Below are 60,948 nucleotides of genomic sequence, written 5' to 3'. Positions count from 1 at the left end.
TCATCCCATTTCTCAAACAAAATAGTGACTCGAAGACAAATCAAAAGTAAGGGAGTTATGACACGCACCGGCGATGGAAACACTTTGTTTCCATAAGTAAGCTTGATTTTTTTTTTTTTTTATGCTTTGTTAGTTTTAGCAAGTGTGAAATTTCTACTGTTGGTAATCTTAAATTTATGTTGGATATATATTGATGTTTACAATTTGATTGATCAAAATCAACACTGCATTATTGATAGATTTGTAATTTCAAATGATAGATTTGTAATTTCAAATGGTAGATTTGTCTTTTTAGATAATAGAAAAAATGAAACAAAAAAAAAAAATTATTGGTTGATCTCGAATTAATCCTGAAACTGGAGTGGACACATAAAATTGGTCCGGTCCTCGGTCCTAAACTTAACAAGATCAAGTCTCGATCCTAAAAATTGAAGATTAATACTGTGCAAGTTAATCCTGAGTTAAATGTTGGACCAACCCAATCCAACCCGAATCATGCTCACCCTTATTCATAACCGAAGATGAATCCACCAACCAAGGTTAAAATCACCAGTTAAGGATAAAGCTTCTTAGGAAGAATCCACCGAACAAGGTTAAAAGATTGATATTGCCCTTTGTTCTTTTTGGACGGAATGTGAATTTGCCGTTGGTCAGTACCGTTCTTCACGAAATCAATTCTGTGACAGTTCCCTTATCTTTCAGATGAAAATGCTGCAAGTTCTGCACGAAATCGCCTTATTCATAACATCAAAAGCCTTTTCAGCTCTTGAAATTGTGCAGAACTGGAAGAGGATTTGCCAGTGGCCAATGCAATCTGTTCCGACTCCCGCATTTACAATTCAATGCAATAATTTCTCTCCACCCACAAATCACTGATTGTCGCTCAATCCAACATTCAGTCGCCTAAGCCACACGGAATGAAGTATCATGTGAAACACATCATATCTCTTGGGCGGAGAGTGAACCTCGAAATGCCGTCGGACCTGCGCGACCCTCCTCTGCATCCTTATGTACTGCCTTGACGAGATGCTAGAGAGTATCGTCTTCAGATTCGGGATCTCTCTCACAGTAACCTCGACCGAGAACGACCTCCAGTTCAAGACGTCGCTGAACGGGGGCACGTAGTGGTCTGAGATCAGCACCGGCACACATCCCGTGTAGATAGCCTCCACCACTCTCGGGCTCGCAACCTCGTAGCCACTCGGGCAAATGCAGAACTTGCTCCTTCTCATCATGTCGTAGAAAGACACGCCTCGAGGGAGGTACCGATGGACCTTCACGTCCTCATCCTTGTTTTCCCAGTGCTGAAGGAGAATAGGCCTGATGGGCCCGTGAAGCCCGCCGGCAAAGAATGCCAATATTGAGCGGTGCGGGGATGGCCTCCCAATTAGGCCACTTATCGCGCCGGTGTGGAGATTTACTTCTGGAAACGAGACATCCTTGGACGGGTCGAAGCCTTCGGAGGTATTTGCATTACACAAGACTCTGATCGAGTTCCTGTGAAGATGTGGAACAGCAAAGGAAGCCTCTGGCCCCTGCAAAAGAATCTCAGCTTTCAAGGTACTCAAGTGTTACTCATGTTGTCCTCAAAGTCTCATGCATTTTTTTCGTTCTCGCATGCGTCGAGTGGAGCAATCTAGACAATAAATCAAAGACCTACCCAGTCATGACAGGCCAGCATAAAATGATCAGCGCCCAAGCTGCGATTCCAATATGGGTACTTGCCCGCCACAACATCGGTTTCGATAAGTAGAGTTTCTTCGTTTATAAAGTTATTGTCTTCAATATCCAATTGTTAATCAATTAGATTGAATCAATCAAATCTATCTTGATGTAGAATCCAAACCAGATCACTAGCCATTATATATTTGGGCTTGTATTACGTTCTATCAAGTTGTCTTGTTCTAAACATGTTTCATTCTGAATCTACTACATTCTGAACTTGTGTCTCGTTCTAGATCTTATCACATTCTGGACATGTGTCTCATTCTGGATGTAAAGTCTGAGAATGCTTTATCTAAAGTAAAGTCTAAGTGTCTTCTGTCTGAAGTACGGTCTGAGTGTCTTCTGTCTAAAATAGATTTTACAATCGGGACATAAGTCTAAACATATTTTGCTTCTAAATATATTTAGCCTTAAGGTCTAAACACAATTTGAATAAGTTCAGCTTCAGCTTATAGTTTATCTTCTGGTTCTTCCAAGCATAGACTTTGATAATATCCTTTACACATTCTATCATTTGCATAGTCTATTACTCAACCATTAAACACATTAATAACATTTGATTTATTTTGTCATCTTCAAAACATTAAATTTTCCTAACAATAGCAAGGAGTTCAAGCAATTTTGTGCAAATAATGGAATCAAAATGACAAGAACTGTTCCTAACAGACCGCAGCAAAATGGAGTTGCTGAAAGGATGAATAGAACTCTGAATGAGTGCACAAGAAGTATGAGGTTGCATGTAGGATAACCCAAGATGTTTTGGGCGGATGCAATTAACAAAGCAGCATATCTGATTAACAGAGAACCTTTAGTTTCACTTGATTTTAAGCTACCAAAAGAAGAACGGAGTGAAAAGAAGGTAAATCTTTCGCATCTAAAAGTTTTTGGTTGTTTCGTATGTTCACATAGATTCTAAAAATAGAGATAAGTTTGAGGCAACAACTAATTTTTTTTTTTCATTGGATATGGTTCTAATTATTTTGGTTATCGATTTTGAGATGAACAAAATAGAAAAATAATAAGAACTGTTGATTTTACATTCAATGAAAACATATTGTATTACGATCAATGAATAGCAGAATCTAGTGTGAAGAAACAAATTGTGGAGAATACAGAGATTGAATTAGAAGAGGTTTCTATGAGTGTTTTAGTTAAGATTCCTAAAACTGTTACTATCAACTCTCGTAAAATACCAGAACAAGAATTACGTACACTTGAACCCACTTTTAGAAAATTTAGTAGAACACTTAAACCTGTACAAAGATATTCTTCGTCATTGCATTATTTGCTTTTGATTGACGCTGGAGAACTAGAAATGTTTTTGGAAGCAGTGTTGGTTAAAGATTCAGCTAAGTGGGAGTTAGCAATGTAGGATGAGTTAGATTCACTCGAGAAAAACAGAACTTAGGTGTTAACACAACTACCGAATAGGAAGAAAGTATTGCAGAACAAGTGGGTGTATTGCTTAAAAAAAGAATCCGATGGCAACAATAGGTACAAAGCAAGGCTAATAGTAAAAGGTTTTCAGCAAAAGAAAGAAATTGATTGCACAGAGATCTTTTCTCCAGTTGTGAAATTGACTACTATTAGGTTAGTATTGAGTATTGTTGCAACTAAGAATTTATATCTGAAGTAGTTAGATGTTAAGACTGCATTCCTCCATGGTTATTTGGAGGAGGATATTTACATGATACAACCTTAAGGTTTTCAAATTCCTAGAAAAGAAAATTATGTCTACAAATTGAAGAAAAGTCTATATAGCTTGAAACGGGCTCCTAGATAGTGGGGTAACAGGTTCACTAAAAGTGAAATGGATCATTGCTGTTACTGCTATATTATTTTGCTGTTGTATATGGATGATATGCTCATCTCAGAATCTAGCATGAGAGAGGTCAACATATTGAAGCAACAATTATTAAAAGAGTTTGAGACGAAGGACTTGGGCATAGTGAATCATATTCTTGGGATGAGGATCACACGGAATAGATGTGACACCCCCAACCCTTCGCAGGTCGTCACCAGCGTCAATGTTACACCTTATTACCTTTCTGTCTTTTGAAGAACTGTCCTAATTCGCAGACACATTTTTTTTTTAAAACGAAACGGTCGCAGCGTGACTCATTAGCGGAAGCAAATTAAAATATCACCGTCTCTCCCCCTACCAACCATGATACAAATACACACCACTAATCATCATAATTTTATAAACAAGCCACGACACTTTATTTACATATATTTTCAAGATGGGATTTCTTTTGGGTCGGTACATCAAAAAGGAAAAGCTAGGATTCAGCCACGTCCAGCCTAAAACCTCAAAAAGAAACCTCGACCCTCAACATCACACGTGCACAACCCCCATCATAAGTGTCGGCTAACTATTTCCCAAAAAGAAATAGCTCCTACTCGTCGCGCACGGGTCTCACACCCAACCCGGTGCATCAGGCGGTGGCGGCGGCAACATCCTCGCACGCTCCATCCCGACGAACATGTACGGATATGAACTCCCGAATAACAGGCCTCGCCCAGCCTACGTCGTACATCACTAGACAGCATACTTGAATAAAAGTCAGTCCAGGAACAGAGAGACAGTCTATCTCAGCACACTCGACCTCTACATCGGATGGTAGACCATAAAATACACCACGCGTGACGGCAAGAAGCGGCATACTACTAATTTGAAATGTGGGTTCCCAAAGGGGTGAGTACAACCACTCAGTAGATAAGAAATCCAATAACAACTCAATGCATCATGCAATCATACATGCATTGCAGGCATTACTTGCTTTGAAGCCATGCGCATATTATCATGCATCATTATATCAATTTATAACACATACATGTGTATCATCATCGTATCGTACATGTCATCATCATCATGACATCATCACATTACACATGTTATTATCATCATGGCATCATTACATCATACATGTCATCATCATCATGACATCATCACATTACACATGCCATATCATATATCATCATCATTATCATCACCATGCATATCATCATGCATATCATATCATCATTATTTCACATCACATATCATCATCATCATCATCATCATCATGCATATCATATTATGGGTGATCATCATATCACATCACATATCATCATCATCATTATCATCATCATCATCATTATCATGCATATCATCATGCATATCATATCATGGGTGATCATCATATCACATCACATATCATCATCATGCATATCATATCATGGGTGATCATCATATCACATCACATATCATCATCATGCATATCATCATGCATATCATATCATGGATTAATTTCCCCTTTTAGCTTTCAATTTGATCACCACATCACCCATTCCTCAAATCATCAATTTTATCATCCCCTCGGGCAAAGATCTCCGAGGCTTCCGCATTCACCTCCTGTGCCACCGGCATCCGGCCCCCACATTCTAGGCATCTCGCATCCCAACTAGCATCACGAGGCATTCCCTTCGGACAGAAACCTCCGACAGGGCTTCCGGCATTTACACTCCCTGGCCGGGCATCCCGCACCCCAAATCCTGGCATCGCGAGGCATTCCTTTTGGGCAAAGACCTCCGACAAGGCTTCCGGCCCCCCACATTCCGGGCATCCTGAATCTCCTAGGGAATCCGGCAATGCATCTCTATACATTCCGGCCTCATCCTCCACCACAACCACTTCCTCACTTATCATTATCCACATTTACCATTAATTTGATCTCAATTTAACATGGCATATGGCGTAACATCAAACAAGTCATACTTGGCATAGAATTTACACATGCATCACAATTCAATATCATACATACACCAATATCTTATCATACATGCAACAATGTATAATTATTTATCAATAAATTCAATGGAATTTATGGCCAATAAAATAATCCATTTTATTTTATTTTTATTATTTTTATTTTTATTTTTATAATAAATAAATATTAAATTCAATACCTATAAATTCCCAAAATTATAAAAATTCAAGCAATCATTAAACAAACCAATAGGATGACAATTTCATGCAGAATTCATGGCCAAATTGAACTTCACACAATTTCACAATTTCCACAAAACAGCACATAATATTCGGATAAAACCAGAATGCACAGTTTCCGAAGAAATTCGATTAAAATATTCATATGGCCTCCAAAATTATGAAATTTTACAGAGTGATAGAAAAGACATTTTCGCACAACTTTCATGAATAAATCCAAGCCAGATTATTTTTATATTATTTTATACAACCTCACGAAGATTCTGGATCCATTACCGCATCGTCCAGTGCACATATCACCGAAATATTGAGATTTAACCTACCTATTCTCTTTAGTTTCCTCTGAAATTTAGATATGTTATACATAAAGGTGTCCTATACAAGTTTCATGAAGAGATCCAAGTCAAATAACCAGAGTAGAGTCATCATTTAGGTCCTTGATATCTCGGGTATCTCGGAATACATCACCAGAATCATCTTCTTCAAGATCTAGTCGATTTACTAGGCTATACTTGTTCGTTTCTCTTAAAATTTTAGTATGTTTTATTTCAAGATGTCTCCTACAACTTTAATGAAGAAACCAAAGTGAGATTCTCAACAAAAACCAACATGCAACCACGAATCCAACAAGAGGTCAGTAAAAACTCTCCAGATCTGAGGTTTCCGTAGAACAAGACTTTAACCCCTCAAATCTCCATCATGTTTCACGAAATTTCAGTATGTTGTAGTTGAAGATGTTAGATACAACTCTCATGAAGAAATAGAAGCCAAAATCGGACTCTAAACACACATGCAAGCTCAAACAAGTTTCTGACTCACACGGTCCGAACACAAACAGCCATACCTTCCAACGTGCATCATCCATGCTTCGGTTTTTCTCACTTAAACACTCAAAGATTCAACATGCAAACAACATACAAGCATGCAAGATAAGCTAGAGGACTCCCACTTGCCTCTAGGACGGACGGTCGACGGCGTAGGGCGGCGAACACGGCGGACGAACGGCGACAACCCCTCAGCTCCGCCTCCTTCCTCTCTCGGCCTCTCCTCCCTCTCGCACGTCTCTCTCTCTCTCTCTCTCTCTCTCTCTCTCTTTGGGAGAGCAAATGGCCAGCCACCCTCTCTCTCTTCCCTTCTTATACCCCCAAATCCTCATGATTAACAATAATAACTTGCCTACAAACCAACCAATGCATGGCCTTCCCCTTTGCCACTTGTCACATTGAATTTTTGAATTTGGGTTTGAGCTTCTTGGGCTTGGGCCATCCGGCCACTTCTTGGGCCTCCTCTAGGGCTGGTCGACAGCCCACTTGTGGGCTTCAATGGGCCGGCCAACTTGGCCCATTAAAGTTCCACTCGGGGCTTAAGGCCCAATCGAATTTTGACCCTCTTTTTCCCTTCTTTTTTTTTGAATTTCTTCTACAAATATTTTTAAATTTCAATTTTCATCTTGGCCAAAGTCTTGGGGAATCTTGGTTATTGAAATTTAATTTATAAGGTACATGGCCAAGCATAAATTATTAATCTATCAAATTTAAATTTCCACAATCATATGCACAAATCATCTAATTAAAGACTAATGGCTAAGGCATAAACCTTAGGAAATTTTATCACCTAATTAGAGACTTTAACACACCTTATGGCTTGGCTTTGAATTTTTGGGATGCCACAATAGATCCAAAGGAATTCTTAAATTATCTCAATATAAGTACATTTAAAAAACGTTAGACAGATTACGTACTCCTTTAAAAAGTCACTTCAACCTCTCAAAGAAACAGTTACCACAAACAAATGAAGAGCATGAGTATATGGCTAAGGTGCCTTATACATTAGCTATTGGCAGTTTAATGTATATTATGGTATGTACTTCACTAGACATAGCTCATGTAGTGGGAGTTGTGAGCAAATACATCGCAAATCCAAGAATAAAGTATTAGGAAGCTGTAAAGTGATTATTAAGACACCTAAAAGACACTTAATGTATTAAGTTTTATGAAAAACAGTGTAACTTTACAAGTCTTTGTGATACAGATTTTGGTGGTGACTTGGATAATAGGAAGAGCACCTCGAGTTATGTTTTTACCTTAGGTGGCACTGCAATCAATTGGATGTCCAGACTTCAGACCTGTGTGTCTTTCTCAACCATTGAGGCAAAGTATGTTGCTATATTTGAAGCTAGTAAGGAGATGATTTGGTTGAAATTTTTTTTTGAGAGATAGACAATGAGTAGGATAATAGTGTTATTTTCAATAATAGTCAAAGTGCTATTTGTCTTGCAAAAATTCCAATATTTCATTCAAGGACAAACACAGAGTTAAAAAATCATCAAATTCGTTAGTTGATAGATGATGGGACTTTGTCATTGAAGAAGATTCTTGATGCAAAAGATCCAGTAGATATGTTAATAAAGGTTGTCACCACTGAAAAATTAAGGTTGTACAGTACTTTAGTTGGCCTCTATGGTAAGTGATGAAGGAGGTTGCCGCACTAGAATAATTTGGGCTACAAAGATAAAGAATATGAAAGATTATTGCTCTTTTTTTTTTTTTTTTTTTTTGAGATCAACCTCCAAGTGAGAGATTGATGGAGTTGGTGAGTTTGATAAAAGAAAATTATATTCAAGCACAAAGCAGTTTATTTTAGCCAATTACCAATCATGTAATGTTAAAGCAATCAATAAAGCTTTTATTGCTGCTAATGGCATATATGTAATTTCCATATTAATTATGCATGCCCTAGATTCCTACTATATATATATAAAGGTAATATCTTTTATAGTTGTAACACTGAAGCTTCTAACATTGAAGCTTGTAACATTGATATTGATAGTAGAAGATTGCCTAGTGCGGCTTCCCTTTTTCTTTTCTTTTTGTTTTGGGGGGGGGGGGGTTTCTATGTAAACATTATCACTTGTTTTCTTCTCTACTTTTTCTCTTCATATATTTGCATTCCCAACAATTAAGTCCCTCAACTTTTGTATGTGTGCAATATAAGTCCCAAACTTTCGCTGGTTCTGCCAAATCCCTCTACAATTTGAATAAAATGACATGGGAAGGTGCAAAGCCTGATTGACCTAATGAATATTGCCATATTACCCCTTCAAGAGATTTAACAGTTAGGATGGAGCTTGGAATGGGGTTCTGCAAGAAATTAGGCTAAGATCCAAAGATTTTCAATTTGTTACCAATGATGTGGTGTCTTATGAGCTCAAGGGCGGACCCTCATGAACCTAGCAAACTTAAACATCTTAGGCCTTGTTTGGTAACCATCCAAACAGTGCATGATAATGATTTTTTGTTCCCGGGAGTAGTTTAGAAACATAATCACATTTGATAAAATTTTTGTTCTTGGGAACATATTTCTATTTTTTTGTTCCTGGAATTAGATTTGGAATAGAATCAAGAATTAAAAAAAAAGGAATTAATTCTTGTTCCTGGAACAAATCTAAGAATCAAAATCATATTTCTCTTATTCTACCATTTTCTCTTCTTCTTCTTCATCTACTTCCATCCTTGTGACAACTTGAATTTTCAGATTTTGTTTTCAATTAAATAAATCGGGCATTTCGTCGACATGCCGATATTGCTATTCTTTGAGTTGATCACTCACAAGATAACTAGACTATCTAAAGAAACTTTTAAGGGATTTTAATGCAATAGACTTGAGAATTCGACTATGAATTGACTGCTCAACTGTGTTAGTCTGCAAACGTCATTACGGCACTGTCGAAATCGATCAGAGACCAGAGTTAGGTCGATTCAATGGAGATATGTGATTAGTGCGTGGATGATTCCATCTAATTGCAAAATTCTCGTCTAACGACACTAGACCGATTTTTCTGTCGTTTTAGTACCCGGTGCTTGTATTTGAAATCTCGAAATTTGCACGACAACTGAGAGTCGCCAATGAATCGAAGAAGCACAATGTGGCTCGAAAATAATCGACCGCGAGTCAAATGCGCTAAAAATTCCTAAAAGCTACCCGATAGACTAGGTCGTGCTAAAATCGCACTGGATTGAAATTAACCGCGAATTTAAACTCGATTTCATAAATTGAAAGTTTTGTTGTGTCACGATCTATTTTAGGAACGTTGACTCATCCTCCGAAGAATTTTCGACGATTTCGGATTTTTTACAGAAAATTGATTCGGACAATTCGGAAATTAACGGAAATTCGGATGGACTAAATTGAAGGAAATTTTGGCCTCTTTATCGAGTCTTTGGGGATTTGCAGAAAATTGAACAAGATTTTTCTTCATTGAAATTGAACCTTTATTTGGAGAATTGGTGAGGAAATTGAAGTTTAATTTGAAGAATTTGGAGCTAGGCAAGGGGCTGGAAATTTTGCATCAATTTGGATTAATTGGTGGTTTATTTTGTGGATTATAAGGCTGGAAAGAATTAGGGAGCAAGTCATTTATTTAGTTTGATAAATTTTGTCGACTTTGGGCTCCTATCCTTGGCTTCTCTCGTACGCTTTGCAACCGACTCCTCCCCCACCCCCACCCCCACCCTCCGGGCACTTCTGCTTCACTCTCATTCTGTCTTTTCTTCTTTTTATTTTGCTTGCTTCAAAGATCCCTGCAACTCCCTTCCTCATCCACCTCCTCCATTCCGTCTCCTTCCACCAATCCAGTGCCCACATCTCCACTGATTACTTCATCCAGTTGCTCCCTTTCATTCATTCTTCTGCCATCGAAGCCACCTGTCCAGCAGCAGCTACGCCCCAGTCAAACCAGCGGAACCGAAGTTGCTTCTGCCAGTTGTTGACCATAGCAACGTCCCTGCACCACTACCGCTTGCTTCTCTCGACCGAACGCTGCAGCTCCTCCATTGGTTGTTTTTTTTCCCCACCGATTCTCCTCACGCAGCCACTCAAGCGAAGGAGCCCAAGTCCCCAACGAATTCAGCCCATTTGAAGCCGAAGTCCATCCAGCGTCTTCAGCCCATCAACCCAGCAGCCGTCCACGTAATCAAGCAGCGACTGAAGCTGCTTCACGTCCCCAACTTCATCGCCTTGGTCAGTGTCTCCATGGTCTCCCTCAGCTCGACGCCAGCAAGCTGCCCGAAGTTGACTGCAGCCTTCCATTGAATGTCGGCCCAGCAGTTTGAAGCCCATCTTTAGCCTTGATTCAGCCCAGTTTCGAGCCCGCAAGTTTTCAACAGCCCATCTTTAGCCACTTGCAATCAAGCCTAACCCAGTTTTGAAGCCCAGCAAATTGTTGTTTTCTTAGTCCAGCCCACTTGAGGCCCATGAAGCAACCCAAGCCCGAAGCCAAGCCCAACAGTTGCTGTGGGCTTGCAAGGCCTTTTGGGCCCGACCCAAGTGTCCGTGGACGCCGTCGAAAGTTCAGGTTTCGGCTGCCGTCGCGGTGAACCAATTTTCTCATTAAATCGATGAGTTTATGCACTAAACTCTTCTTAGTATGCTAATGACGTTTAAGGGGTGTTTAGTTTAATTTAATTAGGAATTAGGTGGTTAGTTAGATTAGATTAGTGATTTAATTAGTTAATTATTCATGTTAGGTGGTTAGATTAAATTAATCAAGGCCTAGATAGGGTGCTATTTATCTAGACAGGTTTTGGTAATTTTCCCACCATTTCAAAGTATTTAATTTAGTGATTTCGGCCTAGGTTAGTATTTTCGGTATTTAAATTGATTTATTTAATTAATTTTAGTAATTATTTAATTATTAAATAATTTTTTCGAAATTAAGCCAAAATCACTAAATTTGTGCAAATCGAGTGCTGATTGGAATTTTGAGTATTTAATTCCAAAATTTGTGAATTTTGATATTTATTTAGAAAAATCCCGGATGTTAGGTTTTAACAAAGAAAATGGTTTTATATACTATATAAAATAGTGGGATTTTAATTTGGAGGATATCAAATTTTTTTTTTCGATCTAACCGTGTACCCACACACAACTATTTTACTGTGCATTTCTAATACGAAGAAAATAGATTGGGTTCACTATTTTAATTGAAACATTTGAGTGCAATGCACAATGTCTTAGGCTGAAATTGATTGGTCGTGTGTTAGTTAAGATAACCCATCCCGGGTTGTTAAGCTGAACGTTACCCTTATATGGGATACCCCTAGACAACGGGATGTAAGTCGTAGTCAATTCTTGACCTATGCTCCTTAGGGAAAACCGTCTAGTAGAGACGTTGCCGTGCTCAATAGGGTGAGATGATACCTGGCTATGCCAAAAGACCACCAAACAGAGAGTAAGTCGTACCATATGCCGAGATCAAAACTAGGAAAGCATGATTAATTGAGTTGAATGCATCGAATTATAGGACAAAATTGTGTGGCACGGTATGGAACGTGTCATAATGATTTGGCCCTATAATTAGGACTCTTGTGCTGGTTTGAGAATTGAGTATGGCGTTCCAGTTGTTGGAGCTTATTTATTGCTCATGTCTTTATGGCTATCTGTGATATGAACTGTGCTGACCTGTAGGGTGGATCTGAGACGAGGTAAGTCTTTATGGTTTAGCACATGAATTCGCTGAGATTTATATCTCACCCCGTCATGGGCTTAAATTTTCAGGATTGCAGAGTGGTGGATCCGAAACCTAGCTGAGGGGACCTAAGGAGTAGGTCGGTTAGGTCAACTTCTTTTTGGAGAACCGTCTTTGTAGACTTTTGGTTGCTGACCTTTGTATATAATTTAGTTAGTTTTATAAAAGCATGTTTGTTTGTGAAATTGTTGTCCCGCTTTTCTATCCCGAGATGGTTATTGTTAGGGATTTATTATTCGCTTCCACATGTGCAATAAAATGAAAGGGTCGACAACTCGTCTTGGGAAGTTGCAAAATTTTATTGACCACAGAGAGATGGGTACATGCTCAAGGATTGGGGTGTGACAATCCCACGCTTGCCGTCCGCTGTGCCGGTTGCTGCTGTCCGCCGTCGTTCGCCGCCGCCGAGCTCGCCGAAGGCAAGCCCAGCCACCAGTGAGGCTTGGTCTCGCTACCTTGCCCAGCAGCCGGTGAGGATTGGCCGACGAGGGCCAGCGACGCTCCTGAGGTCGCCACCACTAGAAGAAGAATAGCAAGAGAGAGAAAGGAAAAAGAAAAGAAAAAAAGGAAAAAAAGAAAAAGAAAATATTTAAATAATAAAAGAAATTGATTTGGAACATAATTAATGAGCACGATACCAAACGCAATTCTATTCCAAAATCAGAAATTTTGGACAATTACCAAACGTCTTAAAATGCTTAGAAACTGTTCCCAGGAATATAATAAAAAAGAATCATTTCTGATCAAAATTTGTTCCCGGGAATAGAATTGTTACTAAACACGCCCTTAGTAGCTAGGCAGTTGTTGTATGATGCTATCTAGTTCCCCCTTATCCGAAAATACATCTATAGGCGCTTGCTAGCCCCCTACCATTTATTGTATGAGGTCTACCCAATGCTAGATGCAGAGGCGCATAATAGATCAATATGAACATCATGAGCTATCCCGCACTAAAACCTGTTGGAAATCGTCTATCCAATCTCTTTTTCTTTTTTGATCCAACGGCCCTTCTTGCATGGACTTGGGCCTACTATGATGATGGGTAGTCTTGTTTTGCTTTGGCCCTTCTGTGGGCTATCGTCGAAGAAAGCAGACTTGACAGGCCTAGAGAGAAATAGTAATCATGGCTACTAATAAAATAAGACTCAAAGCCAAAAACCAGACGAAGTAATAATTATAAAGTAAATTGCCCAATATTTTCAAATTAGTTAAACTTCGTCCGAGATACGACAACTCTTCTTTTTTATAGTAAAAAATGGTATAGAAATTGTAAATTCATCCCTCCTTTTCATCTGCTGTGAATGCTGCCACTGCTTGAGTCCTCTTGCTCTTGCTTATCTTGCTGCAACAAAGCAAGCTTAGGAATGACTTGAATGGAAATTTAGGTCTTTGTCCCCACCTACCAATTGTAGAAGTAGGATCTTTGGCAAGCAATAAGCACTTAAATAATACAATGCTGGCTCGTCTCCATTTTCGTGAAACTATTCCTCAAGCAAGATAGCCGATAAGTCATCAAAGGGTTTGTGTGAATAATAGAATGGTAAGCATCACTCATTTGAAAGTGTCCTACGGTGATCTAATATCTTTACAAAAAAATGACGCGAGAATCCGCGGTGAAGAAATAAGGAGATCTTTCTATATTGAAATATCAGTTGATAAAATCATAGGCAAATTCCTACCGGTAAGAATGTAGAGAAGAACGAAAATAGAATGGTTCCACCTACTCAAAACTAAGAGCAGATGCAACTGCAGTCTGAACTCTTGTAGGCCACGTCGTTGCGGATAGCTTCCATTTTTAAAAGAAAACCAACAAGCTTCCAAGTGTGGGGCCATGAGTTGCTTTCTTGAACTCCTAGTAAAGGCGAACAGCTATTTCAGGATTATATAAGCTATAAACACTGAAGTGCGAAACTAACTTAAAGACATGGGGCATCGATTCAGTAAAACTTAATGGAGAAAGGCAAGGATGACGGTGACTCTGAAACTAATCAAACCATTTAAGGAGTTCGAATATGGAGAGTAAGAAACCTTATGAAAAGATCTAAATAAATTGAGAACAAGATGATGCGATAGTTTTAATGTTGGAAGTTTATGAAAATTTCGAGTATGTATAATTGATAGAACCCTCAAAATCTAATTAAACCAACTTATGGGCTGAACCGCTTACGATCTGAAAGGATAATCTCACATTATGTTGAAACTAGGGGCTTGGCTCGAGCTAAAATTCACGGCGACTTTACTTGAATAGCTCAACAAGACCAAAACGCAAGTCGATGACATGACAGCTTAATTAGAGCACTAACATCATAAACGCCCTTGCGGTGTTATATCTTACTCAATTATTCAATTCCAGTGGATGAAATCGAGACCATAATGGCTACTATAATGAGACCCATCATTTACCGAGATTAAGTGGCATAAATCAAGACACATTGATGTTTCCATCGTGGTCGAGCTCAAGTTAACTGGATTTATGCAAAGCTCAGTTTCCAGTTCGACCTTGATTTAGTTGTTCAATAAATTCAAGCCCGACTATTCGATTCTGCAATTAGCAAGTAAGTCTGTTGGGAGCTGGAGTCTAGCTCGAGTCTAACTCAAGTAAGAATTGAGAGATACTGCAAAAGGGAGTATAAAAAAATAATGCTGTTTTTCTATATATTGTATTTATAGTCTGATCATATGTATGCACTCAAACATAATTCAACAGCTCGATTAGCTTGGCTCCAAAGCAAGATACTCAAGTTAGGCCGGCCCAGTTAAGAACTTACTTGGACTTAGCAAAATTCAAAGAATCCATCTCGTGTCTCACGAGTAGCATGATTAGTTTCCATTTCTACGTGCAACTTTTTCGTTACGCATACCTCCGAACGATTATGACTTGATTATTACTATCTAAAATTAGGCATTTCGCATGAACAAGATGCGTACATTGAGTTTGATAGGGAATGGGTGACCATTGGCTTCCCTTTTTATTCACCGTGATAATTGCGAGAAGAAAGCTACACACACTCCAGTTGGATTGGCGTATTTCTAAGGTTACTAAAATGGCACGCGCGTTGCCGGGAAAAATATGAAAATTTTTGTAAAATACTTTTTTTGAAAAAATTATAATCAATGGTGAAAACTAAAAAAATAAAAAACATAACTCATGTGGCCTCATATCGGGCGATCTTCTTATCATGTAAACCAATACCCCACACAAAAATTTCAATTCTATATAGTACAAACTAAGAATTTAACTTTTCGAGAAGCTGTGTCCTTTCATGTTACAAGCAATCAGGAATTTTGTTGAAGCCGAAATATCGAGCTAAACTTCACCAAAGCATGACAACAATGATGAGACTCTCAGAAATAAAAACGCCAATTCCAAATCAAACGAATTCTCATTAATATCATCTGTCAAAAGCAGCAACTGAACGGAAATAATCTGCACGCTGTGACTTATTTCAGAAAGGGTTCGAGTCTATTTCCTTGCTTTTTATTACTGTCAATTGGAAGAGTTCTTTAGAAAGCCCGCAGAAAAAGTGAAGCCAAAGATTGCTTTTGCCCCAACCATCAGGAAATCACGGCTTGAACAAGCCAATGGGTCAATGAGAAATTTTGAGAATTCTTCTAAAAAATCTGAATTTTTATATCACACAAATAATTGAAAGAGAATCCCATTCCACGAAGCAAATCACTTGAAACGAAAATCCGGATAGGATTCAATATCAATGGACTTGTGGCAACTCATAGACCGGAGAAAGATGATAAGTCTCACGAATTGATGTGAATAACTAGCGATTCAAGAATACGGATCCTCAAATCGACCATTTTCCATAAATTTGCTTGACATGTTAGTTTCAATGAAGACTTGGAAAAGTAAGTCAAGCATGCTTGTCCTAAGAGCAAAGTACACTCCAAACTGATTGAAAAGGGGAAGGTAAAAAGATTCCAAAAGCCCTAAACTTTGTCTAGTGTGACAAAATTATCCTAATTTTTTTTTTTGTAACACAAAAATCCCAAACTTTGTCAATTATGACACATTTATCCCAAACTATAGGGCATTTTCGTCTTTTATTTTTATTTATTTTTTCTTGTTATTTTCTTTTTTCTTTTCTTTTTCTTCTTCTCTCTTCCCTCCGCCGGACGGAAGAATTTAACTTTTCGAGAATCTTTGTGTCCCTTCATGTTACAAGCAATCAGGAATTTTTTTGAAGCCAAAATATCGAGCTAAACTTCACCAAAGCATGACAACAATGTGAGACTCTCAGAAATAAAAACGCCAATTCCAAATCAAACGAATTCTCATGAATACCATCTGTCAAAAGCAGCAACTGACTGGAAATAATCTGCACGCTCTGACTTATCCCTTTCTAGTCTATTTCCTTGCTTTTTATTACTGTCAATTGGAAGAGTTCTTTAGAAAGCCCGCAGAAAAAGTGAAGCCAAAGATTGTTTTTGCCCCATCACCATCAGAAATCACGGTTTGAACAAGCCAATGGGTTGATGAGAAATTTGAGAATTCTTCTAAAAATCTGAATTTTTATATCACACAAATAATTGAAAGAGAATCCCATTCCACAATCAAATCACTTGAAACGAAAATCCGGATAGGAAGCAATATCAATGGACTTGTGGCAACTCACATACCAGAGAAAGATGATAAGTCTCACGAATTGATGTGAATAACTAGTGATTCAAGAATATGGATCCTCAAATTGACCATTTTCCACAAATTTGCTTGACATGTCAGTTTCAATGAAGACTTGGAAAAGTAAGTCAAGCATGCTTGTCCTAAGAGCAAAGTACACTCCAAATTGATCGAAAAGGGGAAGGGAAAAAGATTCCAAAAACCCTAAACTTTGCCTAGTGTGACAAAATTATCCTATATATATATATTTTATATATATATATATATATTTGTAACACAAAAATCCCAAACTTTGTCAATTATGACACATTTATCCCAAACTATAGGGCATTTTCGTCTTTTACTTTTAATTTTTTTTTCTTCTTTTTTTTTTTCTTTTCTTTTCTTCTTCTCTCTTCCCTTCGCCGGCCATGATGGAGGGAAGAATTTAACTTTTCGAGAAGCTTTCTGTCCTTTCATGTTACAAGCAATCAGGAATTTTGTTGAAGCCGAAATATCGAGCTAAACTTCACCAAAGCATGACGACAATGATGAGACTCTCAGAAATAAAAACGCCAATTCCAAATCAAATGAATTCTCATGAATATCATCTATCAAAAGCAGCAACTGAATGGAAATAATCTGCACACTCTGACTTATTTCAGAAAGGGTTCGAGTCTATTTCCTTGCTTTTTATTAGTGTCAATTGGAAGAGTTCTTTAGAAAGCCCGTAGAAAAAGTGAAGCCAAAGATTGTTTTTGCGCCAACCATCAGGAAATCATGGCTTGAACAAGCCAATGAGTCGATGAGAAATTTTGAGAATTCTTCTAAAAATCTGAATTTTTATATCACACAAATAATTGAAAGAGAATCCCATTCCACGAATCAAATCACTTGAAACGAAAATCTGGATAGGAATCAATATCAATGGACTTGTGGCAACTCACAGACCAGAGAGAGATGATAAGTCTCGCGAATTGATGTGAATAACTAGTGATTCAAGAATACGGATCCTCAAATCGACCATTTTCCATAAATTTGCTTGACATGTTAGTTTCAATGAAGACTTGGAAAAGTAAGTCAAACATGCTTGTCCTAAGAGCAAAGTACACTCCAAACCGATTGAAAAAGGGGAAGGGAAAAAGATTCCAAAAACCTAAAACTTTGACTAGTGTGACAAAATTATCCTAAACCTTTTTTTTTTGTAACACAAAAATCCCAAACTTTGTCAATTATGACACATTTATCCCAAACTTTTGTCTTTGCTTGACCTTGCCGAGCTAAGTGAGGGTAGCCCTCGCCCAATGCCGGCGACAACGGCCCTCGCCTAAGTCCGCCTTCCCTTCGCCATGGCCGATGGAGGGAAGAGAGAAGAAGGAAAAAGAATGGGAAAAGAAGAAGAAGAGGAAAGACGGAAAAATAAAAAAAAATATATTTTAAAAAAATTAAAAGACAAAAATGCCCTTGGAAATAGAGTTTAGGGTAAATGTGTCATAGTTGGAAAAATTTGGGATGTCTTGTGTCATAAAAAAAAATTGGGGTAAATTTGTCATTCTGGGCAAAATTTACGATTTTTAGTGGCTTTTTCCCAAAAATGAAAAGATATATTATTTTAATGAACAACTGCTTTAAAGTATTAATTTTGAAATCTACTGTTTATTTTGGTCCTCTCGCTTAGAACTAATATTTATGGAATTATCATTTTCATCTCGCTCTTTTTCATATTTTACTATCTTGATTTTTCCGTGAATTAATTTTCAAGGAACTTGTCTTAATAGTATGATACAATAACGTGTAGTCTAACATGGGATTATATATCTTTCTCAGATATCAATAGGATATCAGCAAATCGATAAATTGTTTAGGCACAAACAAACATAAGGGGGGTGAGTTTGTGATCTAAGGAAATTTCAAAAAATTTCTAGTGAAGAGCATGCACTAGTACTCTAGAGAGAAACGTGCATATACAAAATACTTATCTTCCATCAGTGAAAGGCATTTAAAAATAGAAGAATTGCAAAGCATATTTATGGGACTTTGGCCTGTCCATTTGGCTTACTCAGCTCTCTCAGCTTTAACTGTCCAAACAAATACTGGAACCCACTATATAATCCTTGAGATATTACTGCATCCAAAGATAGTTCCTTCTACTTGTAACTTTGCTTTTACATATAATTTGTATAACGTATTGACAAAGTTTCTCTACATATCTTGTCATCAATTCATGTGCCTACTATTACTCTCGGATATTTAAAGAATATAATCCGTTATGTTCAAGATTAGAACATGAGGATAATGTTTTTGGTAGTGTGGCATAATAGCTCAACAACAATGAATTTGCGCGATGGTCATTGATTGGTGACCGGCGTAATTCTTGTCTTTTGAGTGACCAAAAGCAAGTTGGAAGTATGGAAACGCGGGTCGAGAGCACCTAGTATCTAGGAATGTAATCCCTTCCATCCTTTGGATGGTCGTAGCTGATCATAGCAGGATTTACTCGTATTGATCCATCAATCGCACATGGCCATGACCATCCAACATGTACATAGACCGTATGGGGATAGATCCAAACATATTAATATCAAGTAATAATCAAAGTGTGCTCCTTGACTATATAAGAAAGATTATGTTAAGTAATCGGTTGGTGCATATAGATAACATACATGGGACCCAATTGAATTTCATAATTTTTTGCTGAACCGAATTTTAATCGTATAAGGTTGAACTGCTGCCCTTGTAAGGGAGAGAAGGTACAATATTCTGGAAATGAGAGAAAAGGCATGCTAAAATGAGTGGCCTCATACTTGCATCATCATTCTCCGATAATATCGATTATCACTCTAATACAGTTTTGACTTAAGACCTAAGCAAATTAATAACTTGCACTTTGAGTATACCAACACTTAAGTTGATCAATTTTTCATATATTTACTTGACTGGCTAGGTCAATTTCAATGAAGGCTTGAAAAAGTAGGTCGGGCATGGATATTAAAAATGATCAAGATGCCATAAAATGCCCCCTCAGAAGTACGGGTTTCTGATTTTGGCACCGCACGACTATTATTCATCAAAATGGACTGCATTAGCTGGTATTATCGACTACATCTCTCTAGGTATTTATGACCTTTATAATTTCTTTCTTTTCAATGACATTAAGGATCCAGAAAGGCACTGTAATTGATCTGGCTAGTTCAAGGATACTAAATTTATGTAATCAAAATGATATCTGCTCGTAAGTTTTTACCTATACCCATCACATGAAGAGGAATCCATGTCGTTGACTCAAGTGTAGCTGATGAGGTTATGAACAAGTTTTGATATCTTCACTTGCAGAGCTGGCTTATTCTACAATACCAACTGAAAAATGTGATGTGTATAACTTTGGAGTCATCACGTTAGAGACAATCATTGGAAAGTATTTGGAAGATATTTGTTCTTGGGAATATTCATCATCCACCGAAATTGAGTTGCCAATACTGTTAAAGGATGTGCTAGATCAACGTCTGTCGCCTTCCAGAGTTTGACTTCAAGATGCGGAAGACGTGATCTCTATCGCATGGCTAGCATTCAAGTGTCTGCGAGCCAATCCGCGGCTTCAACCGTCCATGAGACAAGGTTTCTCGGAAGCTCCGCGTTCAAGTACCCCTGGAGATGCCATTCTGTGCAGTCACGTTGGAGCAACTTCGTGATCTCAAAGGCAGGAAATTTTGAGCATCGGAAGGGGATTGTAAGTTTTGAAGTTAGCTTTACGGGTGCACCGTTTGCTGTTTGTTTGTTTGTTTTTATTTATTTATTTTTGGTTGGGGGGGGTTCAGTCTGTTGGGTATTTAAGTCACCAGCAAAAAGTTAATACTCTTGCTAAGAACAGTTGCTTCTCTTTTGCGGGCTTATCAGGATTATAAGAGCCAATCTTACTCGACAATTTGGATTATCTTCTTAGTCCTTACCAATCCCACCATCTTAATTATTTTCACTTCAGAGCTTGTTTACCTTTGAACATTATTCGATCACTGCCGCGTCGGCAATTGTACTTTGGAGTCGTGGCATCAAAAATAATCATGGGAAGGCTTCTGTGGGGGTTTTACTTCACTATGGTTTCCAGCTTATCGCAATGAGATCAGGAAAGATTTTGCAAAATGCATCAGATCAACATCGTTGAATGTAGTTTTCCATTTCGAAAGGGATAATGAACCTACTAGTCAGTAAAAATTTGTCTGGGTGCAATTCAAACTCTAGTTGATTCAACTAACTCCCTTAACTTTTGTATGTGTGCAATATAGGTCCCAAACTTTCAATTGGTTCTGTCACATCCCTCTACAATTTTAATAAAATGACATGGGACATCAATTCAGTAAAACTTAATGGAGAAAGGCAAGGATGACAGTGACTCCGAAACTAATCAAACCATTTAAGGAATTGTGAATATGGAGGGTAAGAAACCTTATGAAAAGGTCAAAATAAATTGAGAACAAGATGATGCGATAGTTTTAATGTTGGAAGTTTATGGAAATTTCGACTATGTATACTTGATAGAACCCTCAAAATCTGATTAAACCAACTGATGGACTGGACCGCTTACCAACTGAAAGGCTAATCTCACATCATGTTGAAACTAGGGGCTTGCGTCGAACTAAAATTCACGGCGACTTTACTTGAATAGGTCAACAAGACCAAAACGCAAGTCGATGACACGACAGCTTAATTAGAGCACTAACATCATAAATGCCCATGGAGTGTTATATCTTATTAAATTATTCAATTCCAGTGGATGAAATCGAGAACATAATGACTACTATAATGAGACCCATCATTTACCGAGATTAAGTGGCATAAATCAAGACAAATCGACATTTCCATCGTGGTCGAGCTCAAGTTAACTGGATTTATGCAAAGCTCAATATCCAGTTCGACCTTGATTTAGCTTTCAATAAATTCAAGCCCGACCATTCGATTCTACAATTAGCAAGTAAATCTGCTGTGAGCTGGAGTCCAGCTCGAGTCTAACTCAAGTAAGAATTGAGAGATACTACAAAAGGGAGTATAAAAAATAATGCTGTTTTTCTATGTATTGTATTTATAGTCTGATCATATACATGCACTCAAATGTAATTCAACAGCTCGATTAGCTTGGCTCCAAAGTAAGATACTCAAGCTAGGCATTTTCAAGCATGAACTCAGCCCAATTAAGAACTTCTTAATTGGACTCGGCCAAATTCAAAGAATCCATCTCGTATCTCACGAGTAGCTTGATTAGTTTCCATTACTACGTGCGACTTTTTCGTTACGTATACCTCGAAACAATTGTGACTTGATTATTACTATCTAAAAGTGGGCATTTCGCATAAACAAGATTCGTTCATTGAGGTTGATAGGGAATGGGTGACCACTGGCTTGCCTTTTTATCCACCGTGAATAATACAAGAAGAAATCTATACACACTCCAACAGGATTGGTGTCTTTCTAAGGTTACTAGAAATGGCACGCGCATTGTCGGGAAAAAATTAAAATTTTTGTGAAATACTTTTTTTAGTAAAAAGATTATAATCAGTGGTTATTAAAAAAAAAAAAAAAAAACTCGTCTGGTTACATATCGTGCAATTTTCTTATATTGTAAGTCAATACCCCACGCTAAACTTTTAATTGTATATAATACAAAATAAGAATTTAACTTCTCGAGAGGCTTTGCGTCCTTCCATGTTACAACCAATCAGGAATTTTTTTGAAACTGAAAGATCGACCTAAACTCCACCAAAGCATGACAACAATCACGAGACTTCAGAAATAAAAACGCCAATTCCAAATCAAACGAACTCTCATGATTATCATCTATTAAAAGCAGCAACTGAATAGAAATAATCTGAACGCTGTGACTTATCTTGGAAAGGGTTCGAGTCTATTTCCTTGCTTTCCATTAATATCAATTGGAAGAGTTCTTTCAAAAGCCCGAAGAAAAAGTGAAGCCAAAGATTTTTTGCCCCTTCACCATCAGGAAATCACAGTTTGAACAAGCCAATGGGTCAAGAAATTTTGAGAATTCTTCTAAAAATCTGAATTTTTATATCACTGAAATAATCAAAGAGAATCCGATTCCACAAATCAAATTACTTGAAATGGAAATCCGGATAGGAATCATTATCAATGGACTTGTGGCAACTCAAAGGCCAGAGCAAGATGATAAGACTCACGAATCAATGTGAATAACTAGTGGTTCAAGAATACAAACCCTCAAATTGGCCATTTTCCACAAATTTGCTTGACATGTTAATTTCAATGAAGACTTGGAAAAGTAAGTCACACATGCCTATCCTAAGAGCAAAGTACACACCAAACTGATTGAAAAAGGAAAAGATACAATGTTTTAATGAAAAACTGCTTTAAAGTACTAATTTTGAAATCTACCATTGATTTTGGTCCTCTCGCTTAGAACTAATATATATGGGATGATCGTTTTCATCTCACTCTTTCTCATATTTTACTGTCTTGATTTTTCCACGAATTAATTTTCAAGGAACTTGTCTTAATAGTATGATACGATAACGTGTAGTCTGACATGGGATTATATATCCTTTTTTCACATATCAATAGGATATCAGCAAAGCGATAAATTGTTTAGGCACAAACAAACATAAGGGTGGTGAGTTTGTGATCTAAGGAAATTTCAAAAAATTTCGAGTGAAGAGCATGCACTAGTGCTGTAGAGAGAAACTTGCATATACAAAAAAGTTATCTTCCATCGATGAAAGGCGTTTAAGATATAGAAGAATTGCAAAGCATATTTATAGTACTTTGGCCTATCCATTTGGCTCACTCTACTCTTCCAGCTCTAACAGTCCAAACAAATACTGGAACCCACTATATCATCCTTGAGATGTTACTACATCCGAAGATAATTCCTTCCTTCTACTTGTAACTTTGCTTTTACATATAATTTGTAAAACTTAGTGACGAAGTTTCTCTACATATCTTGTCACCAATTCGTGTGCCTACTTTTACTCTCGGATTTTTAAAGATTATACTGCGTTATGTTCAAGATTATAACATGAGGATTAGGTTTTGGTAGTGTGGCATAGTAGCTCAACAACAATGAATTTGCGTGATGGTTATTGATTGATGACCGGTGTGGTTCTTGTCTTTTGAGCGACCAAAAGCAAGTTGGAAGTTTGGAAACGCGGGTCGAGAGCACCTAATATCTAGGAATGTAATCCCTTCCATCCCTTGGATGGTTGTAACCGATCATAGCAGGATTTACTCGTATTGATCCATCAATCGCACATGGCCATGACCATCCAACCCGTATATCGACCATATGGGGATAGATGTAAACATATAATATCAAGTAACAATGAAAGTGTGCTCCCTGACGAGAAATTACTTGATGCATGAACAAATGTGATCTTCTCTATGTTATGACATTCATCATGGTGATTTAATCCAGCAATCACTAGATAAACTACTATATAAGAAAGATTATGTTAAGTAACTGGTTAGTGCATATAAATAACCCACATGGGACCCAATTGAATTTCATAATTTTTGACTGAACTGAATTCAATTCGTACAAAAATAAGGTTGAACTGCCGCCTTTGTAAGGGAGAGAAGGTACTATAATCTCAAAATGAGAGAAAAGGCATGCTAAAATGAGTGGCCCTATACTTGCATCATCATCCTCCAATAATATCAACTATCACTCTCATAGACTCACTTTGACTTAAGACCAGAGCAAATCAATAACTTGTGGTTTGAGTATACCGACACTTAATTTATCAATTTTTCACGGATTTACTTGACTAACTAGGTCAATATTAATGAAGGCTTGGAAAAGTAAGTCGAGCATGGATATTACAAATGATCAAGATGCCATAAAATGTCCTCTCAATCTGAAGAGCAAGATAACTACTGTGATTGAGATTCATCATTTTGTACTGTTTACTCATTATTCCTGTACTTCTGAATATGTGCTATTTTTTTTTTTTTAAAGTAAAGATTTATCGCGCAATATTGTCAACGAGAAAAAAAAATATTTCTTCACAACAAGGACGAATTTTCCCCTTCATTCGATGGCACTTGAAGCCCCTAGATGGAGTAACTTTTTGCAAGCAACACCTATGACAGATTCACTAGAGAAAATCTGATTGCGCCCCCACATAAAAAGAGAAGTGAAAATAAAATGGATCATGCTAATAAGTGTCCTTGATATCCTTGTTAAACATGTTTAATGCAGAAAGATTCGATTTTCAAAATATTAATTGTGTATGTCACAAAAATAGTCAATGCAGTATTTTGTTATTTTGTTACTTAATAAGTGTCCCATGGTCACTATTTAAGTAAAATCCAAGTAAAATTTATTCTTGTGCAAGCAGAGCATCAACCTAGTATGAGAGTGGGTAAAACTTGCGCAAAATTGAGCCATATAGCACACTTACGTATAAAACTCTATGTAATTTGTTTTTGATTATCACTTTAGCAAATCTTTAATCCTAACATATCTCTAACTCTACATCTCTAGTCTTATGCAAATTTTGATAATAAGATCTATTACTGGTATACTTTCATATATTCTTATCCATAATTCTCTAATAGAACTATGCATATTTTCAGTAATAAATGCTCTAATAATTTTTTTTTATGTATATATAGATTCTATCCCGAAATACCTGCAATTTTTATCTTTAAAGAAACTTGTTCAAGACGAGGTTTTGAAAGAATTTAACAGTATAGGGATACCTATCTCATAATTGGCTCATATTTAACAAATAATATATTAAAAGATTAAAAGATCAAACTCATATAAGGCTCATATTTGACAATTAAAGAATATTAAAATCATATTTGAAAAGTAATTATATTGCATGATCAATCTCAAATTGGTCTCATATTTGACAAATAAATATATTAGAAGATCAATGAAAAAATCCATCATCACAGGACTATTTATCTCATCGTTTACTTACATTTTAGAGTAATCTATTTGAAAGATCAATCTCATATTGGCTTCATATTTGACAAACGAATAATATTAAAATCATGTTTAGAGTAATATTACATGATCAATAACATATTGAACTAATTTTTGGCAAATAAAAAATATTATCTTTACATATTGTATTTATATTTACGCACTTCGGCCTCCAGCATTTTTTGTTTCTTGGTCAATCTAGATTCATGTATTTTAAGTCCCATTGCTCGCATGATTTTCTTGCCATCAACTCCAAGAACCTCGAAATTGAGCGAGCGGCTCATTCTAGATTTCATTTGCAGAACCCAAGATCAACCCCGTGCCTTGACTTGGTCGTCAACCGTCTGCGAAGAATCAAAGTGGATGAGTCCAAAGTCGATTAATGTTCCATTTGTATGTGAACGTGAAGGTTACGGGTCCTAGTCTGTGGATGTGTTTAGTGTAGACTATTCAAACTCTTGCGGAGATAATGCCGGTCTTCTGAGCAAAATGCGTTAAAAGGGACACTATTGCTCACATCATGATAACCTCTATGCGAAATGCTAACATGAAAAGATAAGAGACAAGATAACGAGACTCATTAGCTTATTGGTCCCCGCCATCATAACATCCTTCCCACGAATAGTTTGTCAGCTAGTAATAATTCACAGCACAAGTCTTTTCTCAATAGCATCATCATTTTCTATACTCCAACGATTTAATGGTGACGCAAATTGACAATAAAACGAGACGAGATAATTTCTGAATTACACAGAGAAAGACTTATAATGTCTTATGCTAATAGAAATTGACATGAACTATAAACACTATCACGAATTGTCTAGCTTTGATGAAATTTTAAATTAAAGATTTTGCCAATATAATTTTTAGAAAGGATATTCATGAGGGAAATAAAACTTTACATATGAAATGGTGGATCGCACAACCCGTTAAAGCGGGTTGCGTTATAAAAAGCATAGAGGCTGTGTAGCATGATCTTCATATGGACATTACAATTGTAGGTAGATTTAAATTTAAGGGGTTGATTAAGGGATTTCGATTGGCATTGAGTATACTAATGAAACATCTTTTGTTTTTTCATTTGGTTTGTCCATGAAGGGAATCAACATAGTTGTTGGATATAAGAAACTCAAAGTTTCCATTTTTTTTCCTTAATCATGGCTTTTTTTTTTTTTTGCATCACAAGGCCAAAAAAATCAGGGAGTCCCACGCTTTCTTAATCTCTTTTTGAAATGGTCTGAACTCAATTTCCTAATTTCTCAAATTAAAACCCTATTCCCCCAAATTTAGGTGGAGAATCTCGAGCATCGATGATGGTAGGATTGTAGGGAGAGACCGCGGTGCTGATGGAGAACACGGAGAGAGAGAGAGAGAGAGAGAGTATCAGAATTTCAAGAGAATTAGGGGGATGATTAGAGCACAGTCTGCATTTGGAGAGGCCAAGGCAGGATAGAGAGAGGGCAAAGTCTGGACTCAACGACGATGTCTTTTTTTTTTCCCCTTGTCCTAGGATGACTAGAGATTTGAGTCCCATTGTTCGGTACTATTTACTTATTATACCCCAATGGCACACGCTAAACTCTTCGGAAAAGCAAAAGATATTATTTTGCAATATATCGTCAATCACAAAAAACAAAAGAAAAAAAGATTGTTCACAAAAGGCCTCCATTCGTGGGAAAACGTTGTCCAAGTTTAAGGCATTGGCCTTGATTGAGGAGCTTAAAGAATGACATTCCATCTATAAATATGTCATCCATCTTGCTAATGATATGTAGACTTGAACCGTCTTTGAACTCCCAAAAACCATCCATACCCCCCCAAAATCATGGTTTCTTCATTATTGATGTCCACCCTATCTCCTTTATATGTCTTCTTCTTCTCCTTGCTCTTCTTGGTCGGCACCACTTCACTTCTGGGGGAAAGTGTTTCTGCTTCCTCCACTTCTTTGTCCACTATCCACATGACCGGGAATAAGGATGAAGTAGAGGCTCTCTTTCTTGAATTGGAAATCTACTTTTGACAACCATAGCCAATCTCTCCTCTCTTCATGGCATGGCGACAATCCTTCCAAACTAGCCGTTGGACAGCATCCCGCCGCTTTACCGGTGTCACTTGCAACTACTATGGAGCCATCATCCATCTAAATCTTTCCTATGTTGGTTTGAGAGGAACTCTAGATGGCCTTGACTTCTTGTGCTTAACCAGTGTGGTTAGCTTTGAACTCGCCAACAACTCGATCTATGGCTCCATTCCCTCAAGTGTTGGTAACCTTTCCAAACTCAACTCTCTTGATCTTCGCTTCAATGAACTGTCCGGGCAAATTCCTCCAAGTATAGGTGTGTTGGAGAGTCTTCATTATTTGTACCTTTGTGCCAACAACTTGAGTGGACGTATTCCTACCTCTCTTGGAAAATTAGGCAATTTAGTCGAACTAAGAATTTCGCAAAATAATTTCTCTGGTTCCATTCCACAAGAAATATGCAACTCGAGGAGCTTGACGATTCTTTCCCTATGGGGAAATAGATTGTTAGGATCCATTCCTTTAGAAATCATGAGACTCACTTCTCTCCATACACTTGACCTGTCATCCAATAATCTCACTGGCTCAATTCCTCATTCCATCAAAAACTTGTCAAATTTAAGCATATTTGACATTTCACAGAATGCCATTTCTGGTTCCATTCCACAATAAATATGCAAGTTGAAGGGCTTGACGCTTCTTTTATAATGGCGAAATAGATTGTTGGGATCCATTCCTTCATAATTCGGGAGGCTCACTTCTCTCAATAAACTTGACCTGTCATCCAACAATCTCACCGGCTCAATTCCCCATTCCATCGGAAACTTGTCAAATTTATCTTTGCTTAGCCTCTTCGAAAATAATTTGGTCGGTCCAATCCCTACTTCTCTTGGAAAAGTGGGCAACTTAAGCATATTTTACATTTCACAGAATGCCATTTCTGGTTCCATTCCACAAGAAATATGCAACTTGAGGAGCTTGACGGTTCTTTTCCTGTGGGGAAATAGATTGTTTGGATCCATTCCTTCAGAAATCGTGAGACTCACTTCTCTCCATAAACTTGGCCTATCATCCAACAATCTCACTGGATCAATTCCTCATTCCATTGGAAACTTGTCAAATTTATCTATGCTTAACCTCTTTGAAAATAATTTGCAATCCCTACTTCTCTTGGAAAAGTGGGCAACTTAAGCATATCTGACATTTCACATAATGCCATTTCTGGTTCCATTCCACAAGAAATATGCAACTTGAGGAGCTTGATGGTTTTTTCCCTATGGGGAAATAGATTGTTTGGATCCATTCCTTCAGAAATCGCGAGACTCACTTCTCTCCACACACTTTACCTATCATCCAACAATCTCACCAGCTCAATTCCTCATTCCATCAAAAACTTGTCAAATTTGTCTTGCTTAACCTCTTCAAAAATAATTTGGTCGGTCCAATCCCTACTTCTCTTGGAAAAGTGGGCACAAGCATATTTGACATTTCATGGAATGCCATTTCTGGTTCCATTCCACAAGAAATATGCAACTTGAGGAGCTTGATGTTCTTTTGCTATGGGAAAATAGATTGTCAAATCCATTCCTTCGAAATCGGAGACTCACTTCTCTCAATAAACTTGACCTATCATACAACGATCTCACCGGCTCAGTTCCTCATTCCATGGAAACTGTCAAATTTATCTATTTAACCTCTTTCATCCAACAATCTCACGGGCTCAATTCCTCATACCATCGGAAACTTGTCAAGTTTGTCTTCTCTTGTCCTTTCCCAAAATAATTTGGCTGGTCCAATCCTTGCATCAGTTGGAAGCTTGGCCAATTGAACTATGTTAATATTAGGGACAACATGTTCTCTGGGTCTTTACCTTCTAAATTTAATAGGTTAACCCGTTTCACTCACTTGGCTATGAGTGACAATGAACTAGAGGGGGAACTGCCAAAAGATGTGTGCCTTGGGAGATCATTAGTATATTTCTCTGCCTTCAAAAATCATTTCACGGGCCCATCCCAACAAGCTTAGAGAGTTGTAGTACATTAATTAGATTGAGGCTAGAAGAAAACCAACTTACTGGAAGCATAACAGAAGCTTTTGGAATATATCCACAACTATATTATGTGGACTTAAGCCACAATCATTTGAACGGTGAACTTTCTTGGAAATGGGAGCAATGTCCTAATTTGACGAGCTTAAGGATATCAAACAACAAAATTTATGGTGAGATACCTGCAATATTTGGAAGGATGGCTCAGTTAGGGGCACTAAAACTTTCTTCAAATTTTTTAAGTGGGGAGATTCCAAGGGAATTGGGAAGTCTATTGATGCTGTTCGAACTCGATCTAAGCGGCAATGTTATCACAGGAAATATCCCAACTGAGATTGGACTTTTATCTCATTTAGCACATCTGAACTTGGCATCAAACAATTTGAGCGGATTGATGCCAATGCAGCTAGGCTCATGCAAAAGCTTGTTGACCTTGAACATGAGCAAAAACAAATTTCAGACAAGTATTCCTCCAGAGATAGGCAAGGCACAATTCCTTGAGGTTCTTGACATAAGTCATAATTTGTTGACTGGAAACATACCGGGAGCACTTGGACGGTTGAGAATGCTACAAGTTCTAAATATCTCCCACAACAACCTTTCTGGTTCTATTCCACGTACTTTTAGTGATATGTCAGCCTTAACTTCCATCGATTTATCCTACAATAACTTGGAAGGTCCTCTCCCAAATGTCAAAGCTTTCAATGAGGCTCCATTTGAGGCAATGCAGCATAACAAAGGGCTTTGTGGAAATGTTAGCGGTCTACTGAAATGCAATTCTATCGAGAGCAAGAAACACAATCCCATGTTAGAGTTAGAATCGCAATTATCCTCTTTTTCTTGTCGTTGGGAATTATCCTTCTCTCTTGCACCTTGGTCGTTCTTATAATCATCAATCGTCATCGAAGAAGAATTATCAAGAGAGAGAACAACAAACGGGCAAATGATTTGGATTTCATGCATATTTTGAGTTATGATGGCAAAGTTTTCTATGATCGAATCTCTGAGGCCATAGAAGGATTTGACTCGAAGTATTATGTCGGCGAAGGAGCATATGGAATTGTTTATAAAGCCAATATATCGGAAGGTCAAACGTTTGCTATAAAGCAAACCTCATCATCCCAGGACGATAGTGAGATTGTTGATTTGATACCATTTGAAAGGGAAATTCAAGCTTTAAAAAATCTACGCCATCGTAATATCGTGAAATTTTATGGCTTCTGCTCTCATGTCCAACGCTATTTTTTGGTGTATGAGTACATGGAAAGGGGAAGCTTGAGAACAACTTAAAAACAATAATGAAAGAGCGGTAGAATTTCATTGGGACAAGAGGGTAAATGTGGTCCGAGGAGTTGCGGATGCTCTGTCCTATATGCATCACGAATGTTCACCTCCGTTGATTCATCGAGACTTGACCAGTAACAACGTTCTATTGGATCGCAATTATGAGGCTCGTGTTTCTGATTTTGGCACTGCAAGACTATTGAGGCCGGATTCATCAAATTGGACTATTGTTGCTGGCACCATAGGGTATATTGCGCCAGGTACTTTGTAATTTTTCAATTTCGCCGGCATTCAGTGTCAAACATCCTTATTTTGTTTTTTAATCTTCTTATGTAAATTTGTTTATGCATTTAGAGCATTCAAGTACAATATATATATATATATTTGTCGGCCCTACTTTATTTCTACTCTAACTCTCACTCTTAGACTTTTGCCCTGCCTCCTTACAAGGTGTGAGAGTCGAAACCCACACTTGAAACTAAATCATCCCCACCCAACCTCCCTAATGGGGATTCGAATCCCTCACCTCTTCCCTTCCATGCAAGTTTAATGTTGATCGAAAGCCTTCTAACCTTCCTAATAAGGAAGAATTGGCAAAAGAGGTAAAAATTATAATCGATCCATCTCAAGATATGAAATTTATGTTACCTAAATGATGCAAGCATCAAACAAAATCCTTTGAACGCCCCTAAAGCGTAAACTCCCATCCTCAAATTAGTGTTGAAAGCATAGATTAAGTAGAAATTTGTACTTGTAATTGTTACCCCGTGGGAAGCAATGTTGTCAATTTGAAAACAACTTATGATCAAGGTTATAAAACTGTGAATTCTCCACTTGCAGAGCTGGCTTATTCTTCGATTCCTACCGAAAAGTGCGATGTATATAGCTTTGGAGTCATCGCATTAGAGACAATCATGGGAAAGCATCCAGGAGATCATATCTTTCGGGAATGTTCATCATCCACCCAAACTAAATCGCCGATACTGTTGAAGGATGTGTTGGATCAACGTCTCTCGCCTTCTGAACTTTGTCTTCGAGATGCGCAAGACATAGTCTCAATCGCCAAGCTAGCATTCATGTGCTTGCAAGCTGATCCGCGGCTTCGACCGACTATGGGACAATTCTCGCATGAGCTTCGCGTTCAAGTACCCCTAGAAACGCCACTCTCTACTATCACCTTAGAGCAACTTCGCGATCTCAATGTTTGGAAATTTGGAGCATTCACAGGAATTGGTAAGTTTTGAAGTTACTTCTTCGTGTGCTATTGTGTTTGATCTTTAATCATGATGATGATCGGCTTTTAAATACTTTCTTAGCTCTCACTAATCATAATTGTGTGATTTACGATGTTCACTGCAGAGCTAGCTTCAACGTTACATGAATAGTGCAATGTTTAAGTCTGGAACCGTGGCTCCAAAAATAATTAGGGACGGCTTTCGGGGAGATCTAATTTCATGATTATTTCCAACTTTTTGCAGAGTGATCAGCAAATGAACTTGCAAAATTCATTAAATTGACATCTCTTGCCTTCTTTCAATCGAGATGTAAACAATATGTAGTTTCTATTACTAGAAGAGACAATGATACCAGTAGCCTGTGCACTTTTTTGATATATAGTGTCATAATTGAACTTTCAATTGGTTTCATCTTACTTTTTATTGATGTGCACTATTGTTCTAAAACATTCAATTGGTCCAATGAGATCCTAATATATTTTGATATGTTTATTTTCATTCTTTTAGTGATTAATTTAAATGAAATTTGGCATGAACATCTATATAAAAAAGCTAATGTTTGATGGAGAAAATAACATGGATTTCGCACTTCTCACTTTGACTTGAAATTTCGAAACTCTAAACAATTGGCTTAAGACTAATTGTGCAATTTGTCCATTCACCCTTTTCCGCTATTTGACATTATTAAAGTCGCTACTTTTAAAACTTTGAAGATGAGCAATAAAGATGAGAACAAAAAGTTATTTTTCTTCCCCTTGCGTACGTTTTCAAAAAACGTTAATTAATTTAAAGAAATTCTTTTTTGGCCAAATAATTTGAAGAACTTATTTAAAATGCCCTTTCTACATATACAATCCCACCACAAATTAATTTATCTGCAATTACTTTGGGGATTAACGATTTCAAGATCATTATGTTCGCGTCACATGAGAAGAGGATAGCTAACGTTTTTTTAGTACTTCGCATAATAGCTCAGCAAAATTAATCCCCCTGAATATCATTGCTCATTGCTGACTATTGGCTCTTGCTAAGGGGATTTGATCTTTTTTTCTTCATAATTAGCACAATGTGCTTATAACCCATATATCAATAAATAGTAAGGACCGGACCTATGAATCTTGCTGCATCGGCCTTTAAAGTTACCATCTTGACAAACAAATTATTTTGCCAGGATGTTATATATACTGAGGAAATTATTATGACAACTAGCAAGTACAAAAACGAAATACATGACATAGTACAACACACTCCGACTTAAACCATTACATCTCATTATAAAATCAAACCACACCATACAATTTGCGCCCATTGAAGTACAAATACATAAGAATCAGACATAGATAAATGCAATCTCATAAACAAAATTACAGCCTAATAATTAAGAACACCATACTAAGCAGACCGATAAAAACACATTTATTTCATCACTAGAATACAAACAAATACACTGTTATAACATTTAGTACATACAAAAAAAAAAAAAAAAACAAATACAAATCTCAATTACCTGTTTCAAGAGGGGTGGCGGAACTCCCCCTGGGTTGACCATTTCAGCGAAATCTTTATATTGGTGCCTTTTCATATGGCCCGTCCCATCATTAGGTCCCAAAGAGAATTTCACAGCACATAGCATGCAGATGACCTTCTCACCACTGCAAAGGTCCATGATGTTGAACATCTTCCATAAATTTGATCCGCATAAAAAAAAAAAAAAAAAAAAAAAAAATTGGAGTTGGCAAGCCATCTAAGAAATGGATTAAGTATTGTTGACACATAAAGTTGACAATTTTATTAGGGGCTTTATCACATACAAAATTAGGATTTAATTTTTAATTCCTAAATAAAAATAATATCCATTAAAATTGCATTGCATATAGACACTTAGGAGTGTTTGCATCACTAGTATTAAAAATTTTAAAAAATTATTATTATCAATATAATCTTTTAAAAAATTAAAAATTTTATTTATTTTTAAAAGAAAAAAAGAAGAAGCAGCGAAACCAGGCCAGGGGCAGGCTGGCCTGGCCTTCTTTCTTTTCCTTCTTCCTCTTCATTCTCATTTAGGCCAAGCCCATTTTTTCTTTCTTTCCCGCCAAGCCTGGCCTTCTCCTCTCTCTGGCTCCTTTCCTTTTGTCCTGAACATTGGCTGGAGTGAGGGAAGAGAGAGAGCACGGCAAGGGAAAGGAGACCGGAAGATGTTATTTATTTTTGTGATTCCATATTTTCGGACCCACATTTTCTCTTAAAGTGGCGGTTATCCAACATGAAGTTTTTCCACATTTCATACATTTTTGTGACAACCACCCATTTGGTAACCATCTTGATGGGAGACGGTGTATAAAAGGAAGGTATGTTCATTTCTGACGGGCAACTACAAGGTCTAACACAAATCCTCACATTTAGAAAACACCATCAATACGTGAGGGAATTGGGTTAGTAGTGTATGTCCAATATTTCTTTGATTTTTCAGGATTTACCGACAAACGTAAATACCAACAATGGCTAGAGGTTTGTTTATAATCGATCTTGGCTTCCGCATTTATTTTTATGTCTTACATTTGGTATCGGAGCGTATTTAGTGCCTCTGCCTTGTTTTTTGTCGAATTTTTGGTGTATTTTTCGGGCATTTTAGAGATGAACAATATTAAGAGTTTTGAGGCCAAGTGAGAAACTCACCGATTCTGGGCAAAATCCAGCGACCCACCACTGGAATTTGGACCCATACGATCGCACCGCCATGAGGAACATTAGCCATGAGTTGTTTTGGCATATCAGTGTTTGCCGGAGGCTAATCGGGCGGCGGAAGTCGTGGTGGTTGAGGATTTGTGTTTTGGGAAATTTTCATTTGATTTGGGGCCAATTTCTTGCTCATTTTTGTCGAAACTTGGACACATGGTTGTGCCAGCATGCTCTCCAAAACCCATTGTTTAGTTGTGTCAAAGATGGGTTGTCGGAGAAGAAACGACCGGCAAAATCACGGCGGAACGGCGAAAAATGGAGAAGAAATTCGTTCTGGGTGCAAGGAAGAAGGCATGTGGGCCTCACGTGCCTGTTGCAGTTGTAGACGCGTGAAACCCACGAGTGCCAACCGCTGGCGCGTGGGGCCCATGCACGCGGAACTTCCTGTGGTAGTTGCCAGGCGCGTGCGTTGAGTGTTGGACGCACGCGTGTAGGGCACGTGCCCGCGATGGATGTAGGCATGTGCTCGGCACTCACCTATCGTACCGCGGCACTGTTTTTACTCTTTTGCCCCTATGTCATTTTTAAATTCCCATTTTGCACTTCATGGAATTTTACAATCCTGTCCTTGGTCAATTTATTTACTGTTCTACCCCTTTGGTACATTTATTTATTATATAGAAATGGACATTGATTGTAATCAATTATATTAATGTGATGAATTTTATCCATAAGAATTTTTATCATATTAATATGATTAATTAGGATGAAATATCATTTTTTTTTCTTAATTTACTCACAGGGATTAAGAAAAGGTATATAATATGGTAGTTTTTTCATGATGTAATTATGAATCTATTTAAATTAAAAACTTAGCCCACATTCAGTTTTTATGTTATGTGATTCATAGTCTTGACATGTTTACATTGGTAAAACATGATTTATTTATCTTTTGCCTCAAATTTTGTGACATAAGCATGATTATTTGATATGCAGTTTTGCAACCTGTGAATGGTGTGATGTTCCCATATTCTTAAGTGTGATGTTCCCATACTGAATGGTGAGAACTATAAAGTCTGGAAGGAGTTATTTCTTCTTTAATTGGAGTGGATTGATATTGACTATGCTATAATAAAAGATGAATCACCTACTCCTACTAATTTGAGCATTGCAACTGAGATAGTCCTTTATAATCAATGGGAGCGGTCCAACTGCGTTTGTGTTATGTTTATAAGGGCTAAAATATCTCCTAGTATTCATGGTTCGGTTGCTTAGCATATCAATGCTAAGACTTTATTGGAGGCTATTGATGTGCAATTTGAGACTTCTGAGAAGGCGCATGCCATGACCCTGATTATGAAGTTTTCATTGTTGAAGCTCATTAGTGTTAAAGGTGTGCGTGAGCACATCATGCAAATGAGGGACATTGCGGCTCAGCCTAAGAACCTTAAAGTTGAGATATCTGAATATTTTCTTGTGTATTATATTCTGAACACTCTCCCACAACAATATGCACCTTTCAAGATCTCTTATAACACACATAAGAATAAATAGTCAATTAATAAACTCATGACCATGTGTGTTCAAGAGAAGGAAAGACTGATTATGGAATTGGGAGAAAGTGCTCAATTGGCAACACAAGGAAATAATAAGGGCCATGGCAAGCATAAGGGAAAAGGTGTAAAATATCTCCCCAAACTGACATTAAGAAAGAATCTAAATATTTCTTCTATAAAAGGAAATCGGCATACAAAGAAGGATTGCATCACTTTTAAGGCCTGGCTTGAGAAGAAAGATAATCCAACCTCCTGTGTTTGTTATGAATCTAATATGGCTGATGTAAGTCACAACACTTAGTGGATTGATTCTGGATCTACAATCCACATTTCAAATTCCTTACAGGGTTTTCAAAACCACAAGAAGCCAATGGGAAGTGAACAAAGCATCTATTTAGGAAACAAAATGCGTTTGCATGTAAAAACTATTGGGACATGTAGACTAGTTCTCAATATTGGCTTTGTTTTGAATTTGGAAAGAACCTTTTATGTTCCTAGTTTCTCTAGAAACTTAATTTCAGTTTCAAGACTTGTACCTTTGGGTTACTCTTGTAACTTTTCAAATTTAACCTTCTGTTTATCGTTCAAATCTGAAATTGTTGGGAGTGGTACTTTGTCTGATGGTCTTTTTCGAATTAATTTACAAGACAATGCCTATTATAATACAATGCATATTCATGATAATGCTGGTATGAAATAATGTGTTGTGAAATAACATTCCTCTATGTTGTGGCACCGGAGATTAGGACATATCTCCATAGAAAGAATTAAGTGCTTGGTAAATGATGGAGTACTCAGTACTATAGATTTTACTGATTGTGATACTTATGTGGACTATATAAAGGGAAAGCAGACCAACAAGACAAAGAAAGGTGCCAAGAGGAGTACAAAAGTATTAGAAATCATACATACTGATATTTGTAGTCCATATATGGACTCGTGTGGTCAGAAAAACTTCATCTCTTTCATAGATGATTACTCACGTTATATGTATCTCTTCTTACTTCATAATAAGCATGAAACATTAGATGCTTTTAAGGTATTTAAGGCGGAAGTAGAGAAATAATATGGTAAACAAATTAAGATCATGAGATCAGATAGAGGTGGAGAATTCTATGGTAGATACACTGAAGATGGACAAACACCTGATCCATTTGTAAAGTTTCTTCAAGAGGATGGGACAGTTGCCCAATATACTAAGCCTGGTTCTCCGGATCAAAATGGTGTAGTGGAAAGAAGAAACCAAACTTTATTAGATATGGTGTGGAGTATGCTTAGCGGCTCTAAACTTCCTAAGTCATTGTGGACTGAAGCACTTAAGATGGCAATGTACATATTAAACCGGGTTCTGACCAAAGCTATCTCAAAGACACCTTTTGAGTTATTTAAGGTTGGAAATCGAGTTTGCAACATGTACGCATTTAGGGATGCTCGTCTGAAGTGAGAGTTTACAATCCACAAGAAAAGACATTGGACCCAAGGACCATAAGTGGGTATTTCATTGGATATACCGAAAGGTCTAAGAGATACAGGTTTTATTGTCCATCTCACACCACTAGAATTGTGGAATCAAAAAATGCAAATTTTTTTGAAAATAACTTGGTTAGTGGGACCGATCGATTAAGGGACCTTGTTCCTAAGAAAGATAATTTAGACACTCAAACTTCCACCTCAAGTTTAAGGTTAGATGTTGTTCATAATGCCCATTCAGTTCAACCGGTTATTGAACAACCAATCGTTAAAGTTCAACAACATGTTGATATTGATCTAGTACATCCAGTTGTTCAGCAATTACCAGAAACTGTTGAACAACCCATTGAGTAACACACTCCTTAAGAGAATGTTGATACAACATTGAGAAGATCTGCTAGAATAAGGAAATCAGCTATTCCTAGTGATTATATTGTGTATTTATAAGAATTTGACTACAATATTGGAGTTGAGAATGATCCTGAAACGTTTTCACATGCTATGAATAGTGATAAATCCAATTTGTAGTACAATGCCATGAAGGAAGAGGTGAGTTCTATGGCATCTAACAAAGTTTGGGATTTGGTTGAGTTGCCTAATGGTGTGAAAGCCATTGGTTGTAAATGGGTCTTCAAAACTAAGAAAGATTCATTGGGTAACATTGAAAGGTATAAAGCTAGAGTCGTTGCCAAAGGATTCACTCAAAATGAAGGAATCAATTACACGGAGACTTTTTCATATGTATCTAAGAAAGATTCTCTTTGTATTGTTCTAGCATTGGTTGCCCATTTTGATATGGAATTACATCAGATGGATGTGAAAACGGCATTCCTCAATGGAGAACTACAGGAGGAGGTTTACATGAAACAACATGAAGGATTCCTTTCTAGTAAATGTGAGTATTTGGTGTGTAAGCTTAAGAAATCTATATATGGCTTGAAACAAGCATCCCACCAATGATACTTAAGGTTCCATGATGTTATCTCCTCATTTGGATTTGTAGAGAATGTCATGGATCAATGTATATACTAGAAGGTTAGTGGGAGCAAAATTTGTTTCCTTGTGCTATATGTGGATGATATTTTACTTGCAACAAATGATAAGGGGTTGCTACATGAGGTGAAACAATTTCTCTCTAAAAGTTTTGATATGAAGGATATGGGTGAGGCATCTTATGTCATTAGCATTAAGATCAATAAAGATAGACCTCGAGGAATTTTAGGATTATCTCAAGAAAGCTATATCAATAAGGTACTAGAGAAATTTTAGATGAAAGATTGTTCACTAAGTGAAGCACCCATTCTGAAGGGTGACAAGTTCAATTTGAACCAATGCCCGAAAAATTATCTAGAAAGGGAACAAATGAATAACATTCCATATGCTTCTGCTGTCGGAAGCTTAATGTATGCTCATGTTTGCACTTGTTGACGCCTAAATTTTGATTAGGTTTTTTAAATTAGGCCTTAGTCTCTTTTAATCTTTGTTTTTCCTTTTTTTTTTTTTCCGGATAATAAATAATAAATAATAAAAACAACAAAAAACTAGTAAAAACAAAATAAAACAAAAAATTGGTAGCCCATTGGGGTTGGGCCTTCACGCCCAGCCCCCCTCCTTTTTCTCTCCCCCGCGTGGGCCCAAGCCCAGCCCTTTTTTTTCCCCAAATTCGGCCAAGCCTCTTTCTTCCTTCTTCTTCTTCTTGCTCTTTCTTTCTCTGCCTCTATAGGCCACGCACAACGACAACGACACGCTCGAAGACAACCTACGGCTGAGGAGGGGTGGCCGACATCGGCCGAAAGAGACAGATCTCAAGTGCCATTATCGGTTGCCTTCAATGCCGAGCACGCCTTGTTGGAGGAGCTCGGATGGGACACCGGTTTAGCTGAGGGGGATCGATCGGCAAGCTAAAGACCAGCGACCGAGGTTCTCCATCGACTGGACCCCCTTGCTTATAAATAGCGGGGCACCACCTTCATCGATGGACACAATACACAAGCCAGCAAGTTTAGAGATCCCTTGAGAGACTTCGGGGAGCTCAAAGAGCGAGCAAGGCAGAAATCGGGTTGCGAGCTCAAACCACATCCCTCCAAGAGACTTTGGGGGAGGTTGGCCACGAGTGAACTCGAGGAGGGCAAGCACGGCCAAGAGAGGATCCAAGGTAGCCAACTCTAATCACTTCCTCCAAGAGACATTGGAGGAGGTTCGAGGGCTAGCCAACTTGGATCCAGATCTGGTTAGAGTAAGGGTTCCGAGCTAAAATCTGAGTTTCAGATCTAAAGATCCAAGAGAAAGGCGAGCGAAAGAGAAGTTGAAGGCCTTGGTGGTGGATCTGAGAAAGGCTAGACCGCCACCTCCCACCGTTGGGTCCGCTGTAGCAAATTTGCCACCGCCATCAAACTACCACTGAGCCATGCCTTTGTTTCCCCCCAACGTCAACACACCAAATCTGGAAGCTGAGGAGGTGCCGTCGCTACCCTGTCGTGACCGCCAGTGACCTCCCCCCACACAGCCGATCGTCGTGACGCCGTCCCCGCCGTGCTCCCTCCGCATCGAGCCTTGGTAAGAGGGCTCCGAGCTTCGCCTCGCTTCGAACAGTCCATGTCGGAACTCGGAGCCGTTGGGCTCGTATGAGTTTCGGCATAGACCATCCCTCTTGATTCAAAGCACGCCAGGTCCACCCCAATGCCGATCCCATTGAACCACCAGCTCTTGCCTTTCGCCGTGTCATCGCTGTCACCACCCTAAGTGATCCCCCTAGCCCTCCTTCGACACTACTAGGGACACGAGAGAGAGAGGAGGTCCCATTCCGGGTCAAAAGTCAGGTCGGTAAAACCCTCAAACCGGGTAGGGTTTGGCTTTAAAGTGGGTTGGGTTCGAATCATTATTTGGGCTGGGTCATGGCAAATCAATTCGGTCGTTTGTGTGCAAGCCCGTATCTTGGGCTTGTATGGGTTGGCAATTGGCCGTGCAGGCCACGAACCCAGTTGTCCCAACCCGAGAATCCAACCCGGTCGTTTTATAATTAAAATATATATATAGTATTTTAATAAATAAAAATAAAAAAAATATTTTATTTTCTAGAAAATAAAAAAATCTCATATTTTCCAAAAAAACCAAAAAATTCAAAAAAAGCGAAAAAAAATGATTTATATTTTCAGAAAAAGATAATAAAAAATCAAAAAAATGTTTTTATGTCCAAAAAATGAGAAAATGACCCAAAAGTATTTTTCCTCCATAAATGCATGGAAAATCTCTCAAAAATCCAAAAAGCCTTAGGGTTTAAACATGATTAGGTACCGAAAGAGCATTAGTGATTAACTAGTGTAATCAAGTCCCCTATCCTAATTTCTCTAGTTGCGCAAGAGCGAGTGTTTCTCCCGATACTTTGCTTGGGTTTCTAAGGGCGCGTTTGGTAACGATTACATTCCCTGAGCCGATTCGATAGAACCGATTCTTTTTATTCTGTTCCGGAACCGATTCGAGTAAAAACACGTGTTTGGTAACTGTTCGAAATTTTTTATTCGGAATAGAATTGCGTTTGGTACCGTATTAATTGATTCTGTTCCAAATTAATTTCTTTTGATTTTTAAATAAATTTTAAATAATTTCTTTTGATTTTTAAATAAATTTTAAATAATTTCTTTACTTTTTTACTTTTTCTTTTTTTTTCCTTTTCTTTTCTTTTTTTCTTTTTCTTTTTTTTTTTCCCATTTTTCCTATTCTTCTTCTTCTTCATTTGGCCGGTCGCCGGACCGGCGATCGGCCGCCGACGAGGGCGGCGACGCTCACGGAGCGCCGCCGGCCCTCGGCGAGGTCGGCCTTCGTCGGCCGAGCCTCGGCCGGGCAGGCGAGGCTCGCCCGGCCCGCGAGGCTCGGCCTCGCCCGATCCGGGCGAGGCCGAGCCTCGCCGGTGGCCGCTGGCCTCGCCCGGCCTCGGCGAGGCCAGGCTTGCCCCGGCGGGCCGAGCGAGCCTCGCCGATGGCGGGCGAGCCTCGCCGGCGGGCGGCGAGGCTCGACCTCGCCCGATCCGGGCGAGGCCGAGCCTCGCCCAGCTGCGGCGAGGCTCGCCGCCACCGGCGAGGCTTGCCCGGCCCCGTCGGTGGCCGTCGGCCTCGCCGGTCTTCCGGGCGAGGCCGGCTCGGCCACCGCAAGGCCGGGCCTCGCCCGGATCCGGCGAGGCCGAGCCTCGCCGGTGGCCGGGCTTGCCTCCGGCGAGCTCGCCGGACCTCGCCCGGCTCGGCGAGCCTCCGGCGGCGGACCGGCGGCGGGCGGCGGCGGCGGGCGGCGGGCGGCGAGGCGGCGGCGGCGGCAGCGGCGATGGCGAATGGCAACCGAGATGATGAAAGAGAAGAACAAGGTTTTACCGTTTTGATTCTTTTTCGATTCTCGGACGAGAATCAAATTTTTATTCTCAAATCTTGTCCAAAATTGTTCCCGGGAACAAATTTGTTCCCGGAACAAAAAAATTTACCAAACGCGATTCTCGTCCCAAACTGATTCCGGGGAACAAAAAATCAGAATGCACCTTTTTGGCAAGTTGCCAAACAGGGCCCTAATCGACCCACCCCAAATCGATTAGTGGCGACTCATTTTTAAATTAACTCACGGGTTAAAAACTTGAACCATTAAAGTTGTGAATTGATGGACTTGGGAGAGTCCGGGTTACGCTTAATAAACCTAGCCCAACCATTAGCCTTCGCAAGTGCCCGCCCCCATTGGGTGCCAAAAAAAAAAGTCGCGACAGCTTGGTGACTTCCACTGGGACACAATTGATGACTTAGGTTGTTTTATCTTGTTTAAGCACTTTACTAACTTGTTTTTTATTTTTTGTTTTTTTATGCAGGTCAGTAGCTTAGAGGTTTATTTTAATTTCAATTAAAATAAAATGTTTTGTGATTATAAATTGTTGTGCATGCTTTACTATTTTAGCACTACACATGGCACACACAACCCGGACGTCGGACCTAGGCCGCCATAGGATATCTAGGATGGTGTTTAGAAAGATACGGCCTCGAACGCAAGATTGCAATGTAGACGTTGCATTTTTTTCCCCGAATTTCTTTAGCCGAGGTTAATAGGGTATGCTACCAACACGAGACTACGACATGCGGACACCTTGTTAATTTTAACAAATCTTCTCAGTTAGAAATCGAGCCACACGTCCCATGCCCATGTCTTTGTGCTTGCAATTTTCTTTAAAAACAAAGTAATTTCTTTACTTTTACTCAGTCTTTTTATTGGCCCATGGCAATTTAGGGTAGGTTTTTCGAGTTCCAATTTATTCCCGCTTCCAAGGCAAAGCTCTTTAGATGGTGGGGTCAATTGGACTAATATGCCAAGAGCGCGTGAAAGTCAAAGTTGGTCATCTTCTATCATTGATCCAAATCCCTATTCATCCCGAAGTCATATAGGCTATGGCACATTTCTAGTGCCAAAGACGACTACTTTTATGTTTGGTGGGTTCAAGCTAACCCCAACTCTAAAAGAATACATCATCATCACTAGAATGCCTCTCGAGAATAAGCTTGTTAGGCCATCAACAAGCATTATCCCATTGTATGGGTTAGTGCAACTTTAAGAACCAAAATCCATGTTATGAGGCAAATTCTTGAAATCAACCATAATACCTGCCTACTAGCATTTTTTACGGCATATTTTGAAAATCAACTCATGACCCAGAAAAGTGAGATTTTCCTCCTGGACTTTTTCGGGTTCATCATTTTTCCCATCAAAGAAACATTATAAGTCCCAAGATGGCATGGATAGTTGATCAGATTTCAATGGGACAAAATTATGTCAACATGATTTTAATTGAAACATTCTTGTCCCTTAATTGTTTTAAAGAAAACACGGAAAAAGTCATGCGGGTCTCCCTAGAAATTTTACAGGTTTGGTTCTTTTCTCACCTAAGCGAATTTTGATACTTCATGTGATCATCTGAAACAAATAGTTTCGAAAATCCATTATAGAAATTTATGGTTCTAGGACCATACATTCCCAACCAAAACTATTTAAATTGGATAAATTTCCAAAAAGACCTAGCTCCTGAGGCATTCCAATGATGTGCCGGTTGGTTCCATGAAAAGAGAACTCGCTTTGCTTACAAACGCTACTATCCAATTCCATTGCTCGGCCTCACTAGCGCCATTTCCTATTTCCCATATTGGGTGACACGACAGTATGGAACTCTTTTAGGAGATCCCATCGCCTTTCAAGAGAAAGGCCCCTCCACTCCTTTTCAACACAAGTCATGACTACGCAATCAGAATTTCTATCATTGAGGAAGCATGGAACAAATGCCATTGCAAAAGGATCGTGGTACCTGAAGGGCTTGAGGGATAGGAAAAGGCCCATCACGCCTCTAAGTCCTACATCTACAATCATCATATCCCGACAAAATTGAAGCCATCAATCCCTTATCCAATCACGAGATCAGCCAACACGAGCAAGTAGAACTTATGCAAAGGGATTTTGGAATAGGTTGGATACATGTCTCAAAGCCAATCCAAGAAAACAAGCATCTGCACAAGAACAAGGCTCCCCGTTGCATATAGAATAACAGTCATGTGCCCCATAGTGTTAATTTTGTGAAGGTTTTGTCCCATTGTTTAAGGACTTTTGTTTAATACCTAGTATTTTGTTCTGTCATTTTAATTTCAAGTTAGAAATTTGCGGTTTATAAAATCCTCTTTTGATAAATAAAAAGCAATTAGACCACTGCCATGGGTCAATCTTTGTTTACTTTCATGCATGTTCATGATTTTTGCGATACCAAGTAATTATGAATCATCGACTATCAGCCACCTGTGAATGGTCTCACGTGATAGGGCCCGATCAGAATGATGTACAAAATCGCCTCGCCAACATTGAAGACGACATAAGACAAATGTCCATTATCCTTTGACAACTCTCAAGGAAAATGGAATCCACTCAAGTCACCCAACTCCGTAGATGCTTTAAACACCCTCATGACACCTACGAATTTGCCATAGGATAACCAATAGGACAGACAATTTGTAAAGATCATGAAGAAGCTGAGCTAGCTGTAGGGGCAAGATCCCATGGACTTGTTTGATTATGCTAGCATCAAGATCCCTGAAAAGCTCAAAGTACCTGAATGCAAAAGGTATGTTGATACCTCTCGCCCAGAGACCTATCTACAGGCCTACCTGGTCTGAAAGATGATTCAATCGTACTAATTGAACCTGACTGGCCCCATCTTGCGGTGGTACATTATCAAGAAGATTAGTCTCCTTAAAACCTAAAGAGAACTAATTGATGCTTTTCATCAAGAATATAATGTTGACATCGGCGCCAACATCACCTTGCCCTATGAAGAACCGATGGTCACGGGGCACGAAGAGCCGATAGCCGCAGAGACGAGAGATAACATGTTTTTAAGAACACATGCCGTGTTCGGGAGGAGGCCGACCACCCATTCTGATTTGCGGACCACATAAGAAGATGTCAATGAAGCCTTGCAAGATAAATGGGTGATCGAGTAGTATCCTATTACTGAGAAGCTTCCTACTAGGAAATACAAGGAGACCGCAGACCAAGTCAACACTGTTCAAGACCGGGGCACGGCAAGACAACTCCTTAGGCTTACTACAAGAGCTAGGGTCCAAAGAATACCGACTCCCATTAACTTAAGAAGTGAAACTCCACCATCTCCCACTCCCTTTGACAAAGTCCAACTTGTGAAATGAAGGGCTTTACTTAAAAGGTCCATAACAAGAGTCAAGAAAATAAAGCCTAAGCAATTCGATTCAACATCTGCCACTAAGTGTAGGCAAAATCTGATAGCCAATGAGCCACTATGCCAAAACTTCGAGCATCCCCTAAGGTACAACCCTGAAGGCTACCATCATCTAGGGTACAATCCTATAGGCTACCGGTCCCCATAGTACAACCCTAAGGCTACTAGTCCCTGGGATAAAATCATGAGGGCTACCAATGTTACACAAATAAAATCAACCATTCATCGTATGACTGTCTCCCACCCACACACAGGATCCAAAGCCCGTTAGAAGAGGAAACATTTGTCTTTATCTACTATGACTTGTCTCCCAATGAATTACTAAGCTTGTCACCTGACCATGAGGATAACTTAAATGCCTCATCCTCATTTGGTGATTTTGACCTAGAAGAAAGCAATGAGATGATCTCGATAGAGTTCAACTTTCCTAAAATAGCAGAATTCATCACTGCAATGAATGTGCAATGGGAAAACCAGTGGCCTAACCAAGACACATCATGCCCGTCTTGCCCTCATAGGATCATGACCTCCAGAGAAATGTGGATACCTAATCTCCGCAAGTATAATGGCACAACTTGCCTCGTGGTTCATTTGCAATATCTCCAAGCTGAAATGAGTTGGCACTATAGCCCGATGTCATTCACAACTCAAGCCTTCCAAGAAAGTATTACATGATCTGCATTGCAATGGTTCGTCACTACCAATATCTACCTCATAAGGGATTGGAATGAGTTGTCTTCCGCATTCCTACATCAATATCAAAGCCATATTAGAACTGAACTACCTTGCAAGAACTTGGTTCATTTTAGAAGAAGATCAATGGAGGATTTTCAAGCATATGCAAGGAGGTGGGAGGCTTTTATGATGCAAACCTACCCTCGACTAGCCAAAGAAGAAATGATAAAGTTGTTCGTAGGGGCTTTACCTCGCAAGCATTGTTGTTGGTTGCATGGGTTGCACTTCCGTAGCTTCAATGAAGTGGTCCTCTCATGCGAATACTTTGAGTGTATTGGAGGCAAGGAACTCAAAGGCGCTTGATTTCAGAACCAACACCATCAAAGTGCTCCTTTTCATAGGAGTTTTCATGGGTTTTGCCTGTTTTTATAATTTCATGTTTCTTATCCTGTCTAGTGTGCTACTGTTGCATTTTCCATTTTTAGTAATCTAATGTACAGTTCTAATATTTTGTTTCGAAAGCATGAGGCGGTATCCCAAACCAGCCTAGTGATGCTATCCAACCATGAAAAGAAAATACCATCCAAGGAGAATATTGAGGGCTGGGCTTCCTCATGCTTTCTTCCTCCAAAGATATATATTTTTGAAAACAGAAAATATTTCATTACCAAAAGGTTGCGTCAAAACAAGATGTTAGATTTAATCATGTTTGTCTTTTGGACTCATTCACTTCCTATCTAAGAATATCATCCCCATCCCCTTTGACTTAGTGTGACATGGGGCATTTGAAGCTAGCGCATCATGTGAACTCACCAAATTCAAAGGCACTCTTCCAAGAAGGTAGTGGGGCAAACAGAAAAGATCATCCCACTTCAAAGAATGTAAGTTTTATTCTCTAAATATAATTTTGGAAATGATATCCTCTCTCTTCTATTTATAGGAAACGAAAGATAAGACGTAATAGGTACTGGCATACTGTTGAAATCAAGTTGTCCCCAGGAGCTCTGTGCACTTCACCTCGCTCCTGCCCAACTCTTTCTCAAACCGAAGCAATATCTTTTCCCCACAACGTGCTTGAGCAACTAGATGTTGTGGTTTCATCAACGGGACTTCCAGCTTCGACAAGCCAATAAGCACAGAAAAGGAATTTCTTCTCTTCCTTTGAATTGGCTATTGTCAACAGAGAGGAAATCTAGATAGTTGAGACGGTCTCTAGCTCCCTATTTCAAATGATGACGTTAGGGCCTAAAAACCTCACTTCTTACTCCAGATGCATGCTCTCCCAAGAAGTGATTGCCATCAGAGAATTGGAGGTTTTGATTGTCCATCTTAGATTCCATAGAAGCTTCAAGTACATGACTTTGCTCAATGCTGCTAATGGTCATATGGTCAAAGACAAAAGAAAAATTCCATAGAAGGAAGGCATTGCAAATCATTAATCGTGTACACGGGGCCACAAATGAAGAGGGCCAATCAAAAGAGACATTGAATTGTGTCAAAGACAAAAGGTCATCATTGACATTCAAATATCCCTAGGATTTAGTAAATACAAACTCTAGATAAGGGTAATTTGGTATCGTTTCCAATATTCCCACTATCTAAACCCGTTTTTGACGTATTTTCCCTATTGACAAGAAGCATCCGGATTCAAGACCCAAGCTTAATGGTTAATTTGGGCAAATCAAATAACCCGTATCAAATCCACCTAACCAGGGTGTAAAAGGACATGTAATCCAAGAGTTGATTTGAGTAAATAAATTTAAAAAAAAAAACCCTACGGACACCATCGGCACCTTAGCCTAGCTGCAACTAGTTGCCATATGTAAAAACTAAAAAAAAAAAAATTTGCTTCTCTTGTGCCTACAAATTATGAGAGAACAGGTGACCTATCGGAGTGAAAAGTGCAAGACTTTGTGTCCCACTCGCACTTCAAGTTCATCCAATCATTTGCAAACCAATAAAAGGTAATGTTGTATCGCTCCTATTTGTCCGACTCCTGAGTGAGTTCGTGAACTAACATGTCCCCTTTTGTCTATTGCAGGATCACCTGGCCGTTAAAAATACGAATAACAAATCAAGGAAAGACATGTCAAACTTTGATAAGCTCTCCTAAGCAAAATGGCGTCCCAAGTAATCGCCAAGGCAGATGACAAAAATCCTTCGGGCCTCAATTCACATTTAATTTTGGCTCTATTAATTGATCCATTTTTGCATCTCCTCTTCTGCAGGGGCAAAAACAGAGATGCTCGTTAGATCGATGATCAGATTCCCAACCCCAGCCGATCCTTCTTGTGTCATTTCCCTACTTAATATTGATAATCCATCGACACCCATTTGTGAATAACCCTTTTGATGTTCAAAATTTAACAACACTATTATGTTCTACCAACAAGGTCTTTTTTGAGCAAAAACCATTCATTTGTTTTGAGAGTACAAGCTCCCTCATATTTAAAATGATGCACACATTTTCCAAATGGATTTTGCATGATGATTTTGTTTGTCTAAATTACCGATTCCACTGAGGATTATCAAAATAGATAGATAAATGAAGAATACAAGAATTGATTGAGCATGCTGGATGAGGCGCGTCGGGATGATAAAAGGTAAACTATATCCTACACACAGTCCCCCATTAATACACTTGTGAGATGAGTGCAGAAGATTCCATGGATGCAGGGTAAAGAGTTCTCTCGTGAACAGTACGATAACCAAAACAGTGAGAGGCATTTCATTGCTCACCCCTTTGAGCTCCATACACTGGAATAATTTCTATCCAACCCCCCCTGTCAAGAACCAACCCACATTGGGGCAGATCGAAGGCGAGGTAGAATCGCAAGGTGAGAAAAGGGATAAAATTTTCTTGCTCACACTTGCATCAATCTTCGGGTGTCTTTATTGCATATGAACACTCGCGTTAATTTAAGTGTCCTGGAATGATGAAGAGCAATTCTTTCACTACACACTTGTATTCATTGTATAGCCCAATTGAGTTTGTAATTTCACCCTCACATGGAGGCAAAATAAAAGTTATTACCATTCAAGCAACATAACCAGGAGCACCGGCAAAAGATGAAGACTCAAGAGTCTAACAAATAGTGTCGTGCTTGAACTTGCCTATTTTAGTTCCTCAAGCAACAAGAATGAAAAAACTAGGGGCATGAAAAAGCAATGTACTTGGTAAAAGCAAGGTCAATGCCAATAGATGAGAAAAATTGGAATAAAAACTAGGGGCATGAAAAAGTAGTGTACCTGGTAAAAGCAAGGCGATGCCCCCAAACAAAAATGCAACCATTTGTATTCCCAAGAGAAGTTGTTGTGGTTCAATTAATGGGGCCTCCTTTTGACGGTGAGAAGAAAGACCGATGACAAATGCCAAGGCAACCTCCAACTTTCACCTTTTTACACATGAGTCAAGCTTACATTGCGTCCCATTGTAAAAGTCTCTTCAGACTAGGGGCATTTCAATTAACATAGGATTCTATATGTTTATAAGCATCACTCGAATAAGTACAAGCAAGATTACTCTATCTCTTTTCCCAGGGTTCTTGACTTGTAAACTCGGAGATGATTGTGCAACATTTCATCCATCGGCTTTGACCTTGATGGTCCCCTTTGATGAGTTGCTGACCAAGTCTTCATTACAATTTTGACAAAGACCTCTCACATTGGTAAAGTCGTGCTGCTTGCGAGAATACTTGGACTCCTGTTGACATGATGACAGTGGGAAATGTGGTCCTTATAAATCTTGCATCAATGGTCAAGATAGCCTTTTCCATGAGAGTGAGTGAAAAGTCCTTTTAGACTGAAAGTCCCTCATCTAGCATGCTCAAGATATTTACATTCTAAATGAAGGTTGTCTTTCAAAATCTTCCCTAGTGGAACTCAGATGATGCAAAACTGACAAAATTGTCATGCATGAATCACATTTAAATTCATGAATTTACAGCATGTACAATCTTGTGTGCATATTGTGCAAATAGCAGACATACTCTTAGAGATTAGAGATATTGCTAGGTAAGCATATCCTTATCCCCATTTGTCTTAAAGTACCTACCACCGTCCAGGTACTCTCTTCTTGACACTCGACTTATTCGAGTCATCCCTTAAGTTTGGGTGCTTGCAACTGTCTAAGTATCCTTTTGTCTTTGAGTACCCACCACTTGCCGAGTACTCCCTCTTATCAACACTCGGCTTGTTCGAGTTGTCCCCAGAGTATTAATATTTGCGACTGTCTAGGTATCCCCTTGTTTTTTAGTGTCTGCTGTTACTCAGGTGCTCTCTATGTTGGCACTCGATCTATTTGAGTTGTCTTTAAAGTTTGGATGCTCGTGACTGTTCAAGTATCCTCTTGTCTTTGAGTACCGGCCACCGTTTGGATACTTCTTTTCCGTGACACTCGACCTATCCGAGTTGTCCTCAAAATAGTATCATTGAATACTAGTAGCCGTTCAAGTATTCCATCACATTGTGTGCCTGTGGTTACCCAAGTATGCTTTCTTACACTTGGACCAGCCTGAGTCATCCCAGATCGTATCATTAAATACTTGTGTTCATCCAAGAATTCCAGTACTTTGTACACCTGTAATTACCTAGGTGTTTCAGCCATTTTGAGTGTCTGCGGCCATCCAGGTAAGTCTTGTGCTACATTCAAATTTATGTTACCAAGAGGTGGGAGACCTCCTCGAATATGCGTGGCGCGTCCTCAATATTCCCTTTATCAAGAGGTGAGAGACCTTCATAAATAGCCGAGGCACATCCTTGATATTCCAACTACCAGGAGGCGAGAGACATTCAAGAATATCTTAGGTACGTCCTCGATATCCCAAATTACCAGGAGGTAAGAGACCTTCACAAATATCTCAGGTACGTTCTCGATATTCCATCTACCAAGAATTTGTACTTGTAATCCTCCAAGTACCCCTTCAATACTTGCGAACGTCCAGGTATCCTCCAAAAGTTTGTACTTGTGATCATCCAAGTACTCTTTTGATACCTGCAAGTAATCAGGTATTCTGTAGAATTTCATACTTGTCATCATCCAAGTACCCCTTCGATGCTTGCGAACATCCAAGCATCCTTTAAAGTTCATACTTGTGATTATCCAAGTATTCTTTCGATACCTGCAAGCAATCATGTATTTTCCAGCATCTAGTACTTGTGATCATCCATGTACTCCTTCAACGCTTGTGAATGTCCAGGCACTCTCCAAAATTCACATGTACGATCATCCAAGTACCCCTTCGACGCCTGTAAAGGCCCAAATATCCTCCAGGTTAGTACTTGTGAATATCCAAGTACTCTTTCAATGCCAGTGAATGTCTAAGTATCTTCGAGAACAGATGCCCTGGGAAAGATTGGCGCATCTCACAAGAAAGGTCGGGAACCAACCGGTGTCATTGATGAAGATTAGGCACCCCACAAATCGATGCCTTAAGAAAGGTCGACGCATCTCCCGAGAAAGGTTGGGTACCAACCGGTGTCCTTGATAGAGATCAGGCACCCCACAAATTGATGCCTTAAGAAAGGTTAGCGCATCTCCCAAGAAAGGTCAAGTACCAACTGGTGTCCTTAATAAAGATCAGGCACCCACAAACAGATGTCTCGAGAAAGGTCGACACATCCCTCGAGAAAGGTCGGCAAACAACTTATTGCTTTAATGGTTCAAAAGTAATTTCTCGAAAAGAAAGGTTCGGATCCTAGACAAACCACTTATTACTCTAACATGCGATCGAAGAAAAGTTCAGAGTCCTAGAAAAGCAATTCATTATCAAGGCGACTGAAAAAAGGTTCGAGTCCTAGACAAATCACTTATTGTTCTAACAGGCGACCAAAGAAAGGTTCGTGTCCTGGAAAAGCAATTCCCTGTCAAGGTGACCGAAGAAAGGTTCGGGTCCCAGACAAACCACTTATTGCTCTAACAGGCGACCAAAGAAAAGTTTGGGTCCTAGACAAACCACTTATTGCTCTAATAGGTGACCGAAGAAAGGTTTGGGTCCTAGATAAATCACTTATTGCTCTAATAGGCGACCGAAGAAAGGTTCAAGTCCTAGATAAACTATTTGTTGCTATAACAGGCGATGGAAAAAATGTTCGGGTCTTGGAAAAGTGATTCCCCATAAAGGAGACCAAAGAAAGGTTCGAGTCCTAGACAAACCAATTGCTCTAATAGGCGATCGAAGAATGGTTCGGGTCTTGAAGAAGCTGATATAGCTAGTATAAACACCTAGAGGGGGTGAATAGGTGTAGAAATAATTTTTCGAGATATGAAAGCAATCTAGGCAAACAATAGAAATGAAGCTCTCCTTTAGTTAACAAAACGAACTATGATCAAAGTAAAGCAGGGAGTAGGGAAGAGAAAATTGAACACAAGGTTTATAGTGGTTCGGCTTATTCCAAGCCTATGTCCACTCTTCTGCACTGACAGCCCACCGGCTGGATTTCACTATGAACAAAAGAGATGTTACAGCAATGCTTTCCCTTGATTCAACAATGTAGATACTCTACCACACTTCCTCAAGGTATCCCAAAATATAGACTCTCTTTTGCGTACAAGATTTCGCTCAGTAAGTGAATTGACTAAGAATCAAAGAGCTTCAAACTTTGGAATTCTTCTATCATGCACTCCTCGAACAACTGCAACGTCTTCCTTTTATACTCCTTTGTGCCATCATACCCGTTGGCACTTACCAAAGGAATTCTTCCAATCCTCCCATTGGACAGAATCAATTAGGAAGATCATTCGAGCTATTAAAGGAACATGTCGATAGCCCATCAATCCTGCTCGCCCATACAATCAAGATCTTGGTTTCCATAAGTAGAACCTTCCAAGAATACTTCGCCAATCATTGGATCTTTAATCATTCTTGATTTGAATAAAGGAATCCGTTATGTCATATCCAGCCAAGAGATCTTCTCCAGTCGATAAGGCCAAATCCTTAATGAAGCACTCATATCTGGATAGTCTTTCTTCAACGGATTAGAAATTGTCAATGAGAATAGACTTTGAGTCTTGAGTCCGGTAGTCCTGAGGTCTTCAAACTTTAATAGTAGAGTCTCGTAAACTTCAGACTAGACCGATAGAAACGTTTTGTCGCTTCAAAATATTCCATAAAGATTTCTCTAACAATCTCCCCTTTTTGATGGTGACAAAACTTTCCTACGATTTGAACAACTTTGACCTGCAAAACATTACTCAAGCAAATATGGATATCTCATAAAGATTAATGGCTTAATGATAACACTAGAATCTGCAACCACAGAAAATAGGTTAGTTTTGCATGAGAGTAAAGCCATTCATAAGATATCAATAGTTCTTAATATAAGCAAAAGAGTCAAATCCAAATCCACATTCGGTCGGTCCACATCCGCACACGTAACACACAAGTCAAACATCAAAACAAACTGAATTTTTAACAAGTTTAAATTCAAAGATTTCAAATCTCGCATCTCTCCCCCTTTTTGTCATCATAAAAAAGGTTGAGATGGGAATAGAATGGAGTCAAGTTTTCTTGGAAACGCGAACAAGTTGGAAGTCTCCCATGGACTGGATGATGCCTTCCAGCTTTTTCAATTCTTCCTTCAGTTGATCCACCTCTTCACCTTTAGCATTGGCTTGAATCTGAAGAGCAAGGGCTTGGATCTGATCAGATAAGGAAACGGAAGAAGCTTGTCTTGCATTCTTCAAGTTCTGAACTTCGCATTCCAAAGCATATATCTGACCCCGCATTTCGAAAAGAACATCAATGATTCTGCGAAAATTTGCTGAGTTATCAGTCTGCGTACTGGCTTTAGCACGATTTGATGGAGTAAAGGTAGACGATGGAATATCAGCATAATCACGCAGATTTGGCAATGAAGCACCATGTCCCTCCTCTGGAAATTGAGAGGCATGGATGTCCTCTAGATCTGCTGGAGAGCGGCTGACTCCTTCACTGTAAGGGATATGAGGACATTCCTCTTTTTCTCACCATCTCCCCCTGTTTCCGTGGCTTCAGGTGGAGAAAAGTGTTCCTCATGCTCTCCTTCCTCTTGATTTTCTCTTTTTCTTCTTCTTCAAACCTTTCCTCCTCTGCTTCTCTTTCTTCAGCTTCTCTCTCCTTTTCTTCCTTCTCCTCTCGCTTCTGTCTCTTCTTCTTCTTTTTCTCCTGTCCTTCTCTCTCCTCTCTCTCGCTTCTTTCTCCTATCGTTCCATTGATTAAGGAACAGAACGACTCAGCTTCTTCGATGCTATAGCAGAAATTGTGAGGTCATCTTCATCATCTTCATCAATGATGAGAGCTTTTCTCTTTTTGGATGGAGTAACCATGGGCTCCTTCCCTTTTCTTTTCGCTGCTGAAGAGACTTGATGAGATTTGACAGGGGTTTTCTCCTTAAATTTCTCCAACGCCTTGTCGAGTTCTTTCAAACGCATTTTGGACACCATTTTCAGTCCTACCACCATTTTGTCACATGGTCGAACACGATAATTTGTGGAGGCTGAATATTCAAATGTATGAATATCTTTGACACAAGACCTAGGATAAGGAAGTTGGCCCTTGTCCTTCACCACCGCTCTATACATGTGGAACATAATAGTGTGAGGAAGAGAAAACTTTTTCCCAAAGATTGATGGCGTACATCAACTTTGCCTCGAGTTAGAAACATCAGTCTTGGAAGTTGATTTCGGTCCGAGGCAATTAATCACAATCTTGTGAAGCAGAATGTTGAACGCACGCATCCTTGAGTAGGAAATCCTTCCTCTCGTCCTTGTCTTTAACAAGTTCCAATGTGACATGAGCTATAGAGACACTGATGGGTTGATATCTCCCTCTCTCAACCCCAATCACATCCGTCAACATATCCACATCCACTACAAAGTCTTGATCTCGGATACTGAAAGAGATTCTATTCGCAACCAAGAAACTAAGATTTGAATAGAAATATGCAGTTAATTGAGCATAGGCTTCTGTGGAGTCAGAACAGAACTGTTCAAGTTGAAGAAAACTGAACTTTTCCCTCAAATTTACATTCACAAAGATCAAGGAAATCAAAATCCACACTCCTAGGGTTTATCACCCCACACTTCAACAATTTGGAGTATAGATCCTTATGTTCCTTCGATCTAAACAACTCTGTTCTTTTTCCTCGAATTTTCGCTGCAATACCCATTCTCGGTTGAAATTGGCTATACAATTTGTCATCATCATTCCCATCTATCGGATTAAATCCCCCAACATGCGAATCACTTGGGATATTTGCAAGGGTTTTTTCTGCCAACCCCTTAGGAGCAATTTCCAAACTCTCCATTTTTCGTAAAAAGATGTACTCATTCCCATATCTCTTGTCCTTAAGAAACTCATCGATGTAGCTCAATAGAGTACCAATGCTCTTTAAAGCACGGTAAAGCTTATAAATAAAAGAGGGCTTTTGAATTCTTACAGGATCTGCGTCTTCAACGATTTCTTCCTCTTGTTGATGACCAGCACCCTATGGACTAGTTGGTGGAGAATGACGCTGCTGAGAATGTTGTGGGCTCTGCTGCTGACTTGATGACTCCTCTTCCTCGGTGAGATCAAAGTGAGCAGGCCCCTCACTCATTCGTCATGGTCCCCTGCTTGCGATCCTCGAAGACTTTCTTGAAGATGACATCTTTCTCAGTTTTCGAAAGATTCCTTGCTTGACTTTCCCAAGAAAGATGACAACTTTTTCGAAGATTAAACAAGGGAGGAAGACAGGAATGGAAGATCGATGCTTTTTAGGGTTTTGGAGTTAAGTGAAGAGGAACCGACTGTATATAGCTCAGTCGAAATGGGGGAATGCTAAATGTCATCAAGGAAGGTTAAAAGATGCCTTTTAAAAAAAATAACTGCCTTTTTCAAAAATAGATAACTGCCATTAACTCTTTTTGAAAAGGAAAAATTGCACTTTTCACGGAAATTGAAGATAGCATAAATCAATTATAAATAGATAAATGATCGTACCTTTACGAGATTTAATATAAGAGAAAATAAAATAACTTACAGTCAAGAACCATGATTATTTGAGTCTGAGAGTCTCTATACTTTAACTTCTTCAAGCTTCAAGATGTTGAGTCTGGAACGGATGATTTCAAATTGATTTTTCTCCAAAGGCTTTGTAAATATATCCGCCGGTTGGTTCTTTGAGTCAACAAACTGAATCGAAACTTCTCCATTTTGAACATGATCTCTAATGAAGTGATGTCGAATCTTAATATGCTTTGCTCTTGAGTGAAGAATTGGATTTTTGGTAAAATTGATTGCACTGGTATTGTCACAGTTAATCTCCGTGCATGAATCTTCAATTCCAAAGTCTCTTAGCTGTTGTTTTTTATCCACAAAATTTGTGAACAACAACTTCCGAGAGCTACATACTTTGCTTCGCTGTTGAAAAAGTTACTGTATTTTGCTTCTTTGAAAACCAAGACACCGTCCCCTACTTCCAAGTAACCGACGTACCCGAGGTGCTCTTTCTATCAACTCTGCAACCGGCTAGATCTGCGTCTGAGTATCCAAGAAGAGTAAAGTCCCCATTTTTAGGATACCAAAGGCCGATGCTTGAAGTTGAAGCAATGTATTTGATAATACGTTTTGTACCACTTAGATGAGATTCTTTAGGGTCTACTTGAAATCTATCACAAATGCAAACACTAAACAAAATGTCAGGTCTAGAAGCAGTAAGATAAAGAAGTGAACCGATGATACTCCTGTATAGCTTCTGGTCAATTTTCTTTCATCCTTCATCTTTGTCTATCTTCAAGGAACTTGACATTGGTATATCAGTCTTTTTGCAATTTTCCAGTCCAAACTTTCTGACAAGATCATTAGCATATTTTTCTTGATGAATAAAAGTCCATTCCTTCAATTGTTTCACTTGAAGTCCAAGAAAGAAGGTTAGTTCACCCATCATGCTCATTTCAAATTCATCCCGCATAGACTTAGAGAATTTCTTGCACAAACTTTCATTAGAGGATCCAAAAATAATATCATCAACATATATTTGAACAAGCAGAAAACTTTTGTTCTCTATTGATAAATAGAGTAGTGTCTACTTTACCTTTTACAAAGCCATTTTGAATTAAAAACTTACTCAGCCTGTCGTACCAAGCTCGAGGTGCTTGCTTTAAACCATACAAGGCTTTTTTCAGTCTGAATATGGAGTTTGGCTTCCTTGGGTCTTCAAACCCAGGTGGGTTTCCACATAGACTTCCTCATGGATAAATCCATTCAGGAAAACACTTTTGACGTCCATTTGGAATAACCTGAAATTCTTATAACAAGCAAAAGCAAGTAATAATCAAATTTCTTCTAACCTTGCTACTGGTGCGTAAGTCTCGTCATAGTCTATCCCTTCTTCTTGCGTATATCCCTTGGCCACGAGTCTTGCTTTGTTTCTTACGACTTTTCCTTTTTCGTTCATCTTGTTCTTGAAAACCCATTTAGCTCCAATAATAGATTTACCTTTTGGTTTAGGAGTCAACTCCCAAACATCATTAATACTGAATTGTTTGAGTTCTTCTTGCATAGCTTCAATCCAGCTTTCATCAGATAAAGCTTCTTCTATGCTTTTTGGTTCTATTTCAGAAATAAGAGCCACATCACTAGACTCTTCGCACCTTTTGGATCTTGTGCGAATTCCTTCATTAATGTCGCCAATAATGAGATCTTTGGGATGACCGGACTTATGCTTCCGATTCTTGGTTGATTTGTCGTTTGATGATTACTTCCTTCATTTGAATCTTCACTAACTATTTGTTGTTGGTCTTTCAGAGTCTGAGCTGCTTCTTGAGATTTAGACTTTGTAGAGTCTGGAGCAAGTTCAGATTCTTCAAGATGAGTTTGAATAGATTCATTTTGCATAGAATCCTGGAATTTGACATTCATTGATTCCTCCATAGATTGACTCTTCTTGTTATAGACTCTGTAGGCTTTGCTTGAGGTAGAATATCCAAGGAAGATACCTTCGTCGATTTTTCTTCAAACTTACCAACTCTATCATTTGCATTTTTCAATATAAAGCATTTGCATCCGAACACATGAAAATATGAAACAATAGGCTTCTTTCCTTTGAATAACTCATAAGGGTTTTTTTTTTTTCCAGAATAGGCCTTAGAAAAACTCTACTGATAATATAACATGCTGTTGAAACTGCTTTAGCCCAAAATCGTGAAGAGATGTTAATTTCAATTAAAAGAGTTCTAGCCATTTCTTGAAGTGATCTATTCTTTCTTTCCACAACTTCATTTTGCTCTAGAGTATATGGAGAGGAGAACACATGCTGAAAACCAGATTCATCACAGAATTTCATAAAATCTTGATTTTCAAATTCACCTCCATGGTATGTTCTTATACTCGAGATAACATACCCTTTTTTCATTTTGAATCTTTTTAGCAAACTTTTCAAAGTAAGAGAAGGTTTTAGACTTACTTGTTAGAAATATACCCAAGTAAATCGTGAGTAGTCATCCACAATTACTAGGCAATATTGCTTACCTCCAATGCTCGAGTTCCGGTTGGTCCAAAGAGATCCATATGCATAAGCTGCAGTATACGATTAGTGGAAACTTGATTTATTGGTTTAAAGGAATTTCTTACCTGCTTTCCCAATACGCATGGTGTACATAGATCATACTTTTGGTATGATAAATTGGGTAGACCACGAACAAGCTTCTTTGCTGAAATTTTGGCTATCTACTTCATATTGATGTGCCCAAGCTTTCTGTGCCATAAGCTCGCTTCATCTTGAATTGAGATTAGACATTACGATTCATCTGGTTTCACATCCAAGCGGTAGATATTTCCATGTCTTCAGCCCATGAATGACTGAGTAGAATCTTTACTAGTTCCTGAACATATTCCCTCTTGAAAGTTGATTTTGAAACCAGTATCACATAGCTGACTGATACTGAGCAGATTGTAGTTGAGTCCTTCCACTAGGGAAACATTGCTTATTGTGAGGTTTCCAATCTTTATAGTTCCAAATCCCACAATTCTTCCTTTGCTGTTTCCTCCAAATGAGACTTTTCCACCATTTACTTGAATGAGCTTTATGAAGCAATTTGAGTCTCATGTCATATGTCTTGAGCATCCACTATCCAGATACCATTTTACCTTTTTTCTTGATAGTGACCTGCATTTAAAAAGACTTAAGCTTTCTTTGGTACCCATATTTTCTTGGGTCCATTGGTGTTAGTACGATATGCGGTTTTTGCCCATACTTTCTTAACATGTTTCCAAACCATATGACACTCTTTTTCAAAATGATCCGCACTATTGCACTTTGAACATCTCGAGAGCATTTCGACCTACCGGTTTTACAAACACTTTTTGAAAATGATTTTTGTAAAATGTCTTTGGAGGTCTTTTCTTAATACTTTCATTCACTTTAGGAAAATCAATTAAAGGAATGGTTTCTGCTGTCATTCCTAAACTAGATTTATTGAAATAAGATCTTTGTGCTTTGAAAGAATTTTTTTCAAGTTTCTCGAGATCCTATTGAAAATCTTTTTGAAATATTTGATAAGTCATTTTTTAAGAATGCATTTTCTTTCAAGAGATTATCTTCGCTTTCTTTAAGAGTAGAAACATTCATGTCTAAACATTTCAACTTTTCTTTCAAAACATTTTCCTGTTGTTTTAGTGCAGAGTTTTCCTTTTTAAGTTCAGAAATCTTTTTAAGAGAAGTCTTAAGACTAAAACACAGCTCATCAATGTATTTAGAAACTTTAACAGGGATTTTAAAGTTACTTACCTCAAATTCACTGTCTGAATCTGAGTCAGTCTCGGAGTTTGATTCTTAATCCAATTGTGCCATCAGACATATATTGGCATAATCATCATCACTTTCTTCACACTCTGTATCACTCCAAGTTTCTGCTTTAAGAGCCTTTCGATTCTTTTCAGCTTTTCCTTTCTTCTTTCTCAGAAGAGGACAGTTGGGTCTGATGTGTCCATTTTTCTTACATTCAAAGCAGACTACATCTTTGTTTGATTCATAATCATCAACATACTTGGTATGTTGCTTTTGAAAACTCTGTTTCTTTGGATTGAATCTTCTTCCTTTCCTGTTCAGCTTTCTGGATCTTCTTATCATGAGAGCAAGCTCCTCATCGTCCATATCGTCTTAAGAATCTGTGACATCATAATCATCATTGGATTTTAATGCAATGGATTTCTTACCTTTAGGATCTTCGTCTTCATTGATTCGTTCCACTTCATAAGACTGAAGAGTTCCAACCAACTCATCGACAAATAGTGGCATGATTCTTTGTGTCTCTCTTATTGAGGTCTTTATGTGATTCCAATCCTTGGAGAGTCCACGCAGTAGCTTGTTTACCTTCATGGGATCAGAAATTGGTTGACCTTGATTTTCAAGACCATTCACGATTTCTGTAAAATGACTAAACATGTCTATTATAGAT

General features: G+C 38.6%; 1 protein-coding gene across 1 annotated transcript; it reads right to left on the bottom strand.

Moving 5' to 3' along the window:
• Positions 1–869: 869 nt before the first annotated feature.
• On the bottom strand, positions 870–27,772 carry LOC120290760 (probable glycosyltransferase At5g03795). Its single transcript, XM_039307154.1, has 4 exons — positions 27,624–27,772; positions 2,394–2,515; positions 1,661–1,779; positions 870–1,535 (listed from the first exon to the last, which is right to left on the bottom strand). The coding sequence occupies exons 1-4, from the start codon at positions 27,770–27,772 to the stop codon at positions 870–872; spliced, it is 1,056 nt and encodes a 351-aa protein (XP_039163088.1).
• Between the last annotated feature and the right edge of the window lie 33,176 nt (positions 27,773–60,948).

This window comes from Eucalyptus grandis, chromosome 2, assembly GCF_016545825.1.
Source record: "Eucalyptus grandis isolate ANBG69807.140 chromosome 2, ASM1654582v1, whole genome shotgun sequence".
In the NCBI taxonomy this organism is placed as follows: domain Eukaryota; kingdom Viridiplantae; phylum Streptophyta; class Magnoliopsida; order Myrtales; family Myrtaceae; genus Eucalyptus; species Eucalyptus grandis.
This window is presented reverse-complemented; position numbering and strand designations above follow the sequence as displayed.

Coding starts and splice junctions, on each gene's coding strand:
- LOC120290760 (XM_039307154.1), bottom strand. CDS start 27,772: ATGTGGATAGTGGACAAAGAAGTGGAGGAAGCAGAAACACTTTCCCCC. Junction 1,780..2,393: donor AGCAACTCCATTTTGCTGCG/GTCTGTTAGGAA, acceptor TGGATATTGAAG/ACAATAACTTTATAAACGAA. Junction 1,536..1,660: donor TGCTGGCCTGTCATGACTGG/GTAGGTCTTTGA, acceptor ATTCTTTTGCAG/GGGCCAGAGGCTTCCTTTGC.